Source organism: Lontra canadensis, unplaced genomic scaffold, assembly GCF_010015895.1.
Source record: "Lontra canadensis isolate GAN:19392208 unplaced genomic scaffold, GSC_riverotter_1.0 scaffold51, whole genome shotgun sequence".
Classification (NCBI taxonomy): Eukaryota; Metazoa; Chordata; class Mammalia; order Carnivora; family Mustelidae; genus Lontra; species Lontra canadensis.
The window spans coordinates 13,216,955-13,289,043 of NW_022631045.1; the positions used below are offsets into that span (position 1 = coordinate 13,216,955).

A 72,089-nucleotide genomic window follows, 5' to 3' on the forward strand; every position below is an offset into this window, starting at 1 on the left:
AACCCCTGGCCGGATGCCTTTCACATCCCGGCTGTGTTACAGGGTGATTTATAAACTGCGGGGTCTGGGGCTCTTTCCTCCGCCTCCTCTTCCCCCTGCCCTCCCACCATCATTTAAAACAAGACATTGCACACGAGGCGCTCAGAGGTCAGGATGTCCTCTGAAGTTGGCCACTGGGGCTTTTGCTCAGAGGCGAAGATTCAGTGGAACCATAGTGATGAGAGCATGAAAGCCACTCACCCCTGGTAGAAGAAAACAGAAAAGAGGCTCCACAGCCGGACTTATCATCTGTGGGAACAAACAGGACTCAGTCTCAACGTTGGGGGTGGGGGGTTGGCTTTGAACTGAGAATTGTAAAAGCACATTTTCCAAACTTGTCAGGATTGTGTTTCATTTCTAGACTTTTATTCTCAAAGGGACCATGAGGAAGAGACGCAGCTTAAGAAGTTTTGAACTGAAAAATGAAAAAAAGTTACTTTTCTTTGTCTCCGTAAAACCGAGTAGGGGAGAAGTGAAGCCGGGGGTTCGTTTTTCCTGCATCACAACAGAGCACAGAAAGCAGATGGCAGAGCATCGTTAGGAAAGTGAGGTGTCTGTGTCCGCTCTGAAGACGGTTGTCTGTCAGCAGCCTCCACAGAATCCTGCCCTGTCACTGAACTCCCTTCAGGGGTCAGTTCCTCAGAAGCTGAAACGAGACAATGAGGTGAGCCAGTCAGTCAAGCTTCAGACTCATCTCGGTGGTCAGGGGGTTTCTGTCCCAGCCAGACCCCAGCAAACAGTGTGGCCACCCTGGGCTGCTTCTCCTACCTTTGGAGCAGGAAATCATCTTTGGAAGAAGAAGTCCATACAGACCTCAGCCTCGTCGGCATCGTATTTCTTTTGTCCCACATTGTGTCATCTTTTTGGTCACAGACCAGCTCTCTACTTGGACATAACTCACAGAACAGCCCCAAGCCTCCAGACTTTGCTGGTCCTATGACTGTCTTTGAGGTCCAAGCATCAGAATCACACAGGCCAAGGGTCACACCCAGCCTGGCCACAGTCCACGCTTAACCCCTTTGGGCCTCATTTGTCCTCATCTGAAAAGTGGGGAGATGATGATTACACCTACCTCCCCAGGTTGTGGTAATAAGCAAAGCAGATGATTTACAGAAAGTGATAAACATAATGATAACACAGAGTACAAACTCAAGATGCTGGTTCTTATTCTAAGTTTGGAAGGGAGCCCAGAGAGAAGGTCCTGGAAAAGAACTACCTCGGGGACTGAGCCACACAAGGAAGGAGGGAGGGAGGGAGCAGGACTCAGAGAAAAAAAGGAAAGAAGAAGGCTGTTGGAAGATGGTCTCCACTTCATCCTGCTTGCCCTGTGGTTTCACTTGGAAAGGTTAGCATCTAAGATTTTCAAGTCATGTATCATTCCCGCTTCTTTTTCTTTCTTTCTTTCTTTTTTACACTGATCATTGTTCCAGAGACATTTGAGTTCAGAGAGGTTCACATAATAGATTTGTGGCTCTAGTGCTCTAGAAATCAGGAAACATAGGAGGAGCTTCTCACGTCAGCCGTATGTTCCCAGATTAATGAATGATGTCTTTCACCAGAAGGGGTCCTTAGCACTTCAGACTTCTAGAAACCGGATCAGTGATTCACCTTGTTTTCAGATCCTAAAAGCTATGGTTAGTTTTCAGCACAAATAATTTGCTAAGGTACTAGTCCCTAAGGAACATGTGGGAAAATTGCGGCTGCTGGGCCTGTCCCCAGTCTCTCCCATCCCTCTAGTGCAGGATGAGCTGAGAATTTGGGAAAGGAGCCTGGAGCACACAAGGAGGGAGATCATGGGCCACCTAGAACCAGCTCACTGGGCCAACTCTGAGTGATGAGTCATATGGAGTATGCCACTCATGCATACGTTAGGGCTACTCTGACAAGGAATCAGGGTTCAGAAGACCCTAAAATGTGGCATTTTTATAGAGTCTGGCCAAAGGGGTGTTCCTTCAGTGGAGATGTCACTGGCTACATATTCATTTGAACTCTGTAGTATGTCCTCCCCCTCCTCCCCCTGAATTGCAAAATACTGAATCATGGTTAGCAATATTTTATGCTCTCCGGAAACTGTTAATTATATGGGTGCTTTTGTTTTTTTGTTAATTCTCTATGAGTTTTATTATTCCCAAACCATTTATCCCTTTCACTTTGAATCAAAGTTTATTGTGATAATGGCTTTTCTTTGAAAAATAAGCACTATTACCATTTTTAAAGGAACACAATTTTTCCAAAATGGAAATATGCAAGATTAGAGACAAGGACAGTGTGTTTGAAAAGTTTGCAATTGGTTTCATTGTGGTGTCATGGCAAATAGAGGGGACAAGTGTTGATTACAGGTAGAAATGTAACTATTTCTGTTGAGAAGACATGGCTGCCCCTGCTCTGTCACTGCCCATCAGCACTAAAAGGGGCAACTGAACTCTCCCCATCTAACGTCCCTCCATGCCTCAGTTTCTCCAGTTGTAAAAGGATTACTGCACCATACATCTGCCTTCCACTGAACTCCTAGAGTTGTTATGAGAACCTATAAGAGAACACCTCCACGAGATAGTATTGTGAGTGCCGAAATGTGGTTTGTGTCTTTGGAATTGTACAAAAAGTGGGGGTCACCCAAACAAAAATACAAACCAAACAAGAAAGGGTTGGAGTTACTAAAACAAGGGATTCCAACAAAGGAAACCTTTTTCTTTAGTTATCCACAGGCAGGCTCTGTGTATGATGTGCCCCTGCTTCCAGAAATCACCACAATTATTTTGTGGTGAAGACGACTCATCTGTTTTCTGGCTTTACCTCTCACAAAGAATTTTGGAAGTAAACTCAACACTAGGAAAGAATATCTCACAGACCCTTTAACCTCCCTGTTATTCAACACTTTCTCACGTTTTCCTTCCTCCTAATTTCTTTTCTCAAAAAGTTTTCAACTTACTCCCTCCCACCCCCCACCCCCACCCCTTCGTGTCTCTTGCTCCCACAGCATATCTTTCTTTCTTCTAACCAGGCCTTTTTTTTTTTTTTACTTCCTCACTTGTGTCTTAATTGTGGTCCTCTTTCTCTTCCATTTCTACCCATGTTTCCCTTGCACTTTTATTAAACTCTCTTCTTTCCCTTTTCTGTCCTTGAGGAAAAAGTCCCTGATGGACAAGGAGAAAAATAATGGCCAGCTAGCCCGGTGTTGGGAGAACAGCAACAGCATTATTGAAAGCTAACTGACCAAACATGACCTTGTCAATTTGAGCCAATGCCACCTGATGATTCAAACAAGACTTGATCAGTATGGAATTGCAAGACTCTCCTGGAATTTCTACACATATATATATTTGACATTTTACCCCAATCAATTCCACACTCCAGATGGTGGAAGAATTTCCTTGTTTGCTGGAGATGAATTCTCACTCATCATCTTTTACTCTTAGAAGACCATGGCTCACAACCCCCAAGGACAGCCTATTAGTACCACCATCTTGCTACAGTTAAAGCTCATTATTGGGCATACTTATAAAATGTGGTGTCATCATTAATTAAGTTTTCTGATTGAGAATTCCAGTGTACATCTTCTATATAAACACTAAAACTCAGGTTGAAATCGATTAGTCTGTCTCCGAAAATTCAGAGGCAACTTTAAGATTCACAGAACATCAGAGACATCCCAGATGTATTACAAATTTTCAGAAGTGCAAAATAATTGGAGTTTCCACTTGATGCGATGCAAAATGTGACTTGAGATGTGCAGCAAACAGCATGAGTCACGTGGGAAAAAACTGTACCACATTGGGCACATCGTGTCTTATTTTCCCTCTTCTGTTTTGAAATGTGTTTAAATGTTCAAAGGAAAGAAATTCATGACCTCCCAAATTACAAAACAGTGTATGTGTGACAATCCCAATCACACATGCACCATGGGACCCCCACATACATAAGTTTGGCAGATAGGCCCCCAAAATTTGCTATTAGTCTCTCCAGGTGATGGAATTATGGGTGATTTTGCTTTCTTCTTTGGATTTATCTGCACTTTTTGGTTTTAAGATAATAATAATTCAGTATTCCTTCTATAATATAAATGAACAAATAATCTTCAGTTGAGCAAACCAGCACAACCCAAGAAAGAATTAAAAGCAGCACAGAAACCCACTTCAATAGCTATTAAAAGTGAATTAAGTTGTGGTAGAAGTCATCTTCCCCTGTTTGGAAAACAACCATTGCTTAGGCAGTGTTGTCAAATATGAAATTGGGGGATGTCATAGTTCAGCGGTGAGAACAAAGAGGAGTTTGGGGGAAAGGTTGCTGCCTTGGGAAATACACGAGTACTTTGGGTCACTGGCTGGTCATTACAGACAGGACTCTATGAGTCATAAAGGTCATGACATGGGGTTATAAGAAGGAATTCTTACATTTGTGATGGCAATAATTCCTGGTCTGCCTTCTTCATCTGTATCTAACCTCCCAGATAGAGTAAGATGTGGGAAACTAAGTCTTGGTTTCAGTACTGATTTTCCATTATTGGGGTGAGGTCTTTGGCTTGAACCTTAAGTCTGACTCTCTGTTGGGTCTTCTCAGTCATCCTCAAGACTTCACCCAATTTGGATGCTTCCCACATGGGTCCTGCCATCGGGGGTCCCTTCCCACCTGTGCCTCTCACCCTGCACCCTTTCCGGCCTTTACTCGGAATGGTTTTCATGTGTGCAGAAACAGTTTATCTCCTCTGACTTGGTTCCATCTGGATTTATTTTCCAATGAATCCACCTGCTCTGGGGGGAAGGTCAGGCTCACCACACAGTACTGTTTGTAGGTGTGAACAGAAAAAGGGGCCACGAATTCTAGAAGTGATCTTTTTGAGGGGAAACTCCACCAGTGAGAGAATTTTAACCTTGTTATACAAATGGTGCAAAGGGGTCCCCAGATTTGGTGAGAGTGGTTGCCATTCTAGAATCACCCTCCCCTTTTTCTCCTATTTCCATCCATGGGCAAAAGGGGCCATGATCTGGAGGAACCAAATCTCCAGCTTCCAGAAGCCCCTGCATTCTCCAGAGATCAGAGCAGAGGCCACCCCCTTGATCTGCCTGTTCCTGCCATCACATATTTGTTAAGCGAGTGAATTCCCAACATTAGGGTCCCTAATTGACAAAGCAGTTGGCACATGGGTCATGACTTCCATACCTCACAGCTTCCAGATAATACACAACATCTCATACATTCCTCAAAAGACTGGGTAAAGCGGGCATTCTGCTTTCAGGTTGAGAAAGTGAAGCAAAGAGGACTTGCCCAAAGTGACACAGTTGGTTACTGGGCAGCAAGCCGTGGACATGGGCCCAGGAATTCTGATTTCAAGCTAATTCTCATTCCATCATGATGGTGGTCCCCTAGCCTGGCAGCTCATCAAAATGCCCTTTGGAGATGGTTAACTAATAGACCAAAGTTGACAGACTCTCTCTGAGCCTTCTGAGTCACTTCTGGGGAGAGGCCCAGCCATCTGAGTCTGACAACTTGCCACCCATTGCCCTCCCATGCCGACCAACTCCTGAGGCCACATCCCCGTCGATGATATCAAGCCCAACAACAAAGGGCTTTAGAAGCCCTCCCTGCCGCTGACAGTGTCCTTCCATTAGTAAACTCCTCATTTGCCCAGAGTTGGTTCATATGTCCCAGGATCTTCCTTCTACTTTCTTCTAGAAAGACTGAGGTTAAAAACAGCTGTGCCTCAGGGATAAAAGGCACTGCATAGGACTATCGTCAATGGTACTGTAATAACACAGCCTGGTGACAGACGGGCTACACAGGGGGTGAGCACAGCGTAATGTATACACTTGTCCAATCACTGTGGTGTACCCCTGAAGCTGTACCCCTGAAGTCAACTCTACTTCCATATTAATAAATAAATACAAAGACCAGCCCTCTAGCAAAAACAAACAAAACAACTCTGCCATTCGTCAGCCCCCAGTAGAAAAGGTTGGGAAGATCTGACTGCCAAGCTTACCAAGGCCTTAGCAAGACCTGCAGCTGAAAGGCCTGGGGGCCAGGAATACAGGCCCAGCCTCCTTACGCTGCCTGGCTCCCAACCAGCTGGGCCCCAGCTCCCCAGACATGCCTGGGAAAGGCACTTGTATTGTCAAAAGGCTGCAAATCGAGGGACAGGGACCTGCCAATTAAGTGGCTGCAAACTCAGGCAAGACTCACTCACCAGGGGGCTTGCTGGGGGTGGGGAAGTTCTTCCCATTAGGATTTGAGGGACTCGGCAAAGCCCGCAGCAGGTAGACCACTGAACTCCGACTCCCACTACTAACACGCTCCAGAGGAACAATTAGGAGCGGGTGTAAGAAGTCCTCCAAAACCGACCTAGCCTGCCATGAGCCTGGCAAGGGGACCCCCCCTGGACTGATTTATAAGAAGGGGTCACCTCCAGAGAGGAGCCTAGGCCACGTGCTTGAATGCTGCACGCAGGTCAGCCTGGAACCCGTTATTCTAATTGTCGGGAGAATCAGTTAGGAGACAAGTTGAAGCAAGTTGAAATTTGAAAAACACATTAACAGGGGTCTGACGAGATGCCAGAAGAGCCTGCCAGCAGGGACAGCTGGAAGGCCAATTTTTGAGTCAATACTGAAATGTGGTCGCTCAAATATCTGAGTCAACACACACTGATTTCTCTTCAGCTCAATACTCCCAGTTAATTGCCCCGGGGAGTCTCCCCCACTGACACATCTAACACCCAATTCCACAGTGGAATCAAAGAAAAGCATGGCATTGAAGTGCAAATGAGGTCCTGGGTGCAGCCAGCAGGCTTGGGTCCTGCTGGGGGGTTTCCTATCACCAGGGCAGACACTTCCTGCAGAGATGCAGTGAGCCCCCCCCTTTGCAAGAGGGCCGAGGGAAGTGGTGAGCATCGCATCACAGCTGGCCCTCAGAGAGGGGTCTCTGGGGTTCGCGTCTAGCCTCTGCAGCTCCCCGTGCTGCTAAGGCCGAAATATATGTTTCAGGAGTGGTGGTCCCCATGGGGAGCGGGAGGCGGGGGGATGCCTGCTTCCCGCATCTGGGAACCAAGTCAGAGGGAAATGCGTGCCCCCGGAAAGGGATCCTAAGGTTGGCAAATTTGTGAGGCTAATGGCCAATGTGATCGATGAGGTGAGCCTAAAGTGTCCTCCCGAATGCTTAGAGGTTGGGCAGCAGGCAGATCTCGGAAGCAGCAGGAGCCAGCAGCCTAATCTTCGGGGTCCTGACAGGTTTTGGCTACTCATGGAAGCACTGTCCCATAACGGGACCCACATAGGGGCCAGGTGGGATGGCCCCAAGGCTGGAGGTAAGAATGGGGGCTCCTGCAGTGACCGTCTAACAGCCCTCCCCTCCATCAGAGCTAAGCATGACATCGTGAGATGCAACTCAAAACCTACAAGAACTGAGATCTAAATCACAAGGACAAGGCAGGCCCTAGGAACAGGTGACATGAATCCTTCAAGGTGAGATTCTAGGTCTGCTGCCAATCATCATAGATAAGGAAGAAGCCTGTGCCATGGTAAAATGAAACTCAAAATTCCCTGGGGAAGCTGTGAAAAGCCATTTCTGATTTGGTAGGTCTGAGTTTGGGTAGCCTGAGTGTAGTCCAATGGCCCGGCTGGCTTTGTCCTCCTTTCCAAGCCTCTGGCTCACACCACAGTTTATCACTGACCCTCAGGGTATGAGTTGGTCCTCACTAACAGGCCTATGGATCACACACAACAACCAGAAAGCTGCTCAGCTGGGGCCCGGAGGATCCCAGAGTAACATGGCGGAGCCGCTATGAAGCCTGGGGGTCCATACACAGCAGCCTACCACCAGGGGGGAACTGAAGTCCTTCTGGCCCATTGCTCACATGGACATGGGCTGCCTGAGACAAACAAGCATGAAGATCTAGTCCTACTTCTTTCATTTACTTCGTCTGAATGATACCACCTTTTTGAACTTCAGGTTTCTTACCTCTGTTACAGGGATAGTCAAGGGACAGTTGTATCAAGTGAGATAAAGTGGGTAAAATGCCCAGCACTAACTAGTTGCCCAACAAATGCCTCTTTTCTACCCATCCAGTTTTCACCCCCAAACTGAAGTGGCTTCAGTTTCTTCTTCTGTGGTTGTTGATATTGGTTTATGTCCAGGGAAGCAGCAGCTGCAGGAGCTACTAAATCAGGAACCTGCCTGAGAAACTTCTTCTTTTTAGGCAAGAAGCCCAGCCCTGCTCAGACCTGTTGGTTTCTTCTGTGGAGGGATCCCCATGTAGCACAAGTCTGAAAAATGAGTTTGTTCATCTTCTTGGAGCACGAAGAGTTCTTAGACCTCCTATCCTGAGCTGGTGATGGAGCAGTCATTTCAGAATGCAAGTGCCAGAGACCTTCTCCTGGGGAACGTTCCCATGGAGTCCCAGCAGCTCCTTACCTTGCCTCTTACTTACTCTCAGACTTTCTGTATGTGGCTAGGAATGTTCAAGACCACTCTGACTTCCTCCCCTACCAATCCCTTCCCCTTCGACCCCTCTTTAGACACATGGCCTTCTTAGTCTTCTTTGAACTTGCTAAGCTCATGTTTGCCTTCAGCCCATGGAGCTATCTGGAAGCTCCCATGATAGCTGCATGACTGGCTCTGGTCTTTCTTGCACACTTCAGCTCAAATGCTTTGGTCCCAGAGAAGCCCTCACTGGCCGTCTTCTCCACCACTCAGTTCTTTATTTTCTTGCTAACATTTGTCACTATCTAAAGTGATCTTATTTTCCTACATGTTGTTTATCTTCCATACTAAAATGCAGGCCACATGAGGCAGGGACTCAGGTCTTCAGTTCAGCGAGCACTGACAGATCCCAGCCTAGGGCCTGGCCTCCACTCTCTTGTCTCCCTGGAGCCTCAGCAGTTTTCTAAGAGATGCTGTTAAATGAACCTATGAATTATAATCCCATATGTAAGATGAACATTACAATCTCATGCTGTAATAACAGACTATAATAACATCAAAGAGCGAACATCACTCAGAACCATACAACTGTAGGAAGGGAGGCAATGGGGTGGGGAGGGCAATGCCTCCCAGTAATGGCGGGAAGTCTGCTTAGAGCTTCTCATGCTCCAAAGTCCAAGATTCCCTGGGAGCCCCGATCAGAGTAAGAGACATTTTACCCTGTCTCCTCTCAGAAATGAATGGAAGGGTGCTGATCATTCCCTCGACTTCAGATTCTGGGACTGAACTGGAAAGAAGTCTTCAGGCATCGGGACAGCATCCAATGCCAAGGCCAAGGTCTCAGGCAAAACTCAAAAGATACAGTCTATAATGTCTCAAAATATAACCATAATGTCTCAAAAGATACTATCTAATAAAAATAACCAGCTCTTTAACAGACAGATGCTGCTGCCTTGCCTCAAAAGCTTAATCCCCTCTGGATCCTCTTGCATGAGGTTTCCAGAAAGCAGGAGGGTGGAAGTGGCTGCACAAAGCCAGAGAGGACAAGTTGGGGGGGGGGGGGGGGGGGGGTGTCCCTACAGCAGTTCCTTCTGCAGACCCATCCCTGGTCCTTCATCACAGCTCTGTGTCCCCATCCTCCAAACCCGGGGGAGTCAGTGCTGCAAACGGCTCTTGAGGAAGCTGAGTGGCTCACTGGGGCAGTTAAGAATAGGCATAGGTGGAAGGAAAACTCCCATTCTTACCATCTTCAGGGACAACCAGAGAACAGAGTCATAGGGCCTACACTTTGTCACTGCTCTGAGGTTGCTCTGACTCACCCTGTAATGGAACAGCACAGAAATCTCTGGCACTCCTTGTTCACAGGCGGCGTGCAACTGAGAGCACGGTGTCCAGACAAGCCTTGTTTCATGGGTACCGAGAGACCAGTATGCACTAACCATTTCTTTGTAGGGGGGCATAGAGAACCCTTCCAGAAGGAGGGCCCCCCCGCACACTTGGGGTGGGGAGCTGGGTGGGTTGTGTTCAAGATGCAATGAGAAACCATCAGATCATCCTGCCTCAGGACCCCAAACTCCATCTGTCCCCATTTGGCTCTGAGCCACACCTCTGAGCCCAACGGTTCCCCCTCCATGCACCACAGCACTGCAGGTATATGGAAGGCTCTGCGTACTCACCGTCTGCCTTGTCGCTCATCAGGGGCAGCGGCTCACTATCCTCGTACCGCATGATGGCAACAGTCTTGCTGTCTTGACCTCCTGGACAACTTGCGTCTGCAAACAGGCATGCGGGGAAGGACAGTGAGAATGGCTAGCCGGCTTCACGAGCTGCAGAGGTGGGGGACCTTTCTTTGATGCCTCTGAACATCAGTCTCCCCTTGGGTATTTCCTCGGGTGCCCGATGTATGAAGGACCAAGGATAGTGGTTCAAGCTGCTGGGGGGACGCAGGACACTTAACATGCCTAATGCCTTCACCAGCTAGAAAATGAAGGAGCAAATGCGCCTGCTTTTGAGAACAAAGGGGAGAAAGGAGAATGGTTTGAGGAAGAGCACTCCAGGGTGCCGTCCCTTCTTCTGTCACTTCCTGGGTGTCCCCTCATGCCAGGAGGGTGAGGAGCGCGGGCTGATGAGAACCCAGGAGGGTCACTGTTGAGGCCTTCTCACCCTGTCCCCCTGCCGTCTACCCATGGATGAGTGCTGGCTGCACTTCCAATCTGCTCACACTCATTTTCTTGGTCTTCCTCCCACACCTCCCCCAAATCACCCGAAGAAGCCAGTGTGTGTCTCTTACAGAAGATCCTCGGAGGAAAGAAGCCAGTATGGGAAGAACAGTAGCGTGCATATTAGTGTTTCTGCATCCCCGTCCTCCATTCCTGGCTTTGAGAGACTCAGTCTTGCTGTGTGGGACAAAGTCCCTTGGTCCCTGGAAGTAAATGGTGTTCCCATTCTTGGGGCCCCAGCACCACACTGCAGTGGGGATGGGAGGGAAAGGCAGTGTCTTCCCCAGGGCCAGACAGCTGAGGCTTATCGCAGGAGACCCTCGCCTGATGCGGAAAGGGGCAAGGGAAGCCAAGAGAAACATGGAAAGAAAAGAAAAGAGGCCAAGATCTTTCCAGGTTCTGCACACAGGGTTGTGCCCTTTCTCTGCACAGAGATTCCTGGCCAAGAAGTTCAGGCTGGGGGCTGACATCAGCCCAGAGGAGCAGGTGACTTTCCTTTATCATAAGCCATACACGGAGTGTTACCTACCCAAAGTGGGCCTTTTCCCAGCTTGCACGGAGAAGCTGGTTAGGGTCCACAAGGGGCTACCTATCCCCTTCCTTCACCTTCTGAGTAGAATTCTGCCCTGTCCTGGTGTGAAAGCCTCCGGCTCTGTCTCCTCTCTCCCACAATCAGGTGGTATAACACCTCTCCCCATTTACATTGTCCAGTTCTGACAACAAAAAAATTGCTCATCCCTTCCTATCCGTCCTCCCTGTGGAGAGGGAGAAGGTGATGTCATAGGCGAGGCATCTTGAGCCTAGAAATTCAGAGGCCAAACACTCTGTTAAGAGTGGTTTGTGGTCTTTAGTAGCCAAAGTTATTTCTAATTTTTAATTTACATCTTTCTATCTCAGTGTCTTTAGCACTAAAATGTGGCCAAAACCCATCGCAGCCAACGGGGATATTAACATGTGCCAAAAACGCTATGAAAACAAGTCTAAAAGTTCTTCCAATACCCATCTCTTTACTGGTATAGCCTCACTTTTTGAACTAGTAACCATGATTCATGTGTCCCAAAGAGACATCCTGCGTGTTTTAGCAACGAGAAAACTCTGGATTTCGAGATTTTCTTTTGCAGGCCCCTGGATCAGCTCGAGATTAGCTCCTGTCTAAAGGAATCCATTCCCTCCTCCAGTTTGCTTCGGAGGCTCAGGAAGGTTTGCCTTGTGCTACTGGGTCTCCCCCTGGGGTCAGCACCTCCCTGCGCTAACCAGGGCAGATGGTAAGGAGTCCCGGCCACTAGGGGTGGAGGGCAGCTAATGGGGACCTCCTCATCAGATTCCAGCTGCTGCTGTGTGTGAGTCCAGTGAGCCTAGTGGTGATCCCCGGGCTGGCTTAGTGCTCCGTTGTTTTAACCTAAACTCCCTCTCCTGTCATTCCAGGAGCTGGGTGAGTCACAGATCTCGTCCTTCTTCCCAGCTTTAGAAGCCAGCAGCAAATGAGGAAGGTTGTGAGGAAAGCCCATTCGAGGCTGGGGAACAGGGAGAGATTCTAACATTGTCCCCCAGCTGCAGGAGAGGCTAATGGGAAGAGCCCCTTTCTGGGGCAGGAGAGAAGCTGGAAAACAAACGCAGGAGGGACCCTCTAGGCTGGGCCCATCAGCCCAGCTCAAGGAACATCAGACTAGCCAGGATGCAAGGGTTCATCCTGGTTGCTCTGATCCTTGGGATGTCGAGGGATAATACCCTTGCTGGGCCTGCATACTTAAGGGCCACACTGAACACATCCCAAGTTGTTAGTGGAAAAAATATCCAACACCGAGAGGTGGCTTTTCCTTTATGCTCACCCTTCTGATCAGGCAGGCTTTGAGGTCTGCCCATGATCTCGTCCTCTGAGGCGTGCAGGTTCTGGATCAGAAAGTACGTGGTCATTTTCCCTTTACCTTTCACTTCAATTTCACCCCTCTCGATTATTTCAAAGCCTTGATTTTCCAGAGCGCTGCACAGAGGGGGTAAAATATGCACCAGTTACCAAAGATCGGAGGTCTGCAACTTGAGAGTTGGCTACAATGGAGAGGGTGATGCAGGAGAAGTCTGGACCATGGGGCACACAATGGATTGTGGGAGGGGAGGGTGACCGCAGGACATTGGCCAGGCTGGTTAAGTGGGGCAGGGAGGCAGCTGGGGAGAGGAGGGAACCTAAAGTGACAGAGTGAGAGCACAGGGGACCCACCCAAATCCTGTGACTCTACCCCACCTTTCCTCCCTCCAACACACTGCTCATACCCACAGCTGCATGTCCTCTCTGGCCACGAGTGCACCAGCCCTGCATGGTTCTGAAACAGGTGGCTCCTTGGAAATCAGCTCTCTCTTTTCCAGCCTCCCCAAGAACCCCATTACCCCATGTGGTCATCATGCTCATCCTCACCCCCCAAGCTTTCTCCATGGCTTCTGGCTGCCAAGGAACTGAAGGTAGGAGTAGAGGGAGGGGACCATGAAAAGAGACAGAGCTATGGGATAACTGGAAAATGTTTGCTTGTTCATTGATTTACTCGTCGCTGCCGGGTATCGGAGAGAAACCACAGAACAGTGGTACCAGCCATGTATCAAATTCACGGTCAGGTGGGTGCCTCAGCTCTCGGCACTCACTGACCTCCCCTTGCCCTTGACCAGTTCCATGGAGATTTCAGACTCTCACCATGCTCCTCTAGTTCCCCCACTTGGCACCCACTCTCCTCATTCTGAGGTTTCTGACTCTGCCTCCTTCTTTGTGACCTTTGTGATTCTTCTCTAAAATTGCAGCCACTTATAGGCAAGACCCCACAGCTTCTCACCCCCCCTGGCCACACTCCCCTTTTCCCCAGTCTCTGAGGCTGAGATGTCTTGTGCAAGAGTGCCTGATCTCTGCTCCCTTCCCACCACGTCGAGGTCTGGCCACATCAGCCACCTCTCCCCTTCTCTTCAGTTCCCACCATTTGCATCCTCCCCTCAACCTACTAGCCAGCTAAGGTCTCTTCCATCCTAAACAGAAGGAAAAAACCTTCCCACTTTATTAGTTCCTGCTTTAATCCCATACACTTTGCCAATCCCTGCTTTAGATCAGAAGCTCCTTGGGAGCCAAGGTGTCGTACAGGAGAGGCTCAGGAGTATTTACTCTCTGACACAGCGTCTTCTGTAAGCCAGGGCGGCATGGAAGAAGAGCCATGGCTTTCCTTTACTACCTGCATCCCAAGGCGGCTAGGCACTGTGTGTGTTCTGGAATTAGGGAAAGTCAAAGGAAGGCATGAATGCACAAAGGGCTACCTGTAGGCAGTGGGGCTGAGGTGCACTTTGTCGGGGAGCCCGTGACTTTCCATCCTAGAAGCTGTGTTCACAGTGTCACCAAACAAGCAGTACCGTGGCATCTTGTCTCCCACCACCCCTGCCAAGACTGGTCCCGTGTGGATGCCCACTCTGATCTGCACAGAGAAAACCTCACTGAAACAAGACCATCGAATACTCCTGCTTTTCTTTTTAAACTAAGGTATAATTTATATAAAACAAACAAACAAAAAAGATCTCAAGTTGTTAGCTCCGGGAGTTTTGACAAGAGCATAGGGCCCTGCAGCCACCACCGAAAATCAAACACAGCCTACTTTCATGACCTCGCAAGATTATCTTGTGCCCCTTTCCAGTGAAGCTCCAGCCCTCCTTGCAGGGGTGACCACTCTCTTCTTTCTTTTCCTAAAGGTGAATTTGCCTGTTCCTACAAGAAAAGGAGCCTGTCCTACACCGAGTACCTCCACCTCATGCAGAGTATGACCTCATGTATACTGAAGGCTATATGAGTGAAATAATAGATCTCGAAGAGCCCTAATTTAAAAATTATTGAAACGGAGGCACAAAATGTTTCAAGTCCTTTTCCCTACTTCCTTAAATAAACCGACATGGTATGTTGTTTCTGGTGGAGAGTCAATGATGTGCCTAACCAGGTCCCTCTTCTCATCTTAAACTTGATAACATCTTTTCCTGTTTTCTTCTTGGTAAATCCACCAAGAGAGTTTCCAGGAATGCATTGTTTAATTTCATTCTTATTGGTGTAGCATTACAGTCATCTCCATAGCTATCTCACACACATACGCACGCACGCACACACACACACACACGCACACACATACACACAGATACAGCCTATACACACACTCTATTTACACAGCAGTATATTTTCAATAATTCAGTGGCTTTATTTACAGCCCTTTAACCAAAACTCGGATCTCTTATCTGACCTTCTTATCTCATTCCCTCATTCCTTCCCACCTTGATTTTTTACTGGGGCTTTTTTTCCACAGATGTATCTGTGTGTTTACATGGACCGAGTACTGTGGTTGTGTCCTTCCTGCAACCACCTAAAGTCAGCTTTTGTTCAGAAGGCTACAGTGGGCACGACCACCAGAACGTGCAGCATTTCCCAATGTCGGACTCATCGTGAGGGTGAGTGGGATGCGGCTTCAGAATCTCCTACGGAGGGGCTGTAATTGAGAAAAAGTGTATTCTATCTTATAGTTGTCTTTATTTACTCTGAGTTGGCTGGGTAGCTTATCTTGAAGATCTGACTGCCAGAAAGAGAGAAGGGATTACATTTTAAACCCCAGAAACACTGCTCTGAAACATCTCAGGGCCGCTAGGATCTGCTGAGCAGACAGAAGAGGATGCTTACTTTTCATCTCCAAAATTATCCATCTTCTAGAGTGTGAACAAACTTCCATGCTTGGGAGAGTAGGTTCCTGGGAGAGAGGTGAGCAGATGTCTCGCTCAGGGCCACGTGGCAAGAGGAAAGCCATTCTAAATATCTCAGGGCACCCTGGTGTCTCAGCCTACTGCTTCCCCCTTCAGCCTGACTCCTGACCCTTCGAGAAGGCATGTTGAATACACAGTTTCCTTTGGGGTGGGAAGGCTATTCAGCAAACCTGAAACACTTGTGGAACTGAATGCTTAAATCAAAAACCTGGAATTAGGAAAAAAACAAAAACAAAACAAACAAACAAACAAACAAAACCAGCTATCAAGATGGATTGAACCCTGCAGAGTAAATGGAGAGTTGAGCTCAACACTGCAGACAAAGAAGCTTGCGGTCAATCACATGAAAGTCCCAAGCTCCAAGGCCTTCTCTGAAGTTGAAGAGAAGCTGGGATGATGATAACCTTACTATTATCTCAATGACTTAGGACATGTGCAAGAGAAGACAAGAGGTGGGAGAAATTACCCATTTTAACTACTGTAACATACCCAGTAACCATCTGAACAGACAAGCAGAATTCTACTTTTTTGTGCATGAAATGCTTGGTATTCAGCAAAATACTCAGTTTCTCTCTACCTGGATGGGTTCACCGGTAATAGGATTCATGACTTCTTTTGCAGAAATTCTCATTCCCAAGGCAAAGTTAGCCACTCTTTGAGCATGGCTTCCAATGGGCACCGGTACGCCCCCCACCACCATGTAGGCATCGCCTATGGTTTCCACCTGGAAGGGGAAAAGAAGCATTCAATGCATCTCCTTAATGCATTAAACATATGATTAAATATTTGTGTCATTTTCCATGCATTGACAGAAGGACTGCATTAAAGCTGGTAGTTGTTTGCCAGGAGGATGAGGAGCATGAGGGAAGGGGTGAGAAGAAAAATGGTTCCACAAACAACCATGAGAGAGCCCAAAGCCCTTTCTGCTTCTGGCAGAAACAAGTTCCAGAAGATGAAGCTCCTGGGTTTGTGTATGACTATGTATTAGACATACGTTATTTAGATTGGACTTTTTGCTGAATTCAAGGGGTAGAATTATTCCCTGGGAAAACAGGGTGCCCTTCAAAGATGCTTTAGTGCTGAGAATTATAAAAGGATTTCTGCAAAGACTAAAATTCCTAAAATAGCTCCAATCCCCTTTTAGCTCTACCTGCTGACCTCACTCCCATCCACACCAAACCGCAGACCAGGGAGGGTCCGGAAAGCTGAGTCCAGAGCCCCTGCCCTTTCTGGGGGTAGCACACCCCCACGGTTCACAGACACTTACTTTGTAGACCTCGTGGACACTGGTTAGTCTGTCAAACTTGGAGTACATGGAATTCAGCATCTTCACTATCTGGATAGGTTGGCAGGCAGCACAGATGTTAGTAAATGTCACCACATCACTGAAAAGAATCGTGCATGTTTTAAACTCCCCTGCAACATAAACCAGGTGTCAGTGACAGCCCAGGATATGGAATAATAATCCTATGAATTCTAGGTGCATGTGTCCTTTGGGAACCAAATCTGACTGTGCCTTGGGGAGAAGGAGCCGGATGCCATTCAGCCAGCAGACCTCCCCCGAGTGCCCACTACGAGCCAGTCCTCATGCAGGGAGAATCACGTAACATGAAACAGACAGGACCTCGGCCCTTGAGGAGCTCACAGTCCAGTGGAGGAGACATACGTGTCATCGAACACCCTGTAAGGTGTGATGAGAGGCATGGGAGGGCAGAAACGGGTTGAGCAGGCCCTGGCTTACAGAGAAGCCCTTGGCAAGTGGGCTGAGGCAGAGACCCAGGGGCAGGGCGGAGTACTGCCCACCACCACAGCAGAGACTGGTCACCATGAGGTGGTGAGTTCTGCTCTCCGCGTATGGCGAGAAGGCTACCATATCCTCAGCACGTGGTCCCAACTTGTGAGGCTGCTTCCAGTCCTGCTAATTTCCATAGAGCAGCTAGACAACCTGCTTAAGTCAGACCCCCAACTCCTCTGCCTTACATCCATGACTTCTATCACACTGAGACTAAAACAGAAAATGTTTACCGTGGCCAGTGAGGGGCCCCCTCTGTCCCCACCACCTCTCCGGCTTCACGTCTCCACACGCTCTCTCTGGTTTACTCCACTCCAGCCACACTGGCCTCCTTGGGGTTTTTCAAGTGCCTCCTGAATGGGGTCCTGGCACTGGTTGCTTTCTCTCCCTGACCCCTCTTTTCACAAATATCCAAGGGGCTCTGTCTCACATCTCACATGTAAGCACCTTATGAGAACTTCCTTTACCACTCTATTTAAAATAACCGTCCCGAGACCCTGTCCTCTTAGCCTCATTGCTGCCCCCAAGCCCAAATGCCTTACATATGGGATTATATGGGATTGTTTATTTGCTCATTGCCTGTCTTCCTCACTGGACTATAAACTCCATAAGATGAGAGACCATTTTGGTCTCTGCTATATTCCCAGTCCCTAGAGCAGGGCCTGGCACATAGTAGATGCTCAGTAAATATTTGTTAGATAACTGAATGTATGACTCCTTGAACACAGCTGGGTATTGTCTGTATTATTTATACCTTTGGTAATAATCTCATGTTCATGTAACTTTCTCTTCCCTTTGGCTTCTGGCCTACCGTTCTTCTTCAGATTCTCCCTTCCTTTCTGATCTTGCTTTATATATGCCAATGACTTTTCTTCCTTCTCAAATAACAGGTGTTCCCTAAGCTTCAATGCCTAACCCTCTTCCCTTCTCACCTCATGGCACCAGATGACCTTATTTATAACTCATACCGCCCGTGATTAACCACCACCCACATTCCCAACAACTTCTAGATTGATAGCTTACCCTGGAAATTTCCATTGAGTTCTCCCTACAATTCCTAACTACTTACTGGTCATGCTACATGGAGTATCCCATAGACATTTTAAACTCAGCTGCTCTAAATCCGACCTTACCATCCTCCCCTCAAACCTGTTCTTCTTTCCGGTTCGGCCTTAAAATAAATGTACCATGTGTCTCTATGCTAGAAACTTCACACTCAACCCTGACCCCTCCTCCCTCTTCCTTTCTCCTTTCTTCTCAGTCATGAAAATCCTGCTGATTCCCTTCCCATATGTGGGGTCTTAATTCAGGCATTAACCATCGCTCACCTGCACTGGGACAGGCTGTCTGTCTCCCTCTTGGGCATTCACTACCCTGCGGCCAGAATCCTATTCATCAAACTATCATGAAACTTTCCTTCTAAGAAAAAGAAACCTCAGGGAATCCTCCCCTGAGCCTCGCCTTAAGTGTCCAGCCCCACCTGGCACCGCTCTGCTATGTCCCCCCCACATTCTAGGGACAGTCCCCTGCGGACGGTGTTCATGCTGCCCCACCTTTGCTCCTGTCATCCCATTCTCCTGCAATGCCTCATCCTTCTTCTTTTTTTTCTGGAATAGAATATCAAGGTTTAACTCAAGTGTCAGACACTTCATGTAAAGCCTCATAGCCCCTGACCCTGTGTCTTTCTCTCTGACTTCTACTTATTATTAACTTCCCTAGCATCTGTATTTCCATACCTTTGCGACACAAAGCATCAATTCTGGAGTTAGATGACTTCTAATTGATTTTCAGCTTGTTTACTCATAAACTGGGGTGAACATAAATTTACAAAGCTATTTGGGATAATAACACCTCCCTCACAGAAACGTTCAGAAAATTAAATGAAATGGCCTGTATGAAAATGTCTATTCCAGATCCTGGAGCAATCAGGACTATTAACCCATACGAGTTTCCTTTTCTTTGGTTACCCTGTCCCCCATGAATAGATCCTGCGTATAGCTGCCAAACCCTCAAGACCATGAACTTCTTTGGGTCGAGACGGGGCAGCACCCTGAAATTCAGTAGCTTTTCCACAGATGTCTGGGGGCGAACACACACCCATGCCAGATGGAAAGGGAGTTCAGAGTAAACACGCCATTCTCTCCTCCATAAATGGCTTGCTCTCCCAGACTGGTCCTTCGAGGCACCCAATGACTTATGTAAGGTGCAGGTAGGTGTGTTATTCCCAGTCCGAGCACAGAACTCTATTCACGATCCCCAACAGACAGGCCAGGGTCAGGCCACACTTTCAGGTCTTAGAGAGTGTGATATAGGTGGGCATAGTTGACGAGCATTTTTATTTAATCCATATTTCACAACTGTGTTCTTTCCATTATTCTTATTGTTGGGAGAAGCAAACTGAGGCCACATGGCTTATGTAACCAGCCCAAGGTCATGTCACGAACGAGGGACAGAGCCCAGTCCAGCCCTAGATCTGTGCGTGTTCAGAGCCTGCGCCCTGACCACGGGGACACACCACCTCCCGCGCAGAGGTCGCCCACAGGGAAGAGAAACTCTACCTGCGGCAACCTTCTTGCCCTCCTTCAGCTGGTTGGCCACGTGTTCTGGCAGCATGGCATAAAGCAGGGTCTCTGTTTTCTTCTTTTCTATGGCCAAGTGCTTAGAGAGGATCCGCAGCTCCTCCTTCTTCCTCTCCAGCTGGTTGGACAGCTCAATCTCCGCCAGTCGCTGTTGGTTCAGGAGGATGAGGTCCCTGGTGGTGTCATGGGGGGCAATGTCGGAGAGGTGCATGCCGCATTCCTCCAGCTCCTGCAGGCTGCGAAGCTTCGGGGAGCACATGTATATCATGCAGCCCACAGCCTCCATCCAGATCATCTGGCCTGCCCGTCACCGAGAAAAACACGACAACAGAGCACATCACCGACAGGGGACACAGCTCACCAGATCGCCACCCACACAATATGCCCTTTCATCCCCTGCACAATCTCATGCCTTCCCTGTCAGCCTCATTTCTTGAGGGCTCTATCCATACTTCCTGTCTCCACTTACTCTTCTTCCCTGTCTCACGGGTGCCCTTTTTTACTCAGAGGTGGCCCCATCCCTGCTTCCAAGCCACTTACTCCAACACAAGTCTGTCTCCCTCACCTCCTGAGCCCCCCTGCTATTGGGTAGTGTCATGCAGAAACCCCCTCCCTGAAACCTCACTTCCAGAGACTTCCCTGACACTGCTTTGTCTCTGAGATTCCCCCGACTTCTTTCAATTTTCCCTTTAGGGTCTTTTTTTGCTCATCCTTCAATGCTGGTGTTCCCCAGGGTTCTGTCTTGGTATTCTCTTAGGATCCCACAGTGGCACCCTACATCACGCCGACGAGAAATCTGAATTCCCAGAGAAACCCTGCTTCCTGGACTCAAGTGCATATTTCTTTAAAAAGAGATACGTTTATTATTTCACCATAAAAAGAGTACGCATGCATTGCAGAAAATGAAAGAAGTCAAAGAAAACAACAAAAGTCGCCCATAATCACACCACTCAGGTAATTACCAAAAACGGGTTTTCTGCCATCTTCTTTTTGTAATCTGTATTTTGCATTTTAAATTTATAATAGATATATATCCTTCCATAGCATAAATACAGATATGCATCATACTTTTTTTTGCTGGCTGCATTGATTATACCATGTTTTATTCAAGCAACTAGCTAGCACTGATTATGTTATGTCCCTTTTATCAGTCTATAAACAGCATGGCAATGGCCAAGTCTAAGGTAAGTCATTGTGTATAATCATGCCTATTGTGTTAAGGATGTAATCTTAGAAATTGAATTACTAAGACAAATAATATGCTCACTTTTAATGTTTTTGGATGCATATTGCTAAAATGCCCTCTAAAATGATCGCAACAATTTATACTCCCAATGGCAGTGAATTTTTTTAAATTACTCACCTGTATTTACACATGGTTACAGCTGAACTCACCTTCAGTCCTCTCTGCAGATCTGCTTATTTACTTGCCCCTCACCCCTGCTATGAGCCGGGCACACTATTCTAGGTATTAAGGAGTCAGCAGTGTCTCAAACTGGCCAAGTCCCTGACCCCAAGGAGTTCACAGCATATCTTTTCAGCTAGTTACCCAAGTTACCTAGTTTTATCACTCAGTTACCCAAGCAAGAAAGCTAATCATTAGACTCAGTGTTCTCTCTCTTTTGCAACCTCTACATCCAATCGCCAACTTCTACCTTAATTCTTTCCTGAATCTGTTCCTCATGTACCACCCCGGCACCACCGCTTGGGTCCTGTGGGGCTTTAAAGCTTCTCACCAACTCTCCCATGGCAGCCTCCCGCTTTCTATGCAACTTTTTGAAAAAAATGAAAACTCTGCCTTGTGCCTGTCTGAGCAATGGCCCAGATAGCAGAGAGCGATGGGGGAAGGGGTGAGTTCCTTACCTCGGAGTTTGAGTGCGGGCTGACTTTTCCATGCCTCAGGCATCCTTTCTCTTCGTGCCTTCAGGACAAATTGACTGTTGATAAATTTGCAGATGCTGAAAATGTTGAAGGTAATTTGGGGATGAATGATGGAGAAATACTCATCTAATCGAATCTTCTGGGTTTGGAGTCCCGGGACATACTTCTGAATATTCACTCCAGCTTGCTTGACCCTTAGCTATCCACAGAGGACAGATGTGAGACCAGGAAACAGAAAGCAACCTGCACCATGCACTTCCCCTTGGAAATTCCACTCTGTATGCTCTGTGACTCACTAAGGAGGAGAAGGGGTCACTAATGGAATAGATACCGTAGAAGTAATAAATATTATTTTAAAAATCAAATCTGCAGCTAATCTCTGAAAGAGAAAAGTATAGTATAGGGTGCTCAAAAGCATATTTCTTACTAACAAGAAGCAGATGTTCAAAGTCTCAACTGGGTTAACAGTTCTTCTCTAATTCTGTGGGATTTCTCTGTTTCTGTCTCTTTCCGTCTCTCCTTGTCTTTGACTCTTCTGCCTTCCCTCCCTTTAGAATCCATTAATAAAGAAACTAGCAAATTCTGTAGCTTAGATCTGACACCCGGGCCCCAGGTGAAGGAGTCCATCACAGATGTGAGGAGATATCTTCCACTGCTGCCTCCAGGGGACACACAGAAGGAAGAAGCAAAATGAGTCTCCTGTACATAAAATGTCCAATGTCTACATAATCTGCCCATAATACTTAACATCACTAACCCCGGGCTGTCTGTTAGGCTACAGAAATTGACTTAACACTGTAGAATAACTATCATTAAGTTTTCTGTGATTCTTAAAAAGAATCACTATCATTAAATTTTCTGTGATTCTTAAGAAGAAAAAGGAGTTTTCAAATACATCAGAATTTAAAACATTAATAGTAGCAATAATAACATCCTCATAGCACCTGGGGAAATGCCAAAGCATATTGCTTTATCATGCCCTAGTTGTTTCTTATAGGAGTGTTTGATTTCCTCAGTTAGATCGATTCTTTGCAAGCAGAGAAGACCCTCAAATGAGTAAATTTCATAGAACCCTTATCCAGCAGTCCACTGGAGGTGATGATTCCAACAGGTCTCTGATGATTTTAACAGATCAAATAAATATCAAAGAAAATCGCAACTACCTGAAGGCATTTTAACTGGTATTTTTGACCAAATTTATTTTGCCTCATTGCCCTTTAAATGAGCTTGTAATCAATTCAGTTGACATAACTTTAGCCAAGGAAATTGACAACAACCAAACATCTTCCATTAATGGTCATCCTTACAGCTCCCACAAAACTGTGGCATGAGTTGGCACAGACTTCTCCCCTGCTTTCAAGCTGTAGAAAGAGAAGCTTGGTGGGATTGAGCCTTCCACAATGGCCACAAGGACGGCAAGGACCCTGATCTAAAATTTCACCCTGTCATTACTGTGTTCTTTCATCTCTCGGTGTTGTGAACTTTGGTGTCATGTCTTTTTTCTCTAATGACAAACTTTCCCCCATGCACTCCCTAGTCTAGTCTCCTTGGTGCTGTCCCCAACCCATATGTATGGAGAAGATCCTGCACTCTGGTTTCTGGAGGACGCCAAAATGAAAAAGAAGTCAATGGTCCGTCACACCAGGCTAAATCCTAGGCTCCCAAACCCTGGGGACTCCTCAGGGACTTGAAAGTCCCCATCAGCCGTGAAAGACTATACAACATATTCCCTTCCCAGCTTATTCCTAATCTAAGCGACAGAGGGAAGGGGCCTCTTACTGATTCATCAAACACAATGTGGAAAGGAAAAGCATTGCAGAACGTCTTCTGTTCAATCCAGAGCTGCTCAGGATAAACTGGCACGAAGGTATTCACGAGATGCCCTGGGTGTAGAAAAAGAGAGTCCTGCTCACAGGCAGCTCACGCCACCAACCTGGCACAGAGCAGAGCTCGCTCGGGAAAGCGTCTTAAACGTTCATGGGCAAAGAGCAGTCCCCACTCTCTATCACAGGCTCCCTTAGCGTCTCCAGATGGCCACAGCAATTCTTCCAAATTAAAACAAACAGAAAACTTGCTACGGGGTTGAGAAGTACCCCCCTACCCCCTGCCAAGTTTCTGCCTGACGCTGAAGAGTTTCTGGGCCAATTGAGTATGTCTCGCCATGCAAACAGAGCCGGCATTGAAACGGTGACAGCCAGACAATGAGCTAGCAGAGCAGAGCGTGTGTGCCCGGCCCAGCGTCAGGGACATTTGCCATGGAGCTTTTTAGACTGACAGTTTTGGGTGGCACATGAAAATTTAACCAACAGCCCTATTTGGCAGGGGGTAGAGATTCGAAATGGAGCCTTTTTGATATGAAAATCTCCCAGACAAAGGATGTCAATTGCGTGTTTGACTCGCTTGCCATGGCTTGAGGGACTCAGAATGCAGCCTTTTGAGCCCTGCAGACCTCCTCCCAGATGCATGTCACCAGGACCTATGGGGCAAGATGGGGAGGGCTCTAGCTCCGGGCTCCCAGTGGGGCGGGGCTCCCATTCTGGCTTAGTCATTAGTGCTGATCATGGGATGGGCTCAGTGTCAACAAGGGCACCTTCAGAGCCTGACGCCTTCATTTTGCATGCAGAAGATGGAGGACCTTGTTCAGGGCCATACAGCGCCTCAGGGACAGCCAGAAATCTGCTTTCTTGGCTCCTGATCCAGTGTGCTTTGCACTATTGGACACCATGGTTATTAACTGCAGACTTCTAGATCAGAAGTGCATCCCAGTCCCGAAGGCCCGAGAAGCTATAGAAAATGCATTATTTTTGAGAATATGTCAGTGCTCATCCTCCTTCCTTTCAACACAGTCTCCATCTAGGACTGATTCCCATCCTCTCTCCAGTGGCTTTCCCTGATTATCGGGGAGACTGTGTCTCTGCGTCACCCAGCACAAAAGGGACAAAGGAAGGCAAGCTAGAGTCTGATGTCTCAAAGTTAAAAATCCTGCCTCCAAATCCAAGCTCTGCAGAAATCAGTGACATCATAATCATGGAAGACTTGACCCATTTGTGTGCATCAAGCCATTACTCTGCTCCAAGAGTCACAGTCAGGAAAACAGCCCACTCACCTTTTCCAAACATGACTATGCTTCTCACAATTTCCCAGTGTGATTTCTTCACAGGACAGACAGAGACACTCAAATATTTCTCTTTCATCCTAAGGAAAGCCGCCTCCATGGCCTGTAGGTGACAAAAAGAGAAGCACATGTGTCTGGTCATGGGACTGGTCATGTGCCTAGAGGTGCACATTCTGCTGTAATCGGGACCAGTGGAACAGCAAAGCCATGCAAGGTCAGTTTTAGCAAGACTTCCTTATCCCTAAGATTTGTATCTAGTTAATCTTCCTGTTGTTTCTCTGCCAAAGGCAGCAAGGCCTTATTACAAATCTCACGATAGGGCTGGCAGGAAAATCACATAGGAACATCTTCTCTTCTTGTGGTTGAAGATTCTGTAGCCAACAGACTCTGAGGGGGGCTTTGAATGCTCTAAGACATAAACACTGGGTGCTCCAGGAGACACAGAATCATCGGGATGCTTGCATAAGCTGTGTCGATATATGTAGGACCTAAGTAGAAAACATTCACACTACAAGTTGGAATTGAGGCAGCCATCACAGGATCAGGAATTGACGCCAGACTCCCAACTGGTCCCAACTCTAGAAGTGGGTGCTAAGGGCTTGAAAGGTCAATTTATTTTAGAAGGATTGCAAAATAAGCCACAAACCCAAATGACTGGCCTTCATATTGGTGTTTTTAGAGGTGAAAATGTTCCAGGCTGAAGTTCATCCCTGAAAACCTCCCAGGGTTTTATCCAAGTTTTCTTAACCCAGCCGTTCTCAACCAATAATGATTTTGTCCCTACCACTGCCCTGGAGACATTTTTAATTCCCATAGCTAAGGAGTGGGGAAGCAGGGTCCTACTCACGTCTGGTAGGTGAGCTAGGAATGCTACTAGACGTGCACAAGACAGCCCATCATAACAAAGAATTATCTGGCCCAAAATGTCAATAGTGTTGAGGCTGAGAAACTCCCCTTAAATCCACGATTAGAAAGTCCATTTGGTTCTTTTCTTTGCATCGATTGTTCTGAGACTGGCATTTCCATTAAGAGGATCTGTGCTTCCCAAAGACATAGCAAACCCAGTACCTCTTGGTCTCTCAGGATGTCCTGATTGTCTTGTATCCGGTTTGGTTTTGCCCTTCTCATCTCTCTGTGAGACTTCTGCACAACCAGAAACACAACATGCTCCTTCTTTCCTGTCCTCTCGTCTTCCTTACTCATGTCGAGAATATCCATGGTCACATCAGTGTCAAAGAAGTCTTTGGCCACAGCCTCAATGATACCTACAGCAGAAGGACACTTTACAGTGAGGGATGGCAAGAGGCAGTTTTGTCACCAAAAGTTATAATCAAGTTAGACTTTAGATGAATATCCCAGAGTTCACTAAGCCCAGGCCCTGCATCAAGATAGGCAACAGAGGACAGATTAATAAAATTAAAAATAAAATAACTTCCGGGTAGAGGTTTAAATTATATATGTCTGCATAACAAATATAGCCCTGCCACTCTAATTTCTAGTTTAACATCTATTCATTTGTTTGTTTATTTCAGGAAGGCATTGAACTCACTAAACCAACTCTAGAAATAATGTAAACAAAATCTAGTTATAAAAGCATTAAGGACCATGTTCTAAAAAGAGGTGCTCTGGAAATCTATCCCAGAGTTATAATATAAGCATGGGAAAATTGTGCATGAAAATGTTCACCAAAGCAATAATAAAAGAGTAGTATCGACTAAAAATTCAACAACAGGGTAGTCATTATTTACACTATGGATTATCGCTCGGCAGTTGAAAATGAGTTTAAAGGACCATGTGGAAACACAGAAGGATGCTTTTTCTCCATAATGTCGAATACACAAAGAAAGGTTGGATACAAAATAATGTATGCAGAATCATCATAACTATGTAAACATGTAGTTCAAAATGTTAAAATAAAAAATGGAAACTGTTCCTTCTTTTGGCACCTTGGGAACTTATTTTAATGGCCCAAAGGCTTTGGGAGTAATGATCAAGATGACAAAGAATCAGATTACGGAAGAGCTGGGCGGGCTATTAGCCATCCTGGAGAATCTGTGAGGAGAACTCCAGAGACGTCATATCTGTGGGGCTGGTGGGGCTGTTCCCATACCTGGTACGATGTGGCACAGACCACTCCTATCAGAGTAGTAATGGAGAAGCATTTTCCCATCTGCTGCTTTCTCCACGCGGAACGATGGTGCGTTCATCTCCTATTTGAAAGACGTGACATGTTTCTCCCCGTAAACCCAAGTTGTTTAAATTATACTTCTAAGGCTTTGTGCACAACAGTACTTACCCATAACGACACAGAAAGCTGTATCTCCAGCCCCTCTCCAATCATATAAAATCCACCATGGTTTTTGGCCCCTACATGTCAGGAATTTGATATTATCCCTAATTCCCTAACCCACTCTATATGGCAAGTATTAGCTCTCTTTTAAAGAGGAAGAAACAGGCTCAGTGGAGTCAAGGCTGAAGTAAGGGTGCAACAAATATGGACCCCAGTGAGCCTTCGCACACTGCGCGCTGCTTCTAGCCACACCCCAGGGCGGGCCAGCCGCTTGGCCTCTGAGCGGGTGACCATGGGTGTCTTCGCCCTCTGAAAGATCAGGCGCTCAGAGCGACTTGGAGAAGAGTTCATTTATCATCCTGGAAGTAACATGCTGTCTGCTGTGTAACATTGCACATTTGGAAAATCAAGATATATCGGAAGAGATCATCTTTCTCTGGGAACAAATGTTGACATTCAAGTATGCACCATCTCATGGTAGATGTATGTCAAGAAATAAAGATGGAGACGTTGCCTGGGGGAGTTTCTGAAAAGAAACAGCCTTCCCCATCCAACCTTGATTAGTAGGCAGCTCAACACCCAGGCTTACAGCCTGTGGTCCAAGTGAGGGAGGAGACTTAGGAAGGTGGGTTCCTACCATGATATCATGATATTTGCTTTCTTCTATGGTGGGAGGGTTTCTAGTTAAAATGAGTTTCTTTTAAAAAATTATATATATATATATATATATATATATATGTATATATACATATATATATATTCACACACACACACACATATATGTATATATATAATTTTTAAGAATTGAAATATAGAAATTAAAGAATTAAAAATTTTTAAAGAACTTAAAAAGAATTTTTTAAAAATTTAAGAATATTAAATAAATATATATATGTATATAAAAAGAGAATTTGAGGCTACACATATAAAAAGCATGTAATAAAATAGGAAATTGAAAGTTATTTAAAAAACTTTGCCCAGGCCCTGCATAGTGAAAAAAATAACAGAGTCTGGAAGGGCTAGAAGGAAAATTCACAGCCTCTTGCTATCACTTCCACCTTCAGTCCCCACCCCCAGCCTAAGCTACTTCCCAGAGACGCTGCTCAAAGTCTGTGCTTTTAATTCTATCCAACTCTCTGAATAGTAAGATAATACTTTTGTTTTTTTGATTAAAATAGAGTTTTATGGAAGTGGAGAATCAGGGCAAAGGGAAAATAATGGGAAGCAGACAGAGCATGATCTTTGGGAAACAGGCTTATGTGGGGTTGCGTCCCGGCTCGGCCACCATAACCTGGCAATTGGGGCAATTATTTGACCTTCCTGGACCTGTTTTCTCATCTATATCATGAGAAAAAATAAGAATACCTAATCTTAGGAGTGTAAGGAAGATAATTCAATGATTATAAATTACTTAGCCCAACGTCTGCCTCATAATTAGCACCCAATGAAAGTTAGCTAAAAAAAACAACAACATTAAAGGCACAGCTATAATCAGAAACGTATGTCTTAAGGCTTTGACAGATGACTAGAGGCAGACATAAAGAAAAGTCAGCATTATCTTATTTTACTTGTGCCTAGAGAGACAATCTAGAATGTTCTGCCCAGTATAAAGCTCGATAGCTATCAGGTATCACTGCCAGTGTTTAATTACAACTTGCATATTAAAACATTTATATATTTTATTCATGTCATCATGTGCAAAATACCCTCACTTACAACCTGAGAAGTTCTATTCTTTTAAGATTTTATATATTTATTTTGAGAGAGGGAGAGAGAAAGAGAGGGTGAGAGGCACAGGCAGAGGGAGAGAGAGAATCTCAAGCAGACTCCCCGCTGAGCACAGACCTGACTCGGGGCTCGATCTCACGACCCTGAGATCATGACCTGAGCTGAAACCAAGAGTCAGACAATTAGGTGACTGAGCCACCTAGGCACCGCTGAAAAGTTCTGTTCCTTAGCATTGGTTTCGGCACGTGAAGGAATGACAGATGGCTACCCCAGAGGAAAGGTATTAGGAGTTGGGTGTACAAACAACGGGCTGGGACTTCAGACTCTCAGTTCCATCCACCCTTATTCATTAAAATGGGAGTAAATGGTGGGCACAGTATCTGGAGCATAAAAGACGTTCCATAATTTTTTTTTTTTTTGGTTTAATGAATGAATGGGAGAACATTAACATTCTCCAGGACTGTGATTTGAGATATTAGCCAAATTTACAGGTGAAAGATGCTATATTAAAATATGAGACATTATTGAAGAGGCCCAACTGTATTTCTTTGTATCCTAACAGCAGTGCTTTCACGAAGAAATTTTAAAGGAAGTTGCCATATGAATTATTATCATTTTTTTAACTGGCCATATGGAACAGAGAGAAAAGGGAAAAGAAGGAAGTTATTATTATTTGTGAAATGCCTTTTCTAGACTGAGCACGATGCGGGGGACTTCCGCATGTGCTCTCTTATAATTCACACAATAATATGGGGGTGGATTTTTTTTTTTTAACTATTCATTCCTTTTTGTCTCTGTGTTTGCCCAATGCCTACAAAAGGCTTGGCGCTGAGTAGATGCTCAATACATACTTACTAAATGAATAAGTGAGAAGCTAGAGGTCCATTGAGGGTACCACACAGCTAGTCAGCTGGTCAGACAGTGTGGTAGGTCCATATGACCCCCTTGTCAGAGATCCTTCTGTTCCCTCTGTCCTTGAGTAGTTTACAAGATAGCAACAGGACAGCCCACCTACTCATCCTACTTGAAGTCAGTTAAGGCTTCCAAGCTCCTTATTCTTTATGTGAACAACAGAGAAAATAATCATTTTCCCATTGAACACGCAGAAGGATGCCTTATGGTTGAGGGGGCCTTTAGCTTAGATATTCCCATTTTATCCCTATGACAACCCTTCAAGGGCAGTTATGAGCATTAAATATAAAAATAGGGAAGAAAGAGCTTGGTCAACTATCAAGAGTCCTAAAAAGAAATATAAATAATTTTATATAAAATAAGCTATTATCAAAAAACACCTAAGTGCCATTTTGCCTATTTAATGGAGCATTTTCTTTTCTTAAAAAAGGAAAGGAGGTCTAGGCATTTGGATTTCCAACGATGCCTACAAGGAAGAAAACCAAGGGAAGAACTCCAGAAGGATAGATCCCAGTAGGGACATTAGTTTCTCAACACCGCAAGCAGCCACCCCGCAGGTCACTCATCGCAGGATGGTTTCCGACTGTGGCTCTGGGCCCTGTCAAGCCCTTCCTTCTGATACGTGAGAAAATGAATCTGGCTACAGAAGCTATTTATCAGCTCCATCCAGGCCAGGAAACCTGAGGAGCGATCTTGCAAATCCACCGAAACCTGATTGTTTCCCAGCCTTCGTTCCTGCTGGGATCAGTCTTCCAGATTTCATTCCAAAGCCACACCAGCGACTGTTGAAAGAAGCTGACCTATGTCGCCAAGCTGACCTCTTCAGCTTGTCCTTCTTTGTTGCCAGCCAGCTGATCAAAGTGGCCAACAGGCATTCATTGTCCCGTCCTTCCAGACACCGAGTACCAAGGATTCTGCCCACCCCTGTACCTGCACCCCTCCTGGGGGCAGGGCGACGATGACCGAGGACTGCCTCAGGCATTTGCTCCCCCTTAGAGCTACCAAGACCGGCCTCATATAGTCTTACCTGATAAGACAGTGCGAGATAACTGTGGAGGGCATCAAGGTTTTCAATAAACTCCGTGAGGTTTCCGCCCAGTGTCCGTAACATCCTGTCGTAGCCAGACATCTTGCAGAATTTAAAGAAGTATTCTCCAAAGAGTTTCAGAATGGCTTCCATGGACACGCCTGTAGAATCCAAAGCATAGCCCCAAAATAAAAGCACCTGCAAAGTGTTCATTCTTATTCAGGCTGTCTTCCGTGGGCTCCAAAGCATTCACATCCTGCCCATGAGACACGTTACTGAGCAGGTTCCAAAGGGTTCACTTTCCACCGTGAGGAAGACAATGAGTCCTGACACGGGAACATGAGATTCTTCTAACCCTACCCCAGTCTTCTCTGTGGTCCCCAAGGCATAAATTCCTCTACAGTCCAGAAACGACAGTTTCCCATCCCTATACTGGCTGACTCTGGCTTCCAGAGCCAAGTTTGCTCTGCGCAGGGCTGTGTATGGCCCCCTCAAATCTCCCCTACCACCGCTAGATGTCTTTAAAGACAACGGCTTATAAATGAAATAAAAAGCTATCTCTGAGAAACAGCTAAGAAACAATATGGATGAACCTATCTTGATTTACCCAGAAAATGATGCCGAATGCTTGCAATGATCTCCCCTTTTCCTCTTGTCCTCTCCCCATCCCAGTTTCCCCATGGGGTGTACTTTGCACACTGCACCCTCCATAAAGATTTCTCTGAATAGCCCACGTCACACTGGGTACTCTTCCTAAGGGTTGCATTTTACTTTCTTCCCAACTGTGAAATTCCTGAGAGGCAGTGACCTCATTCTACACATTTTCTGTGCCGGACACAAGGTAGGAGCTTGATAAAGACCTAGAGGTAGATTGGTGGCCTTTGCTGGGGCTGCTGCCACTGTCTGCACTGTTGCAATAGACAGAATGTGATTGTTTGCTTTATAGAAGCAGAAGTCTTTATTAAAGAAATTTTATAGTTCCTGAAATACTCATTAATCATTAAGTACTCAATAATCAAAATCATCAATTATTTTTCTCCGTGCATGCTGAAACCTTGTAGGTTAACTAATCTTATTATCATGTCCCCTTTTTTACAGGTGAGGTGTCCCCTTTTTGAAATTGAGAGTCGTCTTTGTTAATGGACCTAAACCAGGGGCAGAAGCTCTAACTCTAAATTTGGTGATTTCTTTTTCTTTTTCTTTTTTTTTTTTTTTTAAGATTTTACTTATTTATTTGACAGAGAGAGAGAGTGCAAGCAGGGGGAACAGCAGGCAGAGGGAGAGGGAGAAGCAGGCTCTCCACTGAGCAGGGAGCCCAATGCAGGACTCAGTCCTAGGACCCCGGGATCATGACCTAAGCCAAAAGCAGACACTTAACCCACTGAGCCTGCCAGGTGCTCTGCATTCAATGATTTCTATACCACATCCCCCAGTCTCTAGAGCAGCAAATAAACAAGAGTTCTCCTCAAGAGTAAGTACTGCTTATGGGCTGTCATCACTGACACAGGAGACAGGACATCCCTTGATGCTGGTGGCCTGGTGTGTCTGTGAAAGAACATTCTCTTATTTCCTGTGATGTGGCGACTCTGGGAGGTCTCGGGGTCTGGGACAAGGCCTGGAATGCCCAGGCTCACAGGAGAACTGCGGAATTTACAATCACCACACTCCCTGGCTGGATCCTTGCAGGGCTCTGTGGTGCTCTGGCTGAATCTGGAATTCCCAGCAAGGGGCTTTCCAGGTCCCTTGAGCTTAAGGACAATTCCTGCAGGGGTGGCAGGGGATCAGAGGAGGCCTGGGCACTTCCCAGCCTCTGTTTGCTTCTTGAGATGATCAGAGAAGCAGATTCCCTATGGCTCATTGTTCACACCCAGACTCTTGGGCAGATAATTGTTTTGTAATCTGAGCAGGGGAGAGCCCTGTTCTGAATTGGTTCTGGTCTTACCAAGGGTGAGTTACACATACATTCCAAAAATATATTACCCAGGTCTTTTGAATCAAGACAAAGCTTGGGAGGGTAGAAGGTAGGAATGGCTTGTGTTAATTGCCTCTTTTGGGTTCTCTGCTTCTGGGTCCATCCCAAACTGGATGCAGGCAGGCTTGTCTATAAGAGCAATCAAGGGCCACCTGCTAAGCCGCAAAGACCTGAAATAAATTCCACTCAAGTCCTTTCCATTGCTTATGAGCCCCTGGGAGAAGAACTGAAAAGTGCATGGACAGGTGTGGAATCATTCTTTCCTCTTTCCCCCTTCCCCCTCCCTTCCTGCTAAATCTGGCTGATGCAAGCTGAGAGAAAACAACTGTGTGTGTGTCCCATGGGCTGGAGTGCTGAGCAGGTGCATCCTGTTACCCGCCAGGAAAGCACAGATCCCAGAGACCTCCTTCTCCCGGGAACCATACTCAGGAGGACGCGGCTGTTTTACAGTTCCAGGTTTGCTGTTGGCAAACCAAGCAAGGTATAGCAAAGTGACAGTGGCATCCTTGTGTAGAAAGACTATCTGACTTTTCTCTTAAATCTGTAAACCTCCAAAAATCCATGAAGATGCTTGTTCCAGACTCTGGTTATTTTGTTCCTGGGCACCCGGCTCTATTCATAGGAGAGGCCGGCTGGTTCAGAGACTAATGGTGCTTGAACACAGATCTCGAGTTTGGGTGTGGCCTCTTCCATCCGTGCTGGGTCTGGGGCTTCTTCTCGGATTTCTGGTTGAGAGAGCTTGTCTAGCAGAGCACAGGTCACTTTTAAAAACCAGTGTTTTTAAAACATTGTGTTGTGTTGTTACACAGTTTCAGCTCAGTGAACTTAGGATTCCATGAGTTCTCTAAGTCACAGGGAGTCAGGGAAAAATAGGAAATGGCAAGAAAAGGAGAAAACTGAAAGAGCCATAGGTGCCTTAACATATTTTTTGATGGTGCAATCTGTAGTATACTACAATCTGTAGTATACTACAGATGGAGAATCTGTAGTATGCTTAGCATTTTATCTTTTGTGTAACAGATCAGGGGAAATACAGAAATATGCATTTATCTGTTTATTTGTGCAAAATGAAACACCAGAAGGATAAACCAGGGACTTTTGGGATTGCCTACCTACAGGGCATTGGTGGGAATGAGGTAGAGAGGTTAGAAAAATTGTGGAGGGCGGGGGACTGACATTGCTCTGAGCATAACTTTTTGGACAGTTCTGGTTTGAGGAATCATGTTAATGACTCATATACTGAAAATAAAGAAAATAAATACGGTATAAATAAGGATAGGGAAAGCTCCGAGATACAATTCAAACAGAAACAGATTAACAGAACAGTATTGTAACAGAACAGTTTTGAAAAATCTAATTACCCAGGGGAAAAAAAAAACCTAGTAACATCTGAACATAGGATTTACACTGCTCTGTCTTTAGGCTAAACCCAAAACCAAACAAACGAACAAAAAACTGTAAACAAATATTTAACTGTAGTTAGTACGTTTCCTTCCCACAATGGTGTTGGTAAGCAATTCTGAAACGACTTTCTGAACATTTGAGGATTAAGGGTGTAAGTAAATATATTGTGAAAAGTAGGGAACAAGTTCCTCAGTGTATGAGAAGGCAGTTACAGTTATGGAAGGGGAAAGAACAGAAATGAAGTCTGTGAGGTAGATTAGCAAATCTACCATAATAAGACAGTAAGACTCATCATGCTATTAGATGGATAGATGGAAGGATGGATAGATCTATTGATCAGTTGATCGGTGTGTGTGGGTGGGCGGGGGGGGGTCAGAGCTCCTTGGAGAAACAGTAGATTTCAGAGCTGGGGCAGGGAAGGGCTAAGACAAGCCTATAACATCTAGTCATCCCAGAAATTAAAGAAATAACCAAAGAATCAAAAGGGCAAAGAGTCCACTTAAAGGGGCTTCCACTGGTTCAATCTTGGAGAATTTGAGCATCAAAAGAAATAATGAAATCAAAGGATCATAACCTATTTAAAAAATAATAGCCAAGGGGTCATATTGATATAAATAAATGGGGAAGAGGGGAAAATCCTTTCTTTCCCAGTAGAAATCCAACTAATAAACATAAAAGGAACAATATACCATTTGGCCACCACCGTAATAATGGTTTCGGGCAAGAATCACCAATAAGTACTAAAATTGGGGAGGGAGGAGTTTGAGAAGCAACTAGATATTTGCATAGTCTTAAAGTATCTTCTCACAAACTACTGATTACAAAGGGAAAGACAGGACCGATGTGGTAGAGAAACCTGGCAGATCCCTCCTTAATCAAGCAATCAAAGTTAACACCAATAACAGGACAATGGGACAAAAGGACATCATATGCCCCCTGCTATGGTGACCTGGGAAGAACAAAACATCCCTTCTGTGGTCTTGCCACCAAGAAAGCACAATGTGAATTGAATCAAGAGGAAATATCAGATAATCCTGAGTTGAGGGCATCCTACAAAATAGCTGACCAGAATTTGCCAAAGATAGCAATGTTACAAAACCCAAAGAAAGATCCAGGAACTTTTCCAGATGTCAGAAGACAGAAGAGATGTGACAACTTCCGCAGTCCAAGGTTTTCTTTGTTCTAAAGGATGTCACGGAGACAACTGGAAAAATCTCAATAATTTCTGTAGGTTGCATGATAGCCCTACATACACCTTCATTTCCTCAGTTTGGTAGTTGTATTACAGTTACGTAAGAGAATTTTCAGGGCTAATGAGACATCATATCTGCAACGTACTAACGCTTCGGGGAAAAAAATTACAGATAGAGAAGGATGGATCCAATATAGTAAAATGTTAACATTTGGGGAATATGGATGAAAAGTATACGGGAATTCTTCGTGCTATTCTTGCAAACCTCCTGTGAGTTTGAAATTATGTCAAAGTAGAAGTTTTTGCTGATTGTCCTAAAAAGACCTTAGTAAATCTAATACAAAAAGACCACAAAGACCACATTTATCCATGGCCAGCTGAGATACAGCTGGATTCTGGGCCTCTGTAATATTATGAATTTTGTTGGGTATAATCAAGGCATTATGATTATGTTTTTTAAATGTCTTTATCTTGTTAGAGACTCATACTGAAATATTTATGGGTAGAATTATGGGAAACCTGAGATTTGCTTTAAAACATTCCAGCAAAAACAAAACCAGAAAAAGGGTGGAGGGACGAGAGAGATGGAACAAGATTGGTGAAATATTAATAATTATCGAAGCTGGGGCAGGGGCACACGTGCTTGAGAATACAGTTCTCTGTGTGTGTGTGTGAGAGAGAGAGGCTAAAAGGGTTGTTTGTTTTTGTTGTTTTAATGGAAGTCTTCTTTGCTGGCAGGAAAATCACCGTCAGGAAGTGTCCATTTTCTAGATGCTTGGCTCCCCAGAAGAGATATGGAGCCTTTGAAGTAGGTTTTCAATTGGAATGATGTCTAAACTCAAATTTTCTGACTTAACAAGCCTGGCTCTTTGACATCACCGGGAAATGTTACTTCTTCCTGGGTGATGGCTCAAGGGACTAGAAAGAGCAGAGGCGGGCTGTCCAGGGTGGAGGACATGATACCTGTCAAACCCTGCGTGAGGGCTGACGGGCAGAGGAAGGCCACAGAGCCACAGCTGCCTGAGCTGGGCCTTCTGGACACAGGGCCCACTCAGGGCCGCACCCCCAAGACCCCTGCCCACCTCCCATCGCCTGGATACAGGGAACAAGAGCCATTCCTCATAGTGACCCACCCGAGGGGCCCAGAGAAGCACGTGCTCTCCCACAAGATGAGGACGTGTATGCAGTACATTTTAGAAAATTTTCCATCGAAAATGGGTAATTTTTTCCCCAAGGCTAATGTAGCCAAAGGAATAAGCTTCTGATAAACTGGAAAGAGCCATTCACCTAGAATATTCTCCTTCTCAAATAACATCACCAAAACCAGGCCTGAGATAATAGGAGAAATCTTGTGTGAGTAGAAGGAAGGAGCTTAAGAAAAGCAGGAGGGGCACCTGGGTGGCTCAGTGGAATAAATATCTACCCTCTGTGGCTCAGGTCATGATCCCAGGGCTCTGGGATCCAGCCCCCTGGCCTGCTTCTCCCTCTCCTTCTGCCCCTCCCAGTTCTGCCCTCCCCCAACTACCCACCTTGTCAAGCTCACATTCTTGTTAGGGTGCGCTCTCTCTCTCTCAAATAAATAAATAAAATCATAAAAAAAAAAAGAAAAGAAAAGCAGAAAACAGCTACACATGTGAGTACCACAGGTTGCAAGGAGGAAACAGACTTTAAACTGGGAGGGTGGGGGTCCAGAAGCAGCAAGACTGTTCACCAGCCCGCAGAGGAAGACCAGCTGGGCCATAGATGACACCAGCTTAGGCGGGAGGCCCTCCACAGCAGATCACGAGCTGCCTTCTTCCGGGCAAACTTGGGAGCAGAGGCTTGGCCTAGTCAGGGACCTCCCAGGTAGGGCCAGGGGAGGGGGACAGGGCGAGAATCTGCCCTGTGGAGTATCTGCTCTGGATGAGGCGCTTGGCTTGCAGTATTGTACTGCATCTTTAGGACGGGCCCTCTGACATAGGGGCCGTGGGTGTCATGGCTGCTTACCAATGGGGAGTTTGGCCCAGGTTACGTTAGTTATTAGGGTATGGTACAGCTGGGGGTTCACCCCAGTCCGTCTGATCCCAGAGTCCTTGCTAGAGAGCCCGTGCCCACCAGTCATCAGCTGCTTGGAGCTGTGCGCTTGGAAACTGGGCTCAGAACCCACATGCCAGAGGTTAAGCCCTTACCCTTGGGGGCGTGGTGGGGGGATCACCTTTCCGGGGCAACTGGTGCCCCCTCAGAGGGTCATGGTAAAGATCAAACATCGTAATGCTGGATTTGGGGACTTTGTAAATTTTACATTGTTGTTCTTATCTTAAAAGAGGCAAGCGCCAAGAAGGCTTGCTGGCATTTGCCGACTGCTGACTGTTGAAACGTGTTTGACTATTGGTCTCTTAGCAAGCAGAGTCTAGACTGACACAGCTGTGCCAAATGGCTGTTGTGTACTGTTTTGCATTTTGTCACTTCAGATCACTAATAACCCACTTACACACTAAGTAGGTACTTATTCATACCCAGAACAATTCCTTATGCAATGCTTAACCTGCCATCTGGTCCTATCCTGAATTCTGCTCATTGAACGCACAGAGCTATGCAGTGGCAGAGTGGTCTGGAAAAGTCCCAACAATTTGCTTAAAGGTAGGCAGATTGCATTCTGGAGCTCACTTGGAAAGCAAAGCATTGACTAGTGGTAACTGAGCGTGCTTTTCTCCTTTGTCTGAGGGAAGAGTTTGTCTCAAGTGACCAGTGTCTTTTGTTAAACAGTTAAATGTCCTTCCTTTGGGGGCACCTGGGTGCCTCAGATGGTTAAGCATCTGCCTTCAGCTCAGGTCATGGTCTCCAGACCCTGGGATTGAGCCCCATCTTGGGCTCCCAGCTCAGCAGGGAGTCTGCTTCTCCCTCTCCCTCTGCCTCTCCCCCTGCTTGTGCTCTCTCTGTCTCTCTGTCTCTCAAATAAATAAATCTTAAAAAAAAAATTGTCCTTCCTGTGGACTACCTTCTGACAGGCCATGCTCTCTCTGATTCATGGGACATGTACATCAGTGTGTGTGTGTGTATTTATGTGTGTGTATATATCGAGAGAGAGAGAGAAACCTACAATCCATGTCTTCCAGAGCCTCCTAATTCCAAGACGCCTGCATGTTATTTACTCAGTTTGCATCCCACCTTTTTCTTTTAAAGATTTTATTTATTTTTGTGTTCGAGAGCACAAGCAGGGGGAGCAGAAAGCAGAAGGAAAAGCAGGCTCCCACTGAGCAAGGAGCCTGATGCGGGGCTTGATTCCAGGGATCTCCAGATCATGACCTGAGCCACCCAGGCGTCCCACATCACAACTTTTCATTTGAAAATACGCTCACCATACTTATATGCAACTTGGTGTAGGCCAAGAGATGTTACTGAGATAAGCAACAAGAAGTTAGAGAGGAATCACAGTGAAAGACTCTGGCTTTTGGTAGAAAGCCCCACACATTATAAAATCGACAGACATCTATAAAATCACTGCTGCTTCCAAATCTATCGGTTGGTTTGAAACTATGAAAGCCTGAGGGGCAGGCATAGGAAGACATCTCTCTGTGAACAGAACTGCCACCCACAGCAGTGTTCATAATCACACACAGTTACAGAATGGCCTGGGAATGATATCAGACTCAGGAAATAGTTCTTTCTGGAGATGTGAAAACTTTCTCAAGTTCCTGCTTGTCTGCTCCGGCTGCTGTCACAATACACTATGAGCTGGCAGCTTAACGACAGAAATTCAGTTATTCCGAATTCTGGAAGCCTGAAGTGCGAGATTCAAGTGCCAGTGTGGTCAGGTTCTACAGAGTTCTCTTTCTGGCTTCTCACCATGTCCTCACATGATTGGGGCTGGAGATGTGTATGTGAGAGAGAGAGGAAGCATATGCCCATGCTTCCTGAGAGAGAGGGCTAACTGTCTGAGACCTCTTCCTACAAGGGCACTAATCCCATCATAAGGTTCCACCTTCGCGACCTCAGGGGAACCTCATTATCTTCCAAAAGCCCCGTCTCCCGATACCGTCACATCGGGGGTTCGGGCATCAGCACATGAATTTGGTGGGGGTTGAACATAATTTGATAAACAGTAGTTCTCAAGGAAAAGGGGATTTAACAAATCTTGACAAAGATCCATTCTCTAGAGCCTTAGGTGACAAAACTGGTTTTGTAAAGGGTAGATAGTGTTTTTAGTTTTGCAGGTCTCTGCTGCAACGCTTCAACTCTGCCACGATAGCTCAAAACAGCCAGAGACAAGATGTCAACACATGGGCCCAGCTGAGTTCCAATAAATGGCTTATGAAAACAGGCAGGGAGCCAGATTTGGCCCAGGGGCTGTGTATGGTTTACCAAGCACTGCTCAGAATGGCTCCAGAACATCATACTATAGCCATTTAAGGCAAACACCAAAGCTCAGCCCTACTTTTAAGTGACAACAGCCAGAGACACCAAACCTCGAAATGTCCCTGCACCCCCTTCAGATGCAGTTGACATTCACTGAGTACCTCCTTTGGGTCCCAGATGTTGCAGAGGGCCTCACGTTTCTTGTCTCTTTCAACCCTTCCTTCCCATGACCATTTGAAGTCAGTATGATTTATTTTCGAGGAGGAGATCAACGCTCCATGAATTTCTATCCCTGACCCAAGGTCACACCAGAAACCTACCCCTGGCACTCCTAGAATGTGGACTAGAGGCCCTCTTGGCAGAGAGCTCGGAACCAAACGGAGCCTGCTTGATGTAGCCACTACGGTCTCCTGCTTCTGGGAAGCCTTGAAAGAAAATCAAAGAAAGGATGAAGGAGAGCTTCATCCCACCAGGCATTTCAAGCTCTGTTGCTCTTCTATTTCCTAAGCTCTGTCAAAACTCCAGCTTTTGGGTCAAGTCTAGAGCCACCTCCCACCTGGTGATTTTTATTCCTTCTGTGGGAGAAAAGGAACCAGACACTCCCCCGACTTAGCTGGGAAAAGGGCGGCCACTATAAACATTGAGATTTGCCCCAGAGGCCCAGCAGCCCCCACTCAGAATCAGGGCCGGCCTGCCAGACTGGGGGAGGGCTGGACCTTGCCTATGAGCGGATCAGAATAAGGAAGGCATCTGCCCGCACGGTTTGAAAAGCATATGTAATGTCATAATCGCATGTTCTAAAATATTAAAAAGCAATGTTTAAGACAACAATCTCTTTGGCAGGTGTGTTAAACAAGAAGGCCAAGAGGCTCACTCTGGTGCGGGCGAGCTGTGGTGTGAAGGCAAGAAGGCTGCTGCCTAGGAGGTGAGCTGGGTCTCGAAGGTTCGTCTCCAGGCTCCCAGCTCAAGGTGGGCAGCCCAGCACTCTGAAGAGTACACACACTGTGGTCAGACTCCTCCTGAAATCCTGACTCTACCCACTTTTGAATAAGCCCAACATCCATTTCCTCTGGCATCAGCTGTTAGGGAGGCAGAGGGGCTGGGGCTCCCTAAACAGGTCAGACAGGGTAGAGCTACGGTTCACAGGTGCCATTGATGTTCCCCAGATCCTGGCCCATCTTCTTCCCAGAAACTCTCTCTGTGAACCTTTTTGGAAGTGGGAGGGGTGGTGGGCGCTCAGCTATGATTCTGAGACGCCACGTGGGTCCTGTCTCTCCCCCTCCTCTGCCTGCCTCCAAGGACCGCTAGAGAACAAGGCAAGGCATGCTGGCTGCTCCTGGAGCCTGAGCTCCAGGAGCTGCAGGAGCCAGTGAATGTTTCATTTCGGTACCTGATGTCCCGGCTCGGATACAACCTCATCTCGTTCCATTAGGAGGTGCGGCTGGCAGGTGACCAGGAGCTTAGCTCCCTGAGCCTCACAAGCTTCCCCCTCCCAGCTTTGCGGACACTTGGGGCTTCTCCCCGCTGCGGATAACTGAACAGTTTTCTGCCTCTGGGAATGACCAGGAGCATGAGCAGAGAGACAGATGTCAGTCAAACTGCCGTGTGGAAACAAAGGGAAAACATGTGCATGAGGTTAAAGCTGGCACAATTTTTTTAATCAGAGAATTTCCCTAATAGTCACAGGAAAGAGAAATAAACTCAAGGCCTCACCCAACACCAGCACTTTACAAATCCGCGTTCTGGGGAAGCCACCTGTCTCTGTAGGCTTCCCGTTAACTAACCGCCCTGACGTGTTCCCCAGCACATGTGCTGGGCTGGTCACTGTGTGCCTGGGGCAGACTTTTACCTGAGACCTCCCCTGGAGGAGGTCCCAAGGACAGAAGGCCAACTTTCAGGACCCTCAGAGACTCCATGACAAACAGCTGGAAACCACAGCCCCGGCTGCCTGAGCCCCTGGGGGCTGCATAGGATCCAGCCTTCAGCCATGCTTCCAACAATTCTGTCCCAGGGTCTAGGCGCCAGGCAAGGAAGCTGACACAGGGTCTGCCTGCAGTAATCCCTAGATGCCATCTCACCACGACCCAAGGCCACAGTGCCTGTAGGGGTAGCCTAAGGAAGTTCAACTGGGACCAGAAAAGGATGTTGTCAAAGAACACGGAAGCACCAGGGGACTCTCTTGGCTTCCGGCACCCAGCTGCCTAGAGCCTGGGACAGTAGAAACTCCTTCCTCTCCAGGCCCCAGCTCCGTGCAGGTAAGAAGGAACAGTAAAGGAAAGGAGGGTGTGCTGGTTTGAAGTGTCCTCCAAAACCCATGTCTCCTTGCAACCTCCAAATGTAACCTTATTTAGAAATAGGAAATTAATACAGAGAGAAGGAAGGAAGGAAAGAAGGAAAGAAATACATTTCGAGAGCTTATTATTATTGCCAGATAGCACCTCTGACATTTTCACATATGTCATCTCATCCTCAAAATAACTCTGACAAGTAGATATTATTATTCTCATAGATCAATGAGAAAACTATAACCAAGTAAGTAACTTGTCTTCAGTCATTAAACTAGAAAGAGGCAGGACTATATTCTCTCGCTGTCCTGAACCCCTCCCCATCCGGGCCTGGGAGCAAGCAGGTTAATATAATAAGCCATCCCTTGCTGATATATCCATGTGAGGAATCATCTGGGAAGTACAAGTGCATTGTAAGTGGAACCATCCACAATGGGCCCCCCATTATGACCCATGGCAGAGCAGATGGGGAAGAAGGCCCTCAGCACCCCCCCCACCACAAAACACACCAGCTCTGTTTCCAGATAAACACAAGCATGGTTGGCCTAAGAGGATTCCCAGAGCTGTTCCCCCCGACACCCGGAGGTCGTCATGGTGATACATTTCAAATGTATGACTATCTCTGTCAAGGCCATCATCAAGGCCAGGCATGAGAGTGCTGATACAGATGCTGACACTGAGAGGGACCCTCACGATTTTTGTCTGTAAGAAGCTCAAGGCTACTCAAATGGAAAGGGTAGGTGACAGGGTAAGGGCGGGCCCTAAATCCAATGCAAGAAGAGGGAGATTTGGACATAGAGACATAGACACATGGTAGGGAAGATCACACGGGAGGATGGAAGCAGGGAGCAGAGTTACGCTGCTCTAGGGAACACCTGGACCACCAAAACACTGCACATTTTCCACTCGCTAAAACGTGTTTGTAACCCCAAAATCAGTACCACCGAGTGTTTGCAGTCATTCAGAAGCAGGTGCAGAGAAGCAAAAACTCTTCTTCCCCTAGCACACGCATTCCTAGCTAAGGTCAAATGAGGCAGTGTTCTGCGTCCTTGTCTCCTTTCGCATACTGTAAATTAAATGTCCTTTTTGCAATCCATTTCACATGCTGTTTTTACACGTTTGTGCTTTTTTTGCTGGTGGTGTGCTGCTGAAAATGCCCGAAGAACAGCATTGAAGGGCTGCCTCGTGCTCTAAATACAAGAAGGGTGTGATGTGCCTTTCAGACAAAAGATGTGTGTTAGAGAAGCTTCGTTCAGGTGTGAGTCATGGTGCTCCTGCCCATGGGTCCAATACTAACGATATATATGAAATAAGGGATCTTGAAACAGAAACACACAAAACAAGGATCTATAGTTAGAACCTGAGCGATGGCTCAAGACTGCTAACTTGGTGTTCGCCGGGACTTAACCGAGCAGGATGGAGGATGAGAACTAGTTGTACTGTGTGACGGCAGCCCTAGGAAACCCCAACAAGCCCTTTTCCTCCTTACCCAGAACTCTGCAGGCCTCTTGGATGAGTTTGATGGTGATGATGTCATCATACACCGTGTAAGTCATGAAGGCGTCTTGCACTTCGGCAGAGGCTCTGAAAGAGAAATCACGGGGCGATGAAAACCCAGAAGCTGGAGCTCTGCCTCAAGCATATACCCGCTGACCGAGGAAGATATGAGAGAGCAAGAACACTCTTGATCACCAGGAATGGGAGGCCATGGAAGAAGTCTTCCCAGACCCCAGTTTGGGCCAAGAGCTCTCTTCTCAAGGATCCACAGTAGACTACATGTTTCCCTAGTTGGTGTCAAGTCTGTCCTCCGGACTGTGCTCCTTGAGCATGGGCTTGTGACTTACATTGATCTTTGAACCCTCAGCAGGAGGTGCTGTACTGGGTGCACGTTAAGAACCCAGTACACGCTAGTGAACACGGAGCTCGGCAGTCCCGGAGCCTCATTCTCTGAAGCAACTAGAGCAGCTGCTTGAGAGTCTCACTGTTTCCAAACGTGGTTAGCTATGTTTTAGGAATTATGGATGGACTTTAGTCTTCTAGCAATTAACCAAACCCAGTGAAAAGTGGCTTAACCTGGGAGTCACCCTCTTGGCTTATTCCTTGTGTGAACCATTCAACTGCAGTTACCAATTCCGGAAAGTCAGGGGACAGGAGGCTGGGCAGGGAGTGCTTCCTGGGAAAGGGAGGTTCTGCTGAGACTGAAGGATGGATGGGCAAAGATGAGCGTTCTGGACAGAGCGAAGAGGCTCCAAAGCAGGAAAGAGAATGTTTGAAGAACGAAGAAAAGTACAAAACATTTGAGTTTATCCCGGCTCACTTTACAGAATCTTGGAGTTGGTAGAAGTGTGACATTTCCTAATTGTCCAATTCCCCATTCTTTACTACCTCTGACTGCTAATCTTCTAGTTTATTCTTAAAGGCTTCCAGTGACAGGAAGCTCACTCCTCTACAAGGAAGCTCATCCCATTTACAGACTGCTCTCTTTGATAGAAAGTTTTTTTCTTATGTTGAACCAAAACCTACCTCTAGACCCTTATAATATCTTCTATTTATTGGGCGTCTGGTTTTGGCCATGGAGATGACAAATCATTTGTGTTCATCCCTCTTACTATGGAGGAAACGGAAGCTCAGAGAGACTGTCTGGCCAGGATCTCCCCACTGACATGTGAGGGACCTGGGTTCTGAGCTCTGAAGCCCACAGCTCCAGCACCTTGCCACCTGTCTTGTCACTCCCGGGTTCTGGATCTGCCCCCTGGGCACATACAGATGGGGATGCTTCTACCTCCAGATACCAGCCCTCTAATAACTGAAGATCCTTATTCATTCCTAAATCTCTTTTTCCCCCCTCTGAGCTAGCCACTCCTTTATCTCCCTGGACTTCATCCTCCTCACTGTTAAGTGGGAGAGTGACACTTGTCCCACACTTCTGACAGGAGTACTGATGATGATAAAAGAGAATAATGGGAGTGAGAAGAGAGAAAGAGAAACACCGCACAGAGGCAGCGGGGAGTGGATATAGTAGTGAGAGCACAGAGATGACAAGCTGTGCTGGGGACCACCCAGCCGGGAGCAAAGACACCCTGATTCCAAATCTACCCTTAATACAAATGAGCTCTGAGGGAACATTTTTGGGCTTTGGGCCTTGATTTCCTTATCAGTAAAGTAAGGGAAGTAGTTGGTAAGATCAGTGTTTTTTAACTTTTTTTTTTTTTAATCCGTGCTCCCCTCCTGCCCCACACACATTTGCTAGAGCTTCTCAAACAGCCCTATAGGGGCCTTGCCCTGCACTTGACCATCACTAAACTAGAAGTTCTCTGGGTTTCCCTCTACCAACAAGATTTCTATTTGGGTCCTTGTCTGTACAGTGGTCTCTAAGCATCGTCACATGTTCAGAGAAGCTGAATGCTGGGCCTGAGGCTGACAAAGGATGCTGTTACCCACCACCCCTTGCAATGATCTCTGCCATGTTGTCATCACCCTCTATCCACTCCCTCAGGGCCTCTGAGCCTCTGTGAAAACATGCACCTTGCTTCAATGCCTATGAGTCAAATAGAAACATGATGAGCAAGATCCAAATTGAAGCCTGACATGGTATCACAATGTATTCAGAAGGTCCCGGAAGGGATTATGTCATCACCAAGACCCTTGGAAATGTTAACAAGTTCTGTGCCACCTTCCAGGCTTCTGGTGGGACCACCCATTCCTCCCTGCCTGGGTCTGGCAGACTCTTCTTTCCTATAGACTGAACTGATAATACTTTAGTGTCAAATATTGATTTGGATTATATATATGTTGCACATTTCTGGGATGCCAGACATTCCCAGACTATTATGATCACACAGGAATTGTTAGCCTTGTTTACTGATCTCTGTGATCTTGCGTATAACACTTCCCAGAGAGTTAGTGTACATTCGCAATACGCAGTCATTCAAACCGCTCTAGTGAGACAATATGTTCACCAAGAATAAAAAATAAATAAGTAAACCAAGTGATGACTTCCCAGTGAGATGGCAATACCTCTGATAAGAAGGGAAGGAGAAAAAAATGGCCATCAGAAAACATTTTGAAGGGGCACCTGGGCATGTCAGTTGGTTAAGCACCCACTCGATTTTGTCTCATGTCATGATCTCAGGGGTGTGAGACTGAGCCCAAGTCATCAGGCTCACACTCTCAGTGGGGAATCTGTCTGTGATTCTCTCTCTCCCTCTCCCTTTACCCCTCTCCCTCCCTGACCCCGCTTACATTCTTTCTCACACTCTCTCTCAAAAAAGAAAGAAAGAAAGAAAGAAGAGAAAAGAAAAAAACAAAACAAAAGGAAAGAAAGAAAGAAAAGAAAGGGAAGGGAAGGGAAGGAAAGGGAAGGAAAAAAACATTCTGAAGAGATTGAGGGGTTAGAGTAGCATTGTGAGAAATGAATAAAGTTGATGTTTCCAACTCACACAAAGAGGAGCACATTTCGTATCATGTGAAAAATACCAACCACAGAGGTGACCATATAGACACATATTCAGGGGCTCTGACAAATCAGAATTTAACTGGAATAGTCAGCCATTAAATGTATTTTACTTTTTAGTTAGTTTTAACTAGAGATACCCAAAATAACTGGGCAGGAAACCAGGGCCAGGCTGCCTATTCTAGAATAACTTGGGGATCAAAATAAACATACCGATTCCTGGGCCCTGGAGGTGGTGCCTGGAAATCCATATTTATTTAACCACTTGTCTCAGAGGACTCTCCAGGTTTGGAAACCACCGCTCAGGAACACTTTCTAGGATTCAGTCTGGCAAGGCCACACATGACAAATTATAGATCTTACATTGTTCAGCGTTACAAAACTGAGGTAATGGTTTCTAAGAGTCCAGAGTGAGCCATAAAGCCCACAGGAAAAATAAATAGCACATCGTAGCAAGTTTCAGGCCAAGAAAATGGGATCAATTCTAAGCCATGGGAAATTGTTCCTTCAAGAGCTCCTTTCTGGTAGGTAGGAAATTCCTATTACAAATTTGTGTGTAACCATGTGACTCAAGGTGTAGTTGGGGAAGAAGAGGCCCTAGGAGATACATGGCGTCATGACCTGGTGTCCTGGTGTCCTGACCACATGGTATTTAGAAGTCCCAGCTTGCCCGTCTAACCAAGCCTCCAGCCAGCTTCTCCAGCTCCAGAAGGCCTTTGTGACCAAGTCCAGACTTGTTGGTTTAACACATGCCACCTAGCCCCTGCCCCCTCCCCTTCACCTCCAGCCACCTCCCCTACTCATTCCTCAAGGTGCTCCAGGTCCCTGTGACCAGCCATGCCCATTCTTCCCACGGAAGGACAGTCTGGCCAACTTGTGTTCCTCCTTCCCCACTTAGCCTGACAATCACCAACTCTGATCAGTATGAGCTGCTGTCAGATCCCAGCACCCCTCCTCTGAGCTCCCGAGTCCCCGCTATTTACCTGTCTTAATGCCGGCTGCACCTGTAACTTTGATGTACCTGTCCCCAGGCTTCCTGGATGATGGGCCCCAAAGAGCAGGCAAATACCATTTGATTTCCCGTCTTCAATACCTAGCATCGTATCTGGCACACAATAGCAGCCCGACAGGGAGTTATAAGAAGTTTACAAAGGGTGAGAGACCTAGCTTGATAGAGGCATACATTTCCACTGTATGTGAGTCAGCAGACCTGGGAACGAATCCTGACCCTACCACAGTCGATCTGGATGACTTGAAACAAATCTCGCTGTGCCTCCATTTCTTCATCTTTGCAGTGACAGTGTCAGGTTAGGTCAACATTTCTGTAGAGAATTTGATGTACCACCCTCCCCAGCCAACACACGATGTGATTCACTTGGGAATGACTCTGGCTCCTAAACCAGCAATTCTCAAGGTGTGTTCCATGGAACCCCTGGGGGGCACCCTAGGAAGCGTTTCAGGGTCCGTGAGGTCAAAACTATTTTCATAATAAAATTAAGACATTATTTGCTCTTTTTCCTGGTAAAAATGTGTTCTAATGGCTCAAAAGTATTGGTAGGTAGACCTGTTAGGGCCTTGGCACGGATCAAGGCAGCAGCACCAACCTGTACCAAGTAATGATATTCTTTGTGGCCACACACTTGTGGTAAAGAAAAACAAAGCTGGTTTCACTTCAAATCATCCTTAATGAAGCAATAACACTGATCAATTTCATTACATCTTTCGAACATTCAGCAGGACAAAGCGGGAAGTACAGAAAAGCACTTCTGCTGTCTACACAAGGAGGATGGTCAGCTCAAGGAAAAACACATTTATGATTGCTTTGTGAGCCGAATTTGCCCCTTTCTTCATGGAACACCATTTCTACTTGAAAGAACCACTGACAGACGGACAACAGTTATTCAGAATTGGATATTTGGCAGACATTTTCTTAAAAAAAGAACAAAGTTAACTTGTCACTTCAAGGAAAATAACTGACAGAATCTGTTGCCAATGATAAAACTCAAGCTCTCAAGTGAGAATTGGAATTTTGGAAAACTTGCACCTGCTACTGTGAGCTCATTAGCTTCCCAATTCTTAGAGGCTCTGATGAGAGTGTCATGATATTGACAAATGTGATTTTGATATTGTATAATGCATTATGGCAATATTCATAAGATCTGCATAACCCAGTCAGCTAATATTTTCCAAATGACTGATGCACGATCGTTCAAAACAATGGCAAAAGATATTCCAAGGTGCGACAGAGGCCAAAGGATTCACCCTCAACATTGTCACTGATCTTGGAGAAACTACCACTAGTGGAGCTTTTTGTGAGGTTTAAAAGAAACTCCACAGGGATCTGAAAAGAGCCTGAAAGTGCTTCCTCCTTCTACATTTTCTTCATAAATTTCATCAGAAGCCACAGATCACAACAGATAGAGTACAGAAAATGGAACCCAGCTATCTTCTGCCAAGTCAGACATGGAAGCAATTTGCAAAAAATATAAAATTATATTTTATAATAATATATTTTATATTATTATTATATTATTATATTATATATCATATATAATATTATATTAATATATTATATTATTATATTATATTTTATAATAATATATTTTATAAAATTATATTTTATAATATAAAATATCATTGTCACATGAACAGGCCAGGCACAAGCAGCCAAACATGCAGGGAAAAAATGTCTCTCCTTTCACTAATTGTTTTATTTGGCTGATAGTTATTTTTCATAAAAATGGGCTATATACACTCACATGTAATAGACTTATTATTGCCATTTTAGGCAAGTCAAGAAATAACCATCTACTAAAATTTCTCTGGTTTAATTTCCAGTAAAGTAAATGCCAATAGATAAAAGCTCTCTGGGTCTTCAACTGTTTTTAAGATTAAAAAGTCTTCCTAAGGCCAAACAGTTTGAGAACATCTAACTTAAACCCAGGGTGAATCAGATTTGCCTTGGGAGCTAAGGAAGCTGAGGCTTCTGGGAAAGCAGCAGCCCTGCCCAGCCTCCCTCATTTGGAGGCACCCAAAGCGGTGGTCCTTCCTTGGGAAGGTAGTGGAAGGACCTCCCTATATGCCCTGATGATGTTCTTGGGTGCCTCTGGGAGGAACTGCAGGCCACCCAGCCCACAGAGCCACCTCCCCTTGGTAGACTCAAAAGCATCTAGACCTTCGTGTGACTCCCACAATAGGCATCTGAAGGAGAGGCTGCAACTCCCTGACTGGGGCCACCTTCTGGCAGAGAAGTGCCAGCAGAGGGCAACTGGGGGCAGAGGGATGAGACATGCAGAAGTAGGTGAAGGGCCAGGATTCTCCTAGAACTCAACACCAGCAAAGAGGCACACCTTGTTAGAAACTGCCTAGAAAGTTATAGATGTACAGAAAGACATTTGTCCTATCAATAAAAATAAAACACAGTAAAAACAATTTTCAGCCAACCATGTTAGAGAAACATTTGTTCATTCTCTCAATGGAGAATGATCTCATTACACCATTGTCACATGAACAGGCCAGGCACAAGCAGCCAAACATGTAGGGAAAAAATATAAAAAGTGGGTCAATAATTAATGATAATGGATACACGTTACCTTTTGGACCTTTGATGTTATTGGTATCTGTCAGCTTTTAACTTTTCCTCATTCTAAATAAGTACTCACTTTTGTAGCTAAATTTTTATTTGTAATTTTATATTATTTTTTAAAAGAGGATCTCCAAATTACGTTAAGTTTGAGGCCTTATAATATCTGTTTCTACTCTTGCTAAATTTACCTTCCAGGTAGTCCTTCTAAACAAAAATGTTTCTCAAGCTTGACTTTCAATAGCCTTTATTAGAAAAACAGTTTTCTCTTTTGCATGTATAATAATATCACAATATTAAGTATTTTTTTAATGTTCTAAGCCCTTGAATATTCCAGTATGATCTTTTGGGGAGCAAGTCACCCCATCGAGACTTACTAACCAACTTGATTTCTCAAGGCCCTTGTGGTTCTGATGACATGATTTTAGGCAGCCAGATAAATCAGCAACTGTACTCATGGCTCAAGGAGTAGGATTGAGGAGACAGGCTGCATTCTTTGATAAAGGTTAAAAAATAGAAGCTGTCTGCTTTCAGCTACTTTTTAATAAGGCCTTATTTATGGGAAAAGCAGAGAAGATGGAGGGAGTGGGCAAGGCTTAGTGAGTGGCTGGAATGGAGGAGGCAGAGCAGAAGGAGGGTGAATGGGAGCCCTCCCGATTGTTTCTGGCTCAGTTTTCAGTGTATTTGAAATGATGTTTTTTAAGATATCAGACTGTCAGGAGCTTTTCTTATTTAGTAAGAAGAAAATCCCAGAAAAGTAGAGGCCGGGGCCCTTGAAATTTTTAGCTCATAGAGCTCTTAGGGATTCTGATGAATAGCACCTACCCTTTGCCCAGAAAATACACACAGACACGTGTACACATTTTCAAAGACGATCTCAGATGTTCTCAGAGCCTCTCCATTTACTTTTCATTTATTCATCTTCCATTCATGGATACAAAAATCATGCAGCTCTCCCTCCCTTCCCCCACACACTTGTTTACACAGTGGAGAGCCATTCACAGTGGCTCTACCCAGAACCTCTTCTCAGGGACCCTACCGTCCAAAGTCCACCTGATGGGTCCAGGTATGGGCACATGACTAAAGCAGCCCAGCAAACCCTCTATCTCAGGTGTCTGGTATTGAGACACTAAGAAACTGAGTCTATATCAAGTGATTGTGATCTCTTAAGTTGAAATGGCACATAGAAAAAAATGGGAAGAAACAGAAATGAAGAAACTTGCAGAGACAGTGAGGAAAATAGGGTGAACGTGGAAAAAGGCACAGAAAGGGAAAGAGGCGCACTGAGCTTCCACGTCCTGAGTGATCTCTCTGTGCTTTCTGTAGTCGAGCTCTGTGAATCCCACTAACGCCTCCCTCTGACTCTTCCTAACTTCCTTAAACTTTAGCTCACAGAGTGAATTGCTGATCCTTGCGACCAACATCCTGCATTAAGTTCCAGATGTGTCAGTCATGCTAATCTTCACAAGTGTGTGGGGTGACTACCGTTATCATCTCCATTTAGAAGTGAGGACACCAAGGCTCAGAGACCTCAGTTACCCATTGCAATCAGAATAAAATTCCCACTTCTTTCCATCTCTAGCCGCCCATGTATTCTGATCCTTAACCATGTCTCCACTTTTATCTCCTAACCAGACTCTCAATCATGATACTCCAGTCACACTAAGTTTTCTTCTGGGTCTCAAATTTACCAAACTCAAGTCCCACCTCAGGACCTTTGCACTGGCTCTTCTCTTTGCCTAGAATACACATGCTTTCCTAATTCAAAGTTGGCTCCTTCCTGCCTCTCAACTCAAATATCACCTTGGTAGAGAGGCTTTTTCTGACCGTCTCAGAGAAACTGACATCTTCCATTCCTGGTCACTATCAAGTACCCTATATTTTTATAGGGTTTTAGTATGATACTTGCTTTTTTTCTGCCCCCAACCCCATACTGGAATACACATTCCAAGAAAACAGAACCCTCATCTGTTCCCTTCACCACTGTTCCCAGTGCCAGGAATTCTGTTTGGCACATACTAGGAGCTAAATAAATACTTGTTGAATAAGTAAACTAGCCCATGTCAAACAGCTAGTAAATGATACAGGCAAAATGTAAAGGCTGATCTGACTCCAGAGGCTTTACTCCTCCCAACCTATTAGCTGTGCCTCATTGTTAAGTCCTGATAAAGATTTTAGCCAGAAGGTTATAAAAGAACGGTTCATAATTAGAAATCTATAAATCTAGGTTATATGAGAGAGAAATAAACAATGCAAGCAAAGGAGGAGAAACATCTGTTTCTGATTATATCATATAAAATTTGTCATAAAGTCTGGAGACATACTTCATTTTACCTAATCATTCCTTCTTAAAAATTTGTGTAGGAATTGATGGGTTTTTCTTTTTCAGCTAAAATTCTATTTTAAAGGCACCAGGGAACTTGTTATTTAAATGCCGCCTGAGGCAAATCCTTTTGCACAGCAAATGATCTTGCCTTAATTTGCATTTTATAAGCTGAGTTTTCTGCACTATAGTTTTTTTTTTTTTTTAATGAGTTCTAGTATGATACGATTTTTGTTGCTGGTTGAGTTGGTTAGGTAGGCTTTGCTTTTGGTTTAAGGTTGCATTTCCAGTGTGATCACATACGTGTCTAGAGCTGTGTATGCAAACATACCCTTGGAGACTCAATTAAGCACAGGGTTGGTTCTTCAAGAGTAAAGGGGGTAAAAGCCTAGCTGCAGATATGGCCTCCCTGGGGTCTCTGTTCCTGGACATCTCCCTCTCTCTCTGATTCTCTTGTGCTCTTTCGGACCCCGGCTCCCAATGTCCTATCGTCCTGGAGTTCCTGTGCTTGGAGGGCTTCCTGATGGGCTATGCTGTGAGAAACGCTCCTCGCGGGCAGGAAAAGAAATCTACGTATCATTCCCACAGTGAGGGCACACCCAGGATCTGAAAAGGAAGAAATCACGTTCATCTACTCACACATGGAAACCTATTTTTTTCCTGGATTCACAAAGATGCACTGACCATCTTAACCGATCAGGGTTCCCACAGGTAGTCCCGGTGCATCTTTTCCATAATGTGGGGGGACACAGCAGCCTTCTGTGAACAATGCCTCTCAGCCGTCGCCAGCTAAGGACTGAACACGTTTATTCTTACCTCCACTCATTTGTAAGTGCTCCCGCTCTATCGGGTTATTTCCAGTTATTTCTAGAGCCCTGGCCTTTCTCCTGGGCAGGACAGACTCTACTGGGCCACCTGATAAGCTGAGGCTAAAAGTTCTAACCAGGAATTGAGATGATAAAAGCATCGTGGGTCGAAAATTAATCACCAAAAATCAATCCCCACTTCCCTCTTAAGAGCTAGTCACTAGTATTTATGGGGGTCCCAAAACAGGGCTGGACAGTGCCCCACACTGGCAGCTGGAGAGACCAGTCGGAAAAAAGAACAGAGTCAAAGCCATCCACCAAGTGATGCTAATATTAGAATACCAGGTCTCCTTCTCTGGGCACAGAGAACATCTTAAAGGAGCATCATCTCTTTAGGACAGAAGACATAGCTACTTGACCAGCCCCGAAGTAACGCCTATTAATGCCGGATGTGGTCTAATTCTAGTGTTGCACCTGCGTATTTGAGAGGAAACAGCACTTACTGAGTACCTACTGTGTACTTGGGGATCGATGTTTCCACTCAGTCCTCTCAAACTCTTGAAGATGGGTGCCTTATTCCCCTTCTCTCAATGAGGAAGCAGCTTTAGAGGTGTACAGCCGCCTTGAGAACACACAGTCCCAAACCCAGAGCCAGGACTCCAGTGCAGGCGCACAAGTGCGCACCCTACAGCTCCCCCGCTCTCCCCAACCCAGCTGAGGACCCACATCTCGAAAATAAGCCAACAACAGGCCTTACCTTCAATCACACACCTCACATTCGGGGAGTGCTTACTCACAGGCATTTTTTTCTGAGCACCTTGTTTGCCCTGTCTCGTTGAATGCTTGCAACAGCCCCTATCGCTTAGAGACTTCCAGGTCCTTGTTTAATGCTGAAACACCTGGGTCACAGCGCAGTTAAGGGACGCACCCAGAGTCCCATGGACTAGAGGGGAGGCAGCTGGGCTTCAGCCCTAAGGCCTGTAGCTCCAGAGTCAACAAACTGCGACTTCCTAGGGCCTCGCAGCCACATCCGGGGACTTCTCACAGTGGGCGTACCCACTTTCTCAAGCTGGTTCCCGCCCACCCTGCAGGTCCGCCCACACCCACCCTCCTTCCCTTCCTCCTAAGACTGACCACGGCCTGGTAGGGGCCACTAGCCCTTGGGCAGGCTGACCTGCTCACTAATCCCAAGTTCCAGGTATAGACATAGTGTTCCTAGATGATTGAATCACCCAGGCCAGATGGCTTACTCAGTTACTGGATCCTGCCCTACTCTTCACAGAGACAGTAACCTGCCTTGCCAGCGTTCCGCTGGGGCTGTAATAAGGTCATTATGAAGGGGTCCTGGCCCAAAGTAAGTGCCTAAGATAAGACTATTCTTTTCCTTCCTCGTTTTGCTGAGTTTACTCTTTACAATATAATAGCAATTTAGAAAGACAGTCTCGGAGTCTTCAAATGCTTCTCTCCCAGGAAGCCTAGGGGGTTGGAAAGGGGCCTTTCAAGACAGGATCAGGACACCATACCGTGGCCTTATTGCCTACTTGCTGTGCACTCTTTAGCAGGTCCCTTAACCCTTCCGGGCTGCAGTTTTCTCATCTGTAAAATGAGATGCTCAGGGCCAGATGATCTCTCAAGCACCCACTAGTCCAAATTTTCTCTGATCACAATTCAGCATTCCTCCTTAAAATATTTAGAAATGAGTATTCTTTGCCTCTGTGAGGCCAGAGGTACTTGTTCCCACCCAAACCTGTGGTGCTTTTAAGAAAATTACCCTAGAGATGCTGTGGAAATGGCCTGGGGCTGCCTTTCCAGAAAAGGGTCAGACACAGGACACATAAACAGTTGGCCACCATGCACAGGGTGGAGTAGGGACCCCGGGGCTCCGGGGCCTGCCTGCCTCCTCCTAATTTAGCCTCATGATCGCAAGTCTGCTGCACCCCCCACTCTAATTAGCTTATTTGCAAGATGGGAATAGGAAGGAGTGAGGGTATGTTTGTGCTAAGCATTTTAAACTGTTTTGACATTACAAAAGCCATTAAAAAAATAGAGGAAATTTGGGAAATAGGTATTAAGGGGAAAAGCCATTGAGCACTTCATCTTTCTAGTTTAGTTACTAGTCATCACTAGTTTGGTCTTTCCCTTTTCTTCATCAATGCGATCTAGCTAGTAACTATATAAGTTCATGTCTTTTTTGTTGTTGTTATTTTTTCATTTCTGGTCTTTTGGACTTTATTTTGTCATAAAAGTTTGCAGGTTGCTTCATGATCTTTGCAAGAATCACATATAATGATGCATACTTCTTGTCATTCCATTTGACTTTTGGGTTATTTTTGAATGCTAAAGATAATTTTTTCTTTTATTGCTTATAAATATAAGGCTATATTTCATCTTTGTGTGTGTGTATAGATAGATATATTTGTTTCTGAGGGACTAGATTCTCAAGAATAAATTCCCTAGAATGAAATTACTGCTTTAAAGGATTTCATCATTGTTGCAGCTTTTGGGACATTGGTCAAATTGCTTTCCAAAAGGGCTGCACTGACTTATGATGCCATCAGCAATTACCCATTTGGCTGCAACTTCACCAGAAATGGTTGCTAATCATTTCAACATTTTATAGATTTCATAGGCAAGGCAGGGCCTAATTACTTCAGTTTGCATGCTGTTGATTAACTGGGGAAGCCAATCATTTCTCCATATTTTTTTAATCTTCCCTCTTCCCAGGACCAGGAAACCTCAGAGACCCATCACTCTAGTCTTCTAACATTTTAAGGCTGGGAGCCTCCAAGGAGGCGGACAGATAGCACAAGCTTAGAGGAGTCAGACAGGAGACTACTCAAGAGGTAAGTAACGGCATTCAGCATTTGCTGGGTGGAAGCAGAGAGGAAAACTGTAACAGGTAACTAAAGAATGCCTAAAGAGGGGGGCACCTGGGTGGCTGACTCTTAATTTCAGCTCAGGTCAGGATCTCGGGGTCATGAGATCAAGCCCTGCGGAGGGGCCCCATGTTGGATGCTGAGCCTGCTTGAGATTCTCTCTCTCTCTCTCTCTCTCCCTCTCAAAAAAAGAAAAGAATCCTAAAGAGGGATTCTGGCTAGACTCCAAAGGAACACCCCTCTTCTGTGAGGTTTTGGCAGCTCATTTTATGTACATCGGAAATAATGTGGTTGCTTCTTCTTCTGTAATCAAGAGGAGCAAATAAGAATTTATTCATGAAGTTAAATGTAGAATACTTACTCACGTGGGCTGGGTTTAGGAATTGAGACAAATACCTTCCTTAAACACAGATACAGTATAGCAGATTTTTTCTGTATCTAATTGGTATGTTTAAAGTACTTGAACTGATGTCCCCAGTAATAACCATCTGTCTTAATCAAAAAGTTAGTAAAAAACCCATGACCTTTAAAAGACTGGAGTCTTGCCACGGGGGTTTCTCCATCTTTCCTTAAATATACTTACTTCAATTTTTCCCAGGTCTCTTCACCAAATTTCTCTGTCACAAGGGATTGTAGACAGGTGTTGATAAATCCATACTAGAATACAAAACAAGAGGGAAAATGTGGATAATGAAGCACAGAATCCCCAGTCATAGACATTTGAACAGTTGCTTTTAGGAAAAGTGCAAAGGTATCTTCTTGAGAAAATGAATTATACTTCTTCCCTCTTTCTTATGAGTTTATTGGTTTGACAGTTCTGCTTCTTCTCAACTTAGAGAAGTCGTTTCACAGAGAAAATCTAGGAGCTAAATTTAAAATCAGACTAGAATTAGAAGAGGTTCACTGTCATCATCTCCAAAATGGGAAATCATTTCATTAGAACAAAGAGTTCAAAACACAACAGGGGGCATGTGGTAGGGGGTTAGAGATGGGGACCAGGAAGGGCACTCACCTCGCGCCATGTCAAAAAGGCATCGAAAGGATGATTTTCTTTTCTTTATAAAAATGAGTTGGGGCACCTGGGTGGCTCATTGGGTTAAAGCCTCTGCCTTAGGCTCGGGTCATGATCCCAGGGTCCTAGGATCGAGCCCCACATCGGGCTCTCTGCCCAGCAGAGAGCCTGCTTCCTTTCCTCTCTCTCTGTCTGCCTCTCTGCCTACTTGTGATCTCTGCCTGTCAAATAAATAAATAAAATCTTAAAAAAAAAAAGAATTAAAAAAATGAGTTAGGAATGGTGTGGTTGTGGAGGAAGACATCAAAAATGAAGGAAAATAAAGGGAGGAAAAACTAACAAGAAAGAAGGAGCAATGGGATTAGCAGAGTTTTCTACCTGGTTTGCTCATTAATCTGTGATCTTCCTTCTTTCCTCCTTCAGATAAAAAAAATTTTTTTTAATAAAAAAGGGCTTATCAATGCCTCTTCTTGGTGAAGGGGAGTAAAACCCATGCAGGCCACCCATCTCCACAGCTCGGGGACGCCTAACCCAGGGGCTGTGATGATTGGATTAGATTTGAAAGCACCAAGGGAACTCAGTTAAAACAAACAAACAAACAAAAACTTCATCAAATAAAAAATCCTTCTGTCTCACAAATATCAGGCTCAAGATTTATCTTATAAGTGTGGATGTTTATATATGGGGATTTCTTAAAGGGAAAGAAGTCAATGCCAGCAAGAGGAAGAGGTCTCTGAGCTCTAAGAGCTATTTCTAGGAACAGAATGTACACTGTGCTTGGCTGTGTTTCCAGGTCCACACCAAAATGTAGTCTTTTCCCTTCACTCCGTCTCATCCTGGCTCCACATGTGCCCCCAACTTGTGACTCATTGACAAGACCACACCGTAGCCTGGCATTTAAAGCACTCTCTCGAACCACTGAAATTTATGTTTCCATGATTCCTGCCACTGCTGCCTCAGGCTTACCCAAAACACCTTCCACCTCTCCCCAAATACAGATGGTCCTTCCCTGACAGTGTTTCCTCCCCCATTGCTCAGTCACTCTGTGGCAAGTCTTGGCTCCATTGTCACCTTGTTTCTAGAACCCATCCCACTTCCTCTGCCACATACTGGCTGGCATTCCCTGGTCCCAGACTCACCACCGGACCCCTCTGTGTCCTTATCACCCCAGGATTGTTATGTTACCATATCACATGTGCACACATGTATTTCCTGTTTATCTATCTACACACCCATCTATCAACACACCTTTGTAAGTTCCCTGGGGTCAGGAAGTAGGTGCAATTTATCTGTATTTCAACTAAAGCTGCAAGATGGCATCTGGTACATAGTAAGTATTTAATAATACTTACTGAACAAATGAGTACTGAATTGAAGCCTAGAGTTTGAAAGCATGAAAACGTTTGAATACCTCCAGGCATTTCAAATCAATTCAGCGTTAGCAAAGATAGCAACTGTTTATCCTAGCTATGTTGGCAGGAGAATGCCGGGGCCAATGAAACTATCATGCCTGCCACCCAAGCCTCGTAGTGTGTGACAAGAAAGCGAGGCCCAGGGAAATCAGCCGGTGAGTCATAAACACATGGGATCACATAGCTCAAAGTTTAAGGAGTTTAGGGTCAGTGGGTCGTGCACTCTAGGACCAGCGCTGGGTCTTCAGCATTCGGTGGTTTCTGAAGTCAGTGGCATTGGTTACCATTTGGGGACTCTGAAAATTTAGGTCAGAGAACAGCCCCCTCACCTTCTGCTGGCCATAAATATGCTTTCTCCTGAATGTTCAAACTTCGTCCACCCCTGGAGAGAGCAGAGAGGCAGGGGACAGGCTGGTCCTGCGTCTGTGAGAGGTCTTTGGTACGTGCCTCTCATGCACCAGCTCACGGGGAGTCTCACGGAGACCCACTCCTTGTACATTTGACGGCCTGACTGGAATGGGCAAGAACAACAAATAGCTCCCAAATTCTCTAACACTCAAGAACCAGTACCCTTAAACCAGTTACATCATTGGCTGGTGGCACCTAAATCTTTTGAGGGCTCCTTGGATAGTAGCTGTGGTACCTTTAAGAAGCATCAGTGTTCAAAAGAAGCAATTATTTCCTTTTTAGAAAAAGTCAGAAAATGTTAAGTCTAGCTAAGTATTTATCCTGCAAAGATCACTTTGCACCATCCCTATCTAATCCTGCTCCTGGGGCCTGCCATCTGCTGGCTGGGGGATGGGGCCCCCCTAGTCTAATCTGGCCTCAAGTGAGCCCAGAGAGGGGGTGTGGCTTGGAGGAAACAGCTTGTGCTTGCTCTGGAGCCAGATGGCTTTCCTTCTCTGTGCCTTAGAGCTTCGTGGCTTTGGGTAAATGGTCTACCCTCTCTGAACCCACTCTGTTTAAGAGCTAAGCTGAAATAGAATTGATCACTCTTGTAGTACTCTTCTTAGGGTGATAGAGGAACTCTGCCGGCTGCACAGGTTGCTAGCCGACCCCACATTTTACCAGCTGTTTGACCCCGCACCGTCACCAAATCTCATTCATCCTCAACTGTTTCATCTGGAAAATGGGGATGAGATGGTCCCTTCCTCGCTGGTTTGAGGTGAGGATTAAATGAGGTCGTAGGTATGAAGCAAATGCTCCTGGAAAGGTTAGCCATTTTTCTTCAAGAATGAGCATCTCGAGCAAGAGGGGCAAGGGGGACCCTTGGACGCCAAGGGGAAGGGAGGACAGAGGACACCGGGAGGCCCTTACCATGTTGTTGCAGTGGCTGCCTTCAGGTGGAAACAATCGTGGGGGAGCACCAAGCTCCCGACTAACCCGTCAGCCCCCAGTCATTCAGAAGAACACCCAGCATCTCCCACAGCCTGTCTTGTAGCCTCTGGGTGTCCACAGGGAAATCAGGAGCTGAGCACTGACCCTGCAGCAAGAAGCTAACTGTTGAGTCCTTAGTCACCGAGGGAGGAAAAAGTAAAGCTGCCCCCACCAGCTCATGCGTGGGACCCACTGTCAGGTTCCCCTCAGGGTGCAACTCCCTGGTGCTAATTCCTTGGGGGGTTCAGCCTGAAACTTGAACTTCTCCCAGAGGTACCAATTCAACAACAACACCGTGCGGGCAGCTTGGAGCTTCCAGGACCTCGAGCCAGCAGAGCCCCCACCCTGAGCGCTCCCTGGCTTCTCCACTCCTATGGCAGAAGGCTCAGAGGGCCAGCACATCCTGATCCTGCTGGACTCTGGGGCTGACTTTGGCTTCCCACCCAATCTTGCTGCAAATTCAGAAACTCACTTTGCTCCCTCTCCCACTCAATTCCCCCGCAGAGAGGTTGGCATCTCATGCTGTGTGATGCATTCTTTCCCAGCTTGGCTGAAGAGGGAGGCCAGGATTCCTGAAGCCCAGGAGGCTTTTGCAAAGACATTTGTCCTTTCATTTGACAGATCGCAGCCAGTCACTTTCCTGTGTGATGTCACTGTGGGGAGCACCTGGGGAGTACAGAGGCTGAATGTGGGCTCTGCTCCCACATGGCCAGTCACAGGGCCCTCTGCCCCCAGAGCACTCTTAGAACCTTGAACTTGACTTTCAGGATGCCCCTGGGATCCTGTTGGAAGACTGCCTTGCAGATGAAATGGCCTTTTGAGGTCTTTTTAGTTCTTCTTTAATTAAATCTCCTTGGATGTGGTCCAAAGATGGCAGGTCTTGACCAGAACTTGACTCTGTGATGTTATAATGTGAGACTCCCTGGTGCCTTAAAGCCTTACCTTCCTCCCCATCCTCACCCCATTCAGGATCTGGTAACCTCTCTCCTAGGGGTCTGTTTCCTCCGTATTGTGATCAGAGGGGAGAAACCCAGTCCCCAACCACATCCAATGAATAGCGCCTACAGCACCTCTAAAAACCATGCCGGCTTTGGTGTAAAAACAAGAGTAAAAGGGAATACAATGAAGCTCAAGGGGTTGGGGAACCCCTTGAGGTTGCAGGGCTCTGCAGAGGTGTGACAGCCCCATGGATGCAGCACATGGCCATGGCAGCAGCTGGTGAGCCTGTGATGCCAGGGACAACCTATGATGCCCTGAAATGAAGCCCTCCTTAAAGGACAAGGCATCTTTAGCTTTGTACGCCCAACACGGAACACAGACAGTCAAATTCCAGACGATGTTGAAAGATTTCTCCCCTCTCAAGAGTCTCTCCTTCCCCACCCCCTCCCTCACCCCCCTCAGATCCCTGTCCTGGCCTGCCCCTCCCCCACCCTTTCTGCATTCCCCCTTAGAAAGCTCCCCTTGCCTCCCCACCCAGTAGGCTCCCTTGTCTGTCCCACGCCCTCCTGCCTTCCTCACGCCACCCACTCCACGGAAAGACCTCATACTCAGACAGACTGGTACTTCTTTAAGACCCTTCTTCTTCCTTTCTGAAACAGAGACTGCTTATTCTCAAAAGCTAGCCTCTCTCTGTGTTATTCCTGGGCGGAAGGAACATGTGTTCAGGAGGAGAAGAAAAGGCTCTGGACTAGGTGATTTCCATAATTACGCTTCCCAGGCCCCCACCACCATTCAGCTGACAGTCTTTTCTCCCCTGCCAAGTGGGCCTGCTCCCGCTCTCTCTCTTTTGCACCCCCCAGCCCTCAACCCTGCTTTTTCAAGCACGCCAGCACGCTTGCATTTCACAATAAGTAAATGGTAAAAAAAAAAAAAAAACCCTCCATTTTCTTTCTCATGCAGCAGATGGCAGGTCTTAGGAACTTGGTGGAAATTAGGCTTTCTGATTTTCTAATAAATTTCTGTATCTCACACAAGCACAAGCTGGTTCTGATTCTGATGTTAAGTGCCATATGGCCTAGCATTCGTGGGCTGTGGCCGCTTCATCCTCAGGGTAGCAACGAAAGGGGGCTCTTTCCTAGAACAACGCGATGGAGCTTGTACGGACCAACTGGATCCGTCAGTGAATACTGTTTGATAATAATATTGTATATGGCAGTGGAGCAATTATCTCTCTTTTATGGTATGTGTTAATTTCCACTGCCAGTTTTCCTAATTACAACCGCCACCCAAAGGACTACTCTCTGTAAATACCCTGTAAACATCTGAAAAGACAGAGGCCATGTGTGCACGGAGGAAAACTTCCCTGAATTTTGAAACTGTCTGGAAATTGGCTGACATTTTATGTGTTTTTCAATGGCATAGGCAGCCTAGTGAGGAACTTCCCATATATGGAAATTCCCTTCTCTCTTCCAGGACAAAAGGGGCCCCCTGCCCTGACTGTAATTGTTGGTCTGAAGGTCACTTTTCACTGGTACCTCTTTTGGTCTTCAGGGTGCAGCTGGGTGACCTTTGATGAATGCCTCCACCTGGGTGGTTCACCAGCCCACACCCCAGTAAAAGGATAAACCATCTCCATCATCACAGAAAGCTCCCTCGTGCCTTCTCAGTCAGCACCTCCCACCCCCAATGACTGTTATGATCATCTCGATAGATTAGTCTTGCTGGCTCTTGAACTTCAGAACTTCGTGTAAATTAAATCATACCGCATGTTCTCTTCTGTATCTGGCCTCACTTTTAACCTGTGTTGGGTGCATTGAAGAAACTCATTCCCCAAATTGGACATTATGTCTGTAAACACACACTCATTTACACATATTCTATGATATGTAATGAGATCCTATAAGGCTAACTCTCACCACCTGTGGTCTATAGCCTAGGTCTCAGGTGTAATGAGAAACCTAAACCTTTCATTTTGTACAAGACAAGGAAGGGGGGTGGGGAGGTGAGAAATCGTAGGGAGTTTGCTAGAGTCAATCTGTATAGTTTGAGGAAAGAAATGAGAGCAAGAGGGCAAGGAGGGAGTGTGGGGGCGGAAGATTTTCTCTGATAAAATATAACCATCATCTGGTATTTGTTTGTTGGTCTTTGCATTACTGCGCTGTAGCTGCCTTACTCTTGGCCCACCCAAAAGGAGGAAACTGAGATTAGCTAGTATTCACCTGGCCTGCTAAGAGGGACTGGGACATAGAAGAGATAAACTGATGGGAGCACATCGGAGAGACTGAGAGAGGGGTTTCCATCGAAGAGACTGAGAGAGGGGTTTCCGTGTCAGCCCAAGTCACAGAGTGTTCTCAGAAGGGTGAGCCCTACATAACTTTACTCAACACCACACGAGCTGCGGGGCTGGCCTTGATTTCCTCCGTGGGGGGACTAAAATCTCACTGAAAGATGGCTTGAGGTAGAGCTTGCTTGGCTGAGGCAAAAGCCACGAAACAGAACCAGATTTCTTTCAGGCATGTTTTCATATTTGGAACTTTGGTATGCAGAAACAACAGGGTCACTTAGCAGTATGAATCTTCAGAAAAAACTTTCCAGAAGACAGGCTGGTTCCTTTTTTTCTTCCAGTTTTATTGAGAAATAACTGCATCTTGGCTTAAGGTATACAGCGTGATGGTAGGATTTGCATATGCTCTGAAATCATTACCACAACGGGCTCCGCGAACATCCATTTCTCAGAGAGATACAAGAAAAGGAAAGAAAAATAGGAAAATAATTTTTGTCCTGTGAGGAGAACTCACAGAATAGACTTCTTTAAGCACTTCCCTATACACCATGCGGCAGGGTCGGTGAATCATCATGTTGTACGGTACGTCCCCAGTGCTTATTTATCTCATAACCAGAATTTGTACCTTTTGACCACCTTCCTCCAATTTCATCTCCCTCCACCTCCACCTCTGGTTATCACACAAGTTTGATCTCTTTTTTGGAGTTGTTATTTTTTTTTTTAAGATTTTACATAAATGTGAGTTCATACAGTAGTTTCCTTCCTTTGTCTGACTTATTTCACATAGCATAATGCCTACTGGGCCCATCCATGCTTTTGTGGATGATAGGATTTCCTTGTTTTTAATGTCTGAATACCGCTCCACTCTGTGTGTGTGTGTGAGAGTGTGTGTGTGTGTGTACGTGTACCATAACTTATTTATCCCTTAATCCACTGGTGGACACTTAGGTTGTTTCCATGGCTTGGCTATTGTAAATAATGCTGCTGTGAACATGGGGATGCAGCCATGTTTTCAAGTTGGTGTTTTCGTATCTGTTGGATATATTCCCAGAAGTGGAATTGCTGGATGATTCGGAGGTTCTATTTTTACTTTTCTGAGGCTCCTCTATACTCCATACTGTTTTCCATAGTAGCTGTACCAATTTACAATCTCACCAACAGAGCACAAGCGTTCCCACTCTCCATATCCACACCAGCATTTATTACCTCTTGTCTTTTTGACGATGGCCATTCTAACACATGTGAGATGATATTTCCTTATGGTGTGGATTTGCATTTCCCTATTGCTTAGTGGCGCTCAGCATCTTTTCATGTACCTGTTGGCCTTTTGTATATTTTCTTTGGCAAAAGGTCTATTCAGATACTTTGCCGGTGTTTTAATTGGATTGTTTCTGGGGGTTTTGTGTTATTGAGTTATATGAATTCCTTATATGTTTTGGATATTAACCCTTCATCAGATGTACAATTTGCAAATATTTTTCCCATTCTAAGATTGTCTTTTCATTTGATTGATGACCTCTTTTGCTATGTAGAAGTTTTTTAGTTTGATGTAGTTCTATGTGTTCATTTTTTATTTTGTTGTTTTGTGCTTTAAGTGTCATATCTTTTAAAAAAAGGTCATTACCAAGACCCATGTCAAGGAACTTTATTCCTATGTTTTCTTCTAGGAGTTTCATGTTTTCAGGTCTTATATTTAAGTCTTCAATCTATTTGAGTATATTTTTGTGTGTGGTATAACATGTGGATCCAATTTCATTCCTTTCCATGTGAATATCCAATTATCACAGCACCATTTATTGAAGAGACTGTCTTTTCTCCATTAAGTACTCTCAGCTCTCTTGTCAAATATTAATTGACTCTATATGCTTGGGTTTATTTCTGGGCTCTCAATTCTGTTTCATTGTTGTGTCTGTTTTGATGCCAATACCATGCTATTTTGATGACTATAGCTTTATAGTATAGCTTGAAATAGGGAATGTGTTGCCTCCTCTTTTGTTCTTCACAGGATTTCTTTGGCTGTTTGACATCTTTGGTGGTTCCATATAAATTTTAGGAATGTTTTCTCTTTCTGTAAAAAATGCCATTGGAAGGATACCTGGGTGGCTCAAGTCAGTTAAGCATCTACCTTCAGCTCAGGTCATGATCTGTTCCTGGGATCGACTCCCACATTGGGCTCCTCGCTCAAAGGGGATCCTGCTTTTCTGTCTCCCTCTGTTGCTCCCCCTGCTTGTACTCTCCCCCACACCCTGACAAATAAATAAATAAAAACTTTTTTAAAAAAATGCCATAGGAATCTCGATAAGGATTTCATTGAATCTATACATGGCTTTTGGTAGTATTGACATTTTAACAACATTAATTCTTCCAGCTCCTGAGCACAGGAAATCTTTCCATTTATCTGTGTCTTATTGGGTTTCTTTCATCAGTGTCTAATAGTTTTCAGAGAAGAAATCTTTCATTTCCTCAAATTTATTCTAATGGATTTTATTATTTTTTGATGCTATGGAATTATTTTTTGGTAAATGAAATCAATAAATTTCTTTTCAGAAAATTCATTGTTAGTGTATAGAAATGTTACTGATTTTTTTAATGTTTTATATCCTACAACTTTACTGAATTCATTGATTCAACCTAATTGTTCTTTGGTTGAGTATTTAGAATTTTCTATATATAAAATATCATCTGCAATAAACACAATTTTACTTCTTCCTTTCCATTCTAATACCTTTTATTTCTTTCTCCTTTTTTGTGCCTTTCCAACACTTACTATTATTATTATTATTATTTACTTATTTTTACCTGTTATTTCTTTTCCTTGCCTGATGGCTCTAGCTATGACTTCCAATACTATGTTGGAGAAGAGTGGTGGGAGTGGGCATCCTTGTTTTGTTCCTGATCTTAAAGGAGAAGTTCAGCTTTTTACCACTGAGCATGACATTAGCTGTGTGCTTTCCTATATGGCCTTTATTATGTTGAATTTTTTCCTTCTGTAGCTAATTTGTTAAAAGCATTTATCGTGAACAGTGTTGAATTTTGTCAAATGCTTTTCCTATGTCTGTTGAGATGATTATATAGTTCTTCTCTTTCATTCTGTTAATGTGGCATCTCACATTGTTTGATTTCTGTATGTTGAACCATCCTTACAATCCAGGAATCAATCCCACTTGATCATAGTGAATGATTCTTTTAATGTGCTGCTGAATTCAGTTTGTCATTATTTTATCAAGGATTTTTTGCATCTATATTTATCAGGCATATTGGCTGGCAGTTTTCTTTTTTTATAGTGTCTTTTTGTGGTTTTGTATCAGGATGATGCTGGTCTCTTAAAATGAGTTTGTGTTCCCTCCTCTTCAATATTTTAGAAGAGTTTGAAAATGATTGCTGTTAATTCTTCTGTAAATATTTGGTAGAATTAACCAGTGAAGCCATCTGGTACTGGGCTTTCCTCCATTAGGAGAATTTTTATTACTGATTTAATCTCCTTACTAGTAATTGGTCCATTACGATTTTATATTTCTTTCTATTCTAGTCCTTTCTTTCTTCAGTCTTAATAAGTTTTATATTTCTAAGAATTTTTCCATTTCTTCTAGGTTGTCCTGTTTATTAGCATATAGTTTTTCATATAACCTCTTATGATCCTTTGGCTTTTTGTGGTATAGGTTGTAATGTCTCCTTTTTCATTTATAATATTGCTAATTTGAGCCCTTTCTTTTTTTTCTCGCTGGTTAGTCTAGCTAAGACTTTGTCAATTTTTTTTTATCTTTTCAAAAAACCAACTTATAATTTGGTTAATCTCTTCTATTTTTTTTCCCATTCTCTACTTCATTTATTTCTGCCCTAATCTATATTATTTCTCTTTTTCTGCTAACTTTAGGTTCAATTTGTTCTTCTTCTAGTTCTGTAAGGCATAGAATTATGTCGCTTACTTGAGATCTTTCTTCTTAATGTAGGTGTTTATTGCTATGAACTTCCCTCTTACTACTGCTTTTGCTGCATCCCACAAGTACTTGTATGCTATGTTTCCATTCCCATTTGTCTTGGTTTATTATCTAAATGTCCATAATAAGTGCTTGTTGGACTCTTATCATGCTAGTTGTGATACTAATAGCTCACTTTTACCAAGCCTCACTATGCCTGGCACAAAGCACTGTAGGATGAACTACATGAAATTGCTGTTCTTATGAGCCAGAGACTTGAATACCAGCAGTTTCATTTGGCTCCAGTGAATATTATTTCATCCTTATCACAATCCTATATAAAGTAGGTCCTATTGTCATTAAATCCATTTAAAGACGACAACATTGAGGTACAGAGAAAGTAAGTAGCTTCCTTGAGTCTCCAAAGCCAGTTAGCTTAGGAGGTGGTATTCAGGGTCAGTGCCAAGTCTCTGTAGCCTCCAAGAAAAGAATAAATATGGTGGATAATAACCGCCCCCCTTTTTCTTTTACAAGAAACTGAGGCCTATCTTGAAATCAGGTGGTATCTTCAGAAAAATCTTTTTCCAAGGAAGTCAAACTCTGGCCCTTGGAGGCCCACTTTCTTTCATCTGCCATGCTGGTGGATGACATCCTACTTTGGACCTGGAGTTGCTGCAGTGTTGTGAAAAAAACGTGGAAAATGGGTTCTGAATGTGGAACTCTGGGTCTTTCTATCACAGACCAGAGCTTTCCCATTAGAACTGAGGAAAACAACAAAAGCTGAAGCTTTTCCTCGTTGAACCCAGTTCATTTCCTCCCTCCCTAGGAGCCCGGTGCTTCCTGGCAATGGTATCTAAGTCATTCTAAGAGGGCGTGTTTCTTTCTCTTTCTGTTGAAATTTCAAGCTTTCGGGATTATAGAAAGAGGACCAACGGAATTATTAGGCGTGAAGTGCCACCATGTGGCCAAATGACCACATACCAACAGCCCACCGTGTACTTGCTCCACTGCAAGGAGGCCATGGAATGTGGCTTTGAATGCCCACAAATCCAGACATGTGGTAGAATACAGTTCAGCACACCAAACTCAGGTGTGAGTCCTCCCTCTGGGACTGGTTCCCAAGGTCTGGATTAATCATGAAAATGTCATTCGTCTTCCCTGAGCGGCAGTTCCCCTCAGTGTCATATGGGGCTATGACTTTTGAGGATGGGAGTCCAGGGACAGTGAAGTGAAGACACATCTGCCTTTCCAAATTACATACAGAAGCCAGGCAAGAGTGGAGATGAGGGGTCAGATCAAACAATAGCTCTGACACTCCTGTTAAGGCTCACTGAAGACCAAATTCAGTCAGCTTCCAATCTACCCTAATCCGTACTTCCATTTAATTTTGGGGACAGCTGCAAATGAATCAGATGATCAATCTGGGGGCCATGATCAATCTGTAAAGGAAGCATGACAATTAAGGATTGTCACATTGTAATCAACTGATCATAACTGATACACTGCTATTTTCCATAGGCCCGTAATCGTGTTGGTGGCAGTATTTTCTGTGTGCTTGCTCTGTGCCAGACACTTCACGGAGTCTTAGGGGCTTCTACACCCCCACAAGGTAGTTACTTGTGCCATGCCATTTGACAGTCAGGAAACTGAGGCTGAGAGCAGTTGAGTATCGCATACAAGGCCAACTGGCCACTGAGTGGAAGGACCCCAGCCAGACCTCTGACTCCAGAACACATTCTTAACTTCACGTTGATTCCATACTGTCTTTTTGCAAACAGTTATTTCAGGAAGCTGTACCACCTCTAATCATGTCTAACACATTTCAGGATTTCTTTTTTACTGGCAGAATTTTTGACTCTCCTAAGTGATGGCATGTCATCATCCTTTAATATGGCCACAGTTAACAATTACCGTCTACAAGGCACTTTACTGGGTGGCCATCATTTATCCCTCCCTGTAACACTGCAAGTTAAGAACTAGTATTCTTGTGCCATATTGTCATTTGAGAAAAGCAAGGCCCAGAGAGCCTGAGCCGCCAGGCCACATATACACCCCAGGGGTGGGGGTCTGTAGAGGGCCTCCAGGTGAGAGCAGGTGGTTGCTCAGCGGAAGAGGCGTGTGAGGGCCTGACCACCCCCTCCCCGGGCGAGGGACACCTAGCCACTGCACCTGCCTGCCAGATCCTTGCTGCCCTGGTCTGTTACACTCCACTGCTTCTTGGGTGCTCTTGAGTTCTAGAAACAGCCAGAAGGAATTTGGAGCTGGGTTTTGTGAGTAGGGTCAGTGAGCTCTCTGGATGTAGACAATACCATTTTGAATCAAAATCAAGACTGTTTTTCTTACCCGGCTTTGGTGCATGGTCTGCTGTCCCACACCACCTCCCTCCACTCTGTGCTCTCTTCCCTCAAACTCGGAGCACTGTCTTCACCTCATCCAGTGTTTTTCCTTGCACCACACACACTCCTTCTCTCCCGAGCCTCTAAACGTTGGCATACTGCCCCTTGCCTCACAGGCCTTTAGATCTCTACTTGATATCTTAGTGACTCCATCTCTCATGACTTCAGATTCTGTCTCTGGGTTTTGTACTTCTAGATCCAGGCACTCCCCTGAGCTCTACACAGAGGTGTCTAATCTCCCACCTGGAAGTCCACAGAAAGCTCTGAGTCAACAGCTACAAACTAGAACTCTTGATTTCTCTCCCCCATTCCCCTCCAGAAAAACCCCTGCTGACCAGCCCCTCTGTTAATCCACTTCATAAAGCATACCTGTGGTCACTAGCACCTCGAGCTAGAGCCCCGTGTCTCTGTATCTAGTTCCTGGCGAGCCTAAACACCTATAAGTCCTGCTTCAGAGTCTCTCCCAACCCAGCCATCTTGTCGTAGCCCAGTCCTCCCATCCAGGCTGCCAGCGACACCTCCTGTCTGGCCCACAGAGAGTAACCCAGCTGGTGTCCCAAGTTGTCCCTTTGAGCCCTTCAGTAAAACCCCCACCCAAAAGCCACAGACATCTTTCAAAAATTAAATCCGACTGTGCTACCCTTCTGTTCAGAACCCTCCAAGGACAACCCAGTACCTTCCATCCTGCATCCTCAAGGTCCCCCGTTGCCTTCCTGCCTGGGGACCTCATGCAGGCTCCTTCCTTGGCCTGACCAGTCCTTCCCCTGATCTCATTCAATCCCTCGCTTGTTCAGAGCTCTGTTCAAGTATCACCACCTCTGCAGGGCTTTCTCTGACTAAAAATCCCACCTCCTGCCCTTCCCATTCTCTATTTTACTTCACAGAATTGGTCATTCCCTGACACATTATTACATCTTAATATATATGCACGTAGCATATGATTGCTTGTTGCCCACACACCCCTTCCCACCAAGTTTGTATAAGCTCTGAAGGCAGGGAGTTGGTTCTATTCCCAGGGCCTGGAAGATATTCTCAGGGCGTGGAAGATTTCTGAGCACATACAGGGGCTAAACTAAGCTACTGCCCTCACGGAGCTCCCAGTCTAATGGGGGCAAGCGTGTACAAGTGAATGTTTATGAGAGTGTGTGTGCAAGTGTGTATGTCTGTGTGTGTGTGTGTGTGCGTACACAGGCATGTGTTAGATCACAGTAGACACAGAGCAGCCAGCTAATACATAGTAGAGGTTAAGATCAGTGATGGTTGAGATAGTGTGGTCAAGAAGACCTCTCTGAGGAGGTGACATTTGAGTATCTGAGTATGACAAATGAAGCTATGTGGGATCTAGAAAGCCCTTCCCAAGCCACCCTGCCCCAGCCAGTTCAGATGCCCCCCTTACAAGTTCCCTGTGACACCAAAGCCCTTCCTTCCAGAACTTACTTCAATTGTGATTCATGTGTGCTGGTGTAACCCTTGGATGAAGGTATATGTCTCCTGCAGACTGAAAGATCTGTGAGAGATTCTGTTTATATTATCACTCCAGACACAAGCTGGGACATAGTAAATGCTCAGTATTCTTTTTCAAACAACAAACAAATGGATAAACAAACATGGGCAGTTCCCCCAAGAGAATGACCAGAAGGCTTTGACACGCTCTGTGGCCTGGGAGGTCAACCAAAATGGCTACATCAATTTATTTACAAAATGTGCCTGCCCAACCCCTCCTCTTACCACCATCACACTCCTCCTGCCCCTTTTAAGGAGTACTGCCCTGAACCGTGCTGTTGATGAGGAACTGGGGGATCAAAGGCAGCCATATTTGATTGGAAGGAGGTGGGGGCAGATACCACCTGAGAATGCATGTGACCCACAGGGGACCATAGGCAAGATCCACCACAGAAGTCAGACCAGGGGCCTGAGGGCCTCTCTTCCTGAGGCTGTGAGGAGCTTAATGGTTTAATCCCACAGCATTTCAGGGCCCACTTCTGTTCGAACTCGCCACCGCCTGCCCCCACAACACACACAGTTATACTGCATCTTCTGGGGCTTCTTCTCTCCTCTCTTCAGCTCAAGGTGTGGTAAAGCTTGACTCTTGGACCCGTCTGATCAAAGTCTCCTTGATTTCTGTCAATCCAGCTTTCCATGGCTGCTCAGTAGAAATCCTGTCCTTCAGTCAAGGGCATCCCCTTGCTGGCTACTATGCTTTCTGACTTTTCTGGTAACTATCCATGTGCATGAAATGACAGCCTTTAGCAGTCCTCTGTCAGAGTCTAAAGCTGTCTTTCAAGAGAACCTCCACCGTGAAACTCTCTGTGATACCTTGAGCTAAGTGCATTTTCTGCAAGTGCAGAGCTCCTCTTGTGGGTAGACTGAGATGCTCGATGAAGCAGTAAATGCCCAGCACTGTCTGTTCCATGTTTGTGCTATCTTCCCCCATTAGGTTGCCTATTACCAAATGGCAGAAAGTGTGTCTTATATTATTTTGCTTGGTATAAAGAAGTTGCTTACTAAGGACTTGATAGGTTGATTGAAGGGAAGCATCACTCTTGACCATCAGCAATGTTTATATAGACTGGCTATCCATTCCTCACCCTTACAGGATTGAAGTATTGTGTGTTTCCACCTGGTGATTTTGTGTAATCAGAAAGTCTTTCCAAAATAAGAGGCTGTCAAACAAGACAGAATTTCATTTTCACAAAACTAGAATGTAGCAAATGGAATAAAGAAACTGGGAAATGACAGCTAAGTCAGAGTTCACCATGGATATTGGACAGTTAGAA

General features: G+C 45.4%; 1 protein-coding gene across 1 annotated transcript; it reads right to left on the reverse strand.

Moving 5' to 3' along the window:
* Positions 1–389: 389 nt before the first annotated feature.
* On the reverse strand, positions 390–43,490 carry LOC116877287 (guanylate cyclase soluble subunit beta-2-like). Its single transcript, XM_032873903.1, has 14 exons — positions 43,424–43,490; positions 30,747–30,907; positions 26,900–26,999; positions 25,858–26,054; positions 24,781–24,892; positions 23,454–23,557; positions 21,657–21,873; positions 19,773–20,093; positions 16,690–16,838; positions 16,000–16,146; positions 13,950–14,104; positions 12,494–12,645; positions 10,122–10,217; positions 390–685 (listed from the first exon to the last, which is right to left on the reverse strand). Exons 1-14 carry the CDS (start codon positions 43,488–43,490, stop codon positions 540–542), a joined length of 2,124 nt encoding a protein of 707 aa, XP_032729794.1. The 3' UTR covers positions 390–539.
* Between the last annotated feature and the right edge of the window lie 28,599 nt (positions 43,491–72,089).

Coding starts and splice junctions, on each gene's coding strand:
- LOC116877287 (XM_032873903.1), bottom strand. CDS start 43,490: ATGACTTACACGGTGTATGATGACATCATCACCATCAAACTCATCCAA. Junction 24,893..25,857: donor ACATCCTGAGAGACCAAGAG/GTACTGGGTTTG, acceptor TGTCACCTACAG/GCCATGGAGGCGGCTTTCCT. Junction 12,646..13,949: donor CTCAGCCCCACTGCCTACAG/GTAGCCCTTTGT, acceptor CCCTCTGTGCAG/CGCTCTGGAAAATCAAGGCT.